The sequence below is a fragment of the Nicotiana tomentosiformis genome, chromosome 7 (assembly GCF_000390325.3).
Source record: "Nicotiana tomentosiformis chromosome 7, ASM39032v3, whole genome shotgun sequence".
In the NCBI taxonomy this organism is placed as follows: Eukaryota; Viridiplantae; Streptophyta; class Magnoliopsida; order Solanales; family Solanaceae; genus Nicotiana; species Nicotiana tomentosiformis.
The window spans coordinates 108,603,434-108,675,522 of NC_090818.1; the positions used below are offsets into that span (position 1 = coordinate 108,603,434).

The window sequence follows — 72,089 nt, forward strand, 5'->3', positions numbered from 1 at the left end:
ATATATAACTGCTCTGCCATAGTAGGCTCGCTCATAGGCGCTCGGCCATACTAGGCTATGTATCTCGGCCATGCTGGGCTCGCTCATAGGCGCTCGGCCATAGTAGGCTCGGTATATAACTTTCCATCTGATCAGAGGTTGCCCAATAGGGGCCTGCCCATCGATTATAGCTCGATGGTAATGAAAATACTGTAATACTGTATATATAGGCTTGCTGCTCTCTTGACTGGAAGAAGACAATACTAAATTGAATATAGAATCTCGATAAGGAATAATATTGTAACTTATGAGACTAGAATAGTGTGAATAAATTCATGAATATGAACTTCTCTTTTTGTCTCATTACTAACACATGTAGCTACGAGATCATGCCAAAATGAAGGAAGGCTTAGCCTTAACATACCTTATCACAATCTTTCGAATCACCAAGTTGAGCTCACCTCTTCGCACCTTAATCTACAAGAATGATAATAATACTATCGTTAAGTTACGAAAGGTACAACTATCGCACAACGAACGACAAACTTATTTTGTATTAAAACGGGCAGCATCTCCCCTATAATCCTTACTTCCTCCAAATTCAAGATAACACCAACAATACAAGAACAGAACAATAACAACATATATACATCATTTTCCAGCCCTATATACACCATCAAATACTACCAAACAGCCCAACACACCCCAATCTCTTCGTACACAAAACGACCACCGTAGTAGTGTCAAACGACCCGAAAATATTATGACGAACGACCAGCCAACCACCCTACATTTATATGGTGTTTATAAACCTCCTTCCTCCTCCAAAACTCCACAAAATAGTAGTAAAACACGCAGCCCAACAGCAACACAAAACAGTCCACAAAACAGTCCGCTACAAGTGAATAACTCGAACTCACGGCTTCCGATCACCGTCCCGTGAGTTCTTACAAGTATAGAACGACTTACCATGAATTTACAGAAGAAAAATTGGATGAAAGAGAGCAGTAAACTCACCTTATTTGTTGGATAACTCAGCTCTTATCTTGGTTCTTCAAACTCTAGGTTTTACCTCCAATTAGAACTTGAAAGGGAGAGAAAATCAATTAGGGTTTGTGGGAAATTTTTGGGAGGATTCTTTGCAGAGCTTATGTCTGGTTATTATGCTCTATTTTAAGTCTAATATATGAAGAAAATAGGCCCTTAAAAGGCCTCTTTGGACGACCCGAAATGGCCCATTTTTGGGCTTTCATTTAAGCAAGTAGGTGACACACCTACTTGTCACCTAGCAGCTTGCGCAGTATCGCAAAAATGCCCATATCTCATTACTCCGATGTCATATTGACAAAAGGTTTAATGCATTGGAAAATAGACTCATATATCTTTAATTTGATTGGTGTAACACCCCATAAATCTAAGTATATTGGGAGAAAATCGCAATTACATTTGACCCAAAATTTCAGTAAAACTTATGAATGTAACTTGTGATGACTTTCATCGACTTTTGTTCCACAACTCGCTTGACATTAAAACATAACACACGGATGTCATACGACTAATATAAATCATAACATGATCTCCTTATCATGTTAATCACCCTAGTCTCACCCCAAAGGTACATGTTATAACATTCCCAACTTGTCGACTTTCGACGAAACATTGTTTTTTTTAATTGCTTTAGCTTCTGAACTGTCCAACCCTCTTTGTACTTGTTGTTCATGATCTTCAATATTTGTAACCTCAGAGGTAACATGATTAACTTACTTTATATACTTTTAAATATTATCTCATTTTTGGTCCTACATTAGTTTGCTTACGACGCATTTTTATGTACGAAAATATAGGGTGTAACACTTTTGATGTGATGGAACACCTTCTAATCCACCTTGTACACGAGGCACGGCTTGGAGGGCATGTTCAATGCAGATGGATGTATCACTTTGAGAGGTAATATTATATGTTTGATGTAATATTCTATTTTATTTGAATGTTCTTAGCTAATATGATATTATGTAGGACAATTGGAAAACGCAAACAATTTGTTAAGAAGAGGAATAGTTTTGAAGTATCTATATGTGAAGCCTATCTTAAAAGGAAACTGCACATTTTTGTTCTTATTATTTCGAGTGTAACGTACCATGTTCTAAGAATAGGCCCAATAGGCACACTGTCGAATGTGTGAATGATCCATTATATATACCAATGTCCATCTTCAATTAACCAGGCTGATGTTCTAAGATGTTTGAAAGAGAAGTTTGAGTGGTATGGAGTACAAGTCAGCTACAATGCATGTGTTGTTAAATTGTCGCGAAGTTCAACCATTTCTTAAATAAGTATTGATTTATTAGTTATCAAAATGTAAAATTTACAGTGATTACATATTGATGAAACTACTAAAAATATTTGATGTATCACAGTCACTTCGTGGGTCAATTTGTCCATGACACTGTTTATACGAGTTTTGATACGTGGTTCAAACAGTTGGTAAGTTTATCCTAATAATGTTCTTCTAAAGTTCCAGCTCTATATATATATATATATATATATATATATATATATATATATATATATATATATATATATCTTATGAGTTTTTTTAACACTATGTAGGTAAATAACCCAAATAGTGGTGTAAATCAAATTTTGAAAGATATATCTTGGGGACCTGGGCTTCAGGTCACAACAATGTCTAAGTATGTAGTGAATGGTTATAAGTTTCATACAGAGGATTTCTCTAAGAGTAAAAATAGCAACAGCAACAACAGCGTGTGGGTTCAAGGTGGTAATGACAACGAAGTTTGAGATATTGATTATTATGGTGTGGTCAAAGAAATATTACAACTAGAATATAAAGATTGGCCATATAAGAAATTGATACTCTTTAGATGCAAGTGGTTTGACCCAAATCCAACAAGAGGTACAAGAGGACACCACCAATACAACATAATTGAGGTTAATCATACGATGGAGTATGGTCGCTATGATTCTTTTATAATTGCACATAACATTAGGCAGGTGTATTATGCTCCTTATCCATTGCGGCGTAATAAGTCCGATTGGTGAGTTGTAATCAAAACAAAGCCTGTAGGTAGGGTGAAAGTCGAGAATGTGTTAGATGTTGCATATCAAAATGATATCTTCAGTGTTCACCAAATAGTGGATGATCAGTTAGAAAATTATCACGACCCGACATTTTCCACCGACGGGACCGTGATGGTGCCTAACATTTCACTTGCCAGGCAAGCCAACGTTAGAGAATCATTAAACCAATTCCTTATTTTCATTCATTAAGTAATAATAACTAACTAAAATGAAATATAATAAGTGCGGAATATCATAAAAACTATATTAATTACTACCACCCGGATCTGGAGTCACAATTCACGAGCATTCTAGAATTTACTACAAGTAATAGTCTGAAAGAAATACAACTGTCTGAATAAAAGAAACAGTACAACAGAAATGATAGACGGGGATTTCAAGGTCTGTGGACGCCGACAGATCTACCTTGAGTCTCCGGACAGCGGACCAATAGCAAAATCTCGATCAACCAGAGCCGGTATCAAAATCTGCACAGAAAGTGCAGAGTGCAGCATCAGTACAACCGACCCGATGTACTGGTAAGTGTCGAGTCTAACCTCGACGAAGTAGTGATGAGGCTAAGGCAAGGCACCTACAATCAACCTGTACAATTTAACAGTGTATACGCAAATAACAGGAATGAAGAACTAAACAGGAAATGTCGGGAAAGGAAACATACTGAGGGGAATACAAGATAAAGAACTACAACAGAATGATCACCGGAGCAGTCAATATACCATGAATAAACAGGAATAGTGAATACAGTAAGAAATAAATGCATGGCATCACCCTTCGTGCTTTTACTCTCAATCTCACCATAAAATTAATAAAAACGGCACGGCATCACCCTTCGTGCTTTTACTCTCATATCATGGCACGGCATCACCCTTCGTGCATTAACACTCACAATATGGCACGGCATCACCCTTCGTGAATTAATACTCACAATATGGCACGGCATCATCCTCGTGCATTAATACTCACAATATGGCACGGCATCACCCTTCGTGCATTAACAATCACAATATGGCACGGCATCACCCTTCGTGCATTAACACTCTCCCTTACCATAACGCAATGCATAAATAACAACAGGGAGATAGAATAACAAGTACAAACCGTACTTCAACATTTGGTTCCATAATATCAATCTCAACTTGAAATAAAAACTCAATTATCACCAGAAAATCCGTAAACATAATAAGAACGATAATTTGGGTAACACTAGTATAACACATAGCAATTTGGCATAGGAATGAGACAATGTCAGAAAAACAGAGAAACATGGAAAAACAGGTAAATTGGCGGCGCATAGGTACTCGTTACCTCACATATACGCCGCTCACATGAATTTCACTTAGCAATTAATCTAAGGTTCCTAATTTCCTCAAGTTAGGGTTAGACACAACACTTACCTCGCTCTGAAGGTCACTTAATCTTCAATCACAGCTTTTCCTTTGGAATTCACCTCCAAACCACTCGTATCTATTCAAAAATGACTCAATAATATCAAATATTACTAAAGGAATCAATTATATTGCATATATTAAATTTTTCAAATTTTCCTCCAAAAAGTAGAAATCCTTTTACCCATTCACCCCCCGAGCCCGAATATGTAATTAGTTTTGGAATCCGACCTCAAATTGAGGTCTAAATCCCCAAATTCCTGAAATCTCTATTTTCTACCCTTACCCCTAATTCTACCATAAAAACTCTAGATTTTTGGTTGATAATTCAAGGAATATAATGGGTAATTGAAAGAAAATGGTTTAGAATCACTTACCAACACTTTGGGGAAGAAAATGACTCTTGAAAATTGCCTCTACCCGTTTGGTTCTTGAAAAATGTTGAAGAAATGGCTTAAACCCGTGTTTGATTCTGTTTTATGCACTGGGCGACAGTGTGCATCGCGTTCGCGAGGCCACTGTCGCATTCATGAGACGTTGCTCGCGTTCGCGATGGTTATGCTCCCCTGGACTTCGCGTTCGCGAGACGTTACTCGTGTTCGCGATGAAAGAACGACCAACCCTCCCCCAGGTCCCCAAGTGCTTCGCGTTCGCGATGAGCAGGTCGCGTTCGCGAAGGGTAAATCCCCCATCACTTCGCGTTCGCGACCAGGTCTTCGCGTTCGCGAAGAAGGATTCTCAGCCTCAACGGATTACTCTTCGCGTTCGCGAGAGTACCTTCGCGAACGCGAAGAAGGGCATGCCAGAACACAGATTCTGCAGAAAAACCAGATTTTCAAAGTCCAAAACATCCTGTGACCTATCCGAAACTCACCCGAACCCTCGGGGCTCCAAACCAAACATGCACACAAGTCTAAAAACAGCATACAAATTTGGTCGCGCGATCAAATCGCCAAAATAACACCTAGAACTCTAAATTTAGCACTAATTCAAATGAAATTCTTAAGAACACTTTAAAATCCATAACTTCTCAACTGGACGTCCGAATCACGTCAAATCAACTCCGTTTCTCACCAAATTTCACAGAGATGTCTTAAATATCGTAATGAACCTGTACCGGGCTCCGGGACCAAAATACAGGCCCGATACTAACAATGCCAAATATCAATCAATTCTTAAAAACAAATAATTTCCAAACTTTTAATTATCATCAAAAATTCATAACTCAAGCTAGGGACCTCCAAATTCGATTCCGGGCATATGCCCAGGTCCCATAATTTGATACGGACCCACCGGGACCGTCAAAGCACAGATTTTGACCCGTTTACCAAAACTGTTGACCGAAGTCAAATAAAATTAACTTTTGAGGCAAAAATTCTTATTTTCATTAGTTTTCAACATAAAAGCTTTCCGGAAACCTGCCGGACTACGCACGCAAATTGAGGAGGGTAAAAATGAGATTTTTAAGGCTTAAGAGCGCCGATTCGAGTTCTAAAACATAAGATGACCTTTTGGGTCATCATATTCTCCACCTCTAAAACAATCATTCGTCCTCGAACAGACATAGAAAAATACTTGGGCTGGTGAAAAGGTGAGGATATCTATTCCGCATATCGGACTCGGACTCCCAAGTAGCTGCCTCAATAGGCTTACCTCTCCACTACACTCGAACTGAAGGGTAACTCTTTGACCTCAACTGACGAACTTGCCGGTCTAGAATGGCCACCGGTTCCTCCTCGTAAGTCAAATCCCTGTCCAACTGGACAGAGCTGAAATCTAACACGTGGGACGGATCACCATGATATTTCCGGAGCATAGACACATGGAATACCGGATGAACTGAGGATAACCCTGGAGGCAACGCAAGTCGATAAGCTACCTCCCCCACTCTCTCGAGGTTCTCAAATGGCCCGATATACCTAGGGCTCAACTTGCCCTTCTTCCCAAATCTCATAACACCCTTCATGGGCGATACCCAAAGCAATATTCTTTCTCCAACCATGAATGCAATATCACGAACTTTACGGTCAGCATAACTCTTTTTCCTGGACTGAGCTGTACGAAGTCGATCTTGTATAATCTTGACCTTGTCCAAGGCCTCCTGAACTAAATCTGTACCCAATAACTGAGCCTCTCCCAGCTCGAACCACCCAACTGGCGACCTACACCGTCTATCATATAATGCCTCATAGGGAGCTATCTGAATGCTCGACTGGTAGCTATGATTGTAGGCAAACTCCGCTAACGGCAAAAACGGATCCCAAGAACCTCCAAAGTCAATAACACAGGCGCGGAGCATATCCTCCAAGATCTTAATAGTACGCTCGGACTGCCCGTCTGTCTGAGGATGAAATGATGTGCTCAACTCAACCCGGGTACCTAACTCACGCTGAACTGCCCTCCAAAAGTGTGAGGTAAACTGCGTACCTTGATTAGAAATGTTAGACACGGGCACACCGTGAAGACGGACGATCTCACGAATATAAATCTCTGCCAACCGCTCCGAGGAATAGGTAACTGCCACAGGAATGAAATGAGCTGACTTAGTCAGCCTGTCCATAATGACCCAAACTGCATCGAACCTTTTCTGAGTCCGTGGGAGTCCAACAACTAAATCCATAGTGATATGCTCCCACTTCCACTCCGGAATATCTAACCTCTAAAGTAAACCACCAGGTCTATGATGCTCACAATTTACCTGCTGGCAATTTAGGCACTGAGCTACATAGGCAACTATGTCCTTCTTCATTCGCCTCCACCAATAATGCTTCCTCAAGTCTTGATACATCTTGGCGGCGCCCGGATGAATAGAATACCGGGAACTGTGGGACTTCTCAAGGATTAACTCACGAAGTCTATCCACATTAGGCACACAAATACGACCCTGCATCCTCAAAACTCCGTCGTCTCCAACAGTAACCTGCTTGGCATCACCGTGCCGCACTGTGTCTCTAAGGACAAGTAAATGAGGATCGTCATCTTGCCAATCTCTGATGCGCTCAAATAAAGAAGATCGAGCAACTGTACAAGCCAGAACACGGTTGTGCTCAGAAATATCTAACCTCACGAACTGGTTGGCTAAGGCCTGAACATCCAATGCAAGCGGTCTCTCACCAACTGGAATATATGCAAGGCTACCCATACTGACTGACTTTCTACTTAAAGCATCGGCCACCATATTGGCCTTCCCGGGATGATACCATATAGTGATATCATAGTCTTTCAATAGCTCCAACCACCTCCTCTGCCTCAAATTGAGTTCCTTCTGCTTGAACAAATACTGCAAGTTCCGATGATCGGTTAATACCTCACATGGCACGCCGTAAAGATAGTGCCTCCAAATCTTCAGCGCGCGAACAATGGCTGCCAGCTCTAGATAATGAACAGTGTAATTCTTCTCGTGAACCTTCAGCTGCCGTGACGCATATGCAATAACATTGCCACCCTACATCAATACCGCACCCAAACCAATACGAGATGCTTCACAATATACTGTATAAGATCCTGAACCTGTGGGTAACACTAATACCGGTACCGTAGTCAAAACTGTCTTGAGCTTCTAAAAGCTCGCTTCACACTCGTTTGACCACCTAAACGGGGCACCCTTCTGGGTCAATCTGATCAACGGGGCTGCTATAGATAAAAACCCCTCCACAAATCGACGGTAATATCCTGCCAAACCCAGAAAACAACGGATCTCTGTAGCTTATGTGGGTTTAGGCTAGTTTTGGACTGCCTCAATCTTCTTAGGATCCACCTGAATACCCTCTGCTGACACAACGTGACCCAAAAACGCAACTGATCTCAACCAAAACTCGCATTTTGAGAACTTAGCATATAACTGGCTGTCTTTCAGAGTGTGAAGAACGATCCAAAAATGCTGCTCATGCTCCTCTCGACTCTGGGAGTAGATCAAGATATTATCAATAAACATAACCACAAAGGAATCCAAGTAGGGTTTGAACACCCGGTTCATCAAATCCATGAAGGCTACTGGGGCATTTGTCAACCCAAATGACATCACTAAAAACTCATAATGCCCATACCAAGTTCGAAAAGCTGTCTTAGGAACATCGGATGCCCTAATCCTCAACTGATGGTAGCCAGATCTCAAATCAATCTTTGAAAACACCTTGGCACCCCGAAGCTGATCAAATAAATCATCAATCCTCGGCAATGGATATTTATTCTTGATGGTGACTTTGTTCAACTGCCGATAATCTATACACATCCTTATTGATCCATCTTTCTTCTTCACAAACAACACAGGTGCACCCTAGGGCGAGACACTAAGTCTAATGAAGCCCTTATCAAGCAAATCTTGTAACTGCTCCTTCAATTCTTTCAACTCTGATGGGGCCATGCGATATGGCAGAATGGAAATAGGCTGAGTGCCCGGAGCCAAATCAATGCAGAAATCAATATCCCTGTCGGGTGGCATCCCCGGCAGGTCTGTAGAAAACACCTCTGGAAACTCACGAACAACCGGAACCGAATCTATGGAAGGAACCTCCACACTAGAATCGCGGACATAAGCAAAATAAGCTAGACACCCTTTCTCGACCATATGCCGAGCCTTTACGTAAGAGATAACCCTGCTGGTAGAATGGCCAAGATTCCCTCTCCACTCTAATCGAGGCAACCCCTGCAAGGCTAAGGTCACCGTCTTGGCGTGACAATCTAATATAGCATGATAAGGTGACAGCCAATCCATACCCAGTATGACATCAAAATCAACCATGTCGAGAAGTAGAAGATCTACACGAGTCTCAAGACTCCCAATGGTGACCACACACAAACGATAAACACGATCTACAACAATAGCATCTCCCACTTGCGTGGACACATATATAGGAGCACTCAAGGAATCACGGGTCACAACCAAATAGGAAGCAAAATAGGATGACACATAGGAGTAAGTAGATCCCGGATCAAACAGAACTGAAGCATCCCTATTGCAAACTGAAACAACACCTGTGATAACAGCGTCAGATTACTCAGCCTCAGACCTAGCTGGGAAAGCATAACACCGGGGTTGTGCCTCTAGTTGTCTGGTCTTCACCTCTAACGGCCTGACCTCCACCTCTAACTGTCTGGCCCCTACCTCTGGCTGCCTGACCCCTGCCTCTGGCTGGCTGAGCAGGTGGTGCGACAACTGGTGCCGGAACCATGGCACGAGAACTCTGATGCTGTGAACTGCCCGTTGCCCGAGGGCAGAATCTGGAAATATGCCTCGTATCACCACAAGTATAACATAACATCGGCTGCTGTGACTGCTGACCCTGAAACTGACCTTGTCGACCTGAATAACCACCCTGATAACTCTGGAGTGAAGGTTCACAAATAGGAGCTGGTGGTGCACTGTAGGCTAGCTGGTCGGAATAATGCATTTGAAGGCCACGACCACCTGAGGCACCGTGGGATGCCCGGAGCGCTGAATGAAATGGCCTGGGAGGATGGCCTCTACCAAAAGTACTCCTGCCTCTAGATGAGGCACCGCTGAACTCACCGGAATGACGAGGCCTCTTGTCTGACCCCTGACCTCCCTGAGTAAGAACCATCTCGACTAGTCTGGCGACATTAGCAGCCGCCTGAAAAGAAATCTCACTCCCAGTCTTCTTAGCCATCTGCAATCTGATAGGCTGAGAAAGTCCATCAATAAACCTCCCCACTCTCTCTCTCTCGGTGGGAAGCATAAGAATGGCATGATAGGCCAAATCCACAAAAAGGGTCGCATACTGAGTAACCGTCATACCGCCCTGCTGGAGATGCTCAAACTGACGTCGATGCTCCTCCCTCAATGTGATAGGCAGAAACTTCTCTATGAAGAGCTGAGAGAACTGGTCCCAAGTAAGAGCAGTCCACCCAGCTGGTCTGGTCAACAAGTAATCTCTCCACCATTTCTTGGCGGAACCAGTCATTTGAAATGCAGCAAAATTGACACCATTGGTCTCCACTATACCCATGTTCCGTAGAACCTCGTGACAGCTGTCAAGATACTCCTGGGGGTCCTCTAAAGGGTCACCACTGGAGTGAACAGGAAAGAGCTTGGTAAACGTGTCTAATCTCCATAAAGCCTCAGAAGACATAGCTGGCCCATCTCCGACCTGTGCCGCAATAACCAGCTAAACTAATCCGACTGGCTGAGCTGCTGGATCCTGATACTGGGGAGCCATCTGCTCCGGAGCTGGAGTGGTATGAGTCTAGGCTCCTCCTCCAGCCTGAGAGACTGTTGGTGCCATGGGGAATGCGCCAGTCTGGGCCACACTCTCCATAAGGCCTACCAAACGGACCAAAGTTTCCTGAAGTACTGGGGTAGCAATGAACCCCTCCGGAACCTGAGCTGGTCCTACAGGAACAGTCTGGGCTGGAACCTCCTCGCCAATCTCTATCTGAGGCTCCACTGCTGGGGATGCTGCTCGGGCCTTAGGCTGAGCCTTGTCCCTAGCTCGGCCTCTAGCACGACCTCTGCCCCACGTAAGAGCTATCACTGGAGGTTCTGGTTGCTGCTCAGCTGAGGAAGCGATACGTGTTCTTGCCATCTGCGAGAGAATAAGAGTAGAAGAGTTCAATCAGTATTGTGAAAGCAAAAATCGCACGACAAGGAAGAGTAGAAGTGAAACTTGTTCCTAAACATCATAGCCTCTGGAAGATAAGCACAAACATCTCCGAACCGATCCTCCAGACACTACTAATCTTGCTCGTGAATCGTGAGACCTAGGCAACCTAGTGCTCTGAAACCAACTGTCACGACCCAAAATTTCCCACCGACGGGATCGTGATGGCGCCTAACATTTCACTTGCCAGGCAAGCCAACGTTAGAGAATCATTAAACCAATTCCTTATTTTCATTCATTAAGTAACAATAACTAACTAAAATGAAATATAATAAGTGCGGAATATCATAAAAACTGTATTAATTACTACCACCCGGATCTGGAGTCACCATTCACGAGCATTCTAGAATTTACTACAAGTAATAGTCTGAAAGAAATACAACTGTCTGAATAAAAGAAATAGTAGAACAGAAATGATAGACGGGGACTTCAAGGTCTGTGGACGCCGACAAATCTACCTTGAGTCTCCGGACATCGGACCAATAGCAAAATATTGATCAACCTGGGTCGGTATCAAAATCTGCAGAGAAAGTGCAGAGTGCAGCATCAGTACAACCGACCCCATGTACTGGTAAGTGTCGAGTCTAACCTCGACGAAGTAGTGACGAGGCTAAGGCAAGGCACCTACAATCAACCTGTACAATTTAACAGTGTATACGCAAATAACAGGAATGAAGAACTAAACAGGAAATGTCGGGAGGGGAAACATACTGAGGGGAATACAAGATAAAGAACTACAACAGAATGATCACCGGAGCAGTCAATATACCATGAATGAACAGGAATAGTGAATATAGTAAGGGAAAAAAATGCACGGCATCACCCTTCGTGCTTTTACTCTCAATATCACCATAAAATTAATAGAAACGGCACGGCATCACCCTTCATGCTTTTACTCTCATATCATAGCACGGAATCACCCTTCGTGCATTAACACTCACAATATGGCACGACATCACCCTTAGTGCATTAATATTCACAATATGGCACGACATCACCCTTCGTGCATTAATACTCACAATATGGCACGGCATCACCCTTCGTGCATTAACAATCACAATATGACACGTCATCACCCTTCATGCATTAACACTCTCCCTTACCATAATGCAATGCATAAATAACAACAGGGAGATAGAATAACAAGTACAAACTGTACTTCAACATTTGGTTCCATAATATCAATCTCAACTTGAAATAAAAACTCAATTATCACCAGAAAATCCGTAAACATAATAAGAACGATAATTTGGATAACACTAGTATAACATATAGCAATTTGGCATAGGAATGAGACAATGTCAGAAAAACAGAGAAACATGGAAAAACAGGTAAATTGGCGGCGCATAGGTACTCGTTACCTCACATATATGCCGCTCACATGAATTTCACTTAGCAATTAATTTAAGGTTCCTAATTCCCTCAAGTCAGGGTTAGACACAACACTTACCTCGCTCTGAAGGCCACTTGATCCTCAATCACAGCTTTTCCTTTGGACTTCACCTCCAAACCACTCGTATCTATTCAAAAATTACTCAATAATATCAAATATTGCTAAAGGAATCAATTATATTGCATAAATTAAATTTCCCAAATTTTTCTCCAAAAAGTAGAAAAATCGACCCCGAGCATGCTTGGTCAAAACCCGAGGTTCGGACCAAAATCCTTTTACCCATTCGCCCCCGAGCCCGAATATGTAATTAGTTTTGGAATCCGACCTCAAATTGAGGTCTAAATCCCCAAATTCCCGAAATCCCTATTTTCTACCCTTACCCCTAATTCTACAATAAAAACTCTAGATTTTTGGTTGATAATTCAAGGAATGTAATGGGTAATTGAAAGAAAATGGTTTAGAATCACTTACCAACACCTTGGGGAAGAAAATGGCTCTTGGAAATCGCCTCTACCCGTTTGGTTCTTGAAAAATGTTGAAGAAATGGCTTAAACCCGTGTTTGATTCTGTCGCATTCGCGAAGGGTACTGGCTGCCAAGCCTTCGCGTTCGCGAGACGTTGCTCGCGTTCGCGATGGTTACACTCCCCTGGACTTTGCGTTCGTGAGACGTTACTCGCGTTCGCGATGAAAGAACGAACAACCCTCCCCCAGGTCCCCAAGTGCTTCGCGTTCGCGATGAGCAGGTCGCGTTCGCGAAGGGTAAATCCCCCATCACTTCGCGTTAGCGACCAGGAATTCGCATTCGCGAAGAAGGATTCTCAGCCTCACCGGATTACTCTTCGCGTTCGCGGCTCCAGATTTCCGAAGAACGACATGCCAGAACACAGATTCTGCAAAAAAACCAGATTTCCAAAGTCCAAAACATCCCGTGACCTATCCGAAACACACCCGAGCCCTCGGGGCTCCAAACCAAACATGCACACAAGTCTAAAAACATCATACGAATTTGCTCGCATGATCAAATCGCCAAAATAACACCTAGAACTCTAAATTTAGCACCAATTCAAATGAAATTCTCAAGAACACTATAAAATCCATAACTTCTTAACTGGACGTCCGAATCATGTCAAATCAACTCCGTTTCTCACCAAAATTCACAGACATGTCTTAAATATTGTAATGCACTTGTACCGGGCTCGGGGACCAAAATACGGACCCGATACTAACAATGCCAAATATCAATCAATTCTTAAAAACAAATAATTTCCAAACATTTAATTTTTATCAAAATTTCATAACTCAAGCTAGGGACCTCCAAATTTGATTTCGGGCATACGCCCAGGTCCCATAATTCGATACGGACCCACCGGGACCATCAAACCACGGATCCGGGCCCGTTTACCAAAAATATTGACCAAAGTCAACTAAAATTAACTTTTAATGCGAAAATTCTTATTTCATTAGTTTTTAACATAAAAGCTTTTCGAAAACCTGCCCGGACTGCGCACGCAAATCGAAGAGGATAAAAATAAGATTTTTAAGGCTTAAGAGCGCCGATTCGAGTTCTAAAACATAATATGACCTTTTGGGTCATCACAAAAATAATTTGGAAGATCCCGAACGTATATTGAAAGAAGTTGATATAAATGAATTAACAATTATAGAAAATAAGGACGAAAAATAAACTTATAGAATTCAAACAAGTGAGGACGAGGAATTCTCGGACGAGGAACAATACGTCGACGAGGATTAAAAAGTTGGTTTTTTAAAGCACTCTCGTGTTATAACTAGTTTCTTATATGTTTCAATCTAAATATGTATATATTATGCAGATGGCAGGTAAGAGTCAAGGTAAAAATGACACTACTAGTTCTTGGGGTCGTGAAAAAGCTAGGAAGGAAAAGAGGAGGGTAGAATCTGGGGATAATACTACTCCCTCATTTCCACCCTCTTCAGAGATGCCTACGTCTTATCCTCCACCACACGGCTATACTAAGCTGCCACAATATCACGAGGCCTATACCTTCATCCATGCACCGGGTCTTCCATCACATGGCCATAAGAGTATACGTTCGACATACATTCCAGCTACCTCATAGCCACCTGAATCGCAACCATTTTCATCACAACCACGTGGATTGTAGCCATCTGCATCACAACCACGTGGATTGTAGCCATCTGCATCACAACCACGTGAATTGCAGCCATACATATCACATCCACATGGATCGTAGCTATCCATATCACAACCACATGGGTCACAACCATCTGTATCACAGTCACATGGATCGCATCCAGCTATGTCGCAGTCACAGGGATCACATCCATCTTCATCATCGACTCCATCCATTTTACGACTTCGCCTGCGAGACCGTAGCTCTAAGGCCTCATCTACACCGTCTACACATGTCTGTGATACACATGCTAAGGATGATGATCCAGAGGTAGTGCATTATAATCGTTATGGCACGATCATTATAGTCCCTGAGGGTAACAGGTAAGAGTTATTTGTTATTTTTGCGTTTATTATTTTATAATGCTTTTACTAATATTTTTATGTATTTTTATTATTAAATTGTAGGTTCAGGTCAGGTAAGCAGACTACAAAGATAATCACCAATGGGATCAAAAAGCTTTATGATGGCCCTTATGCGACTTGGACTGATTTTCCATACTCGCTGAAGGAGCAAATTTTCCATCAGTTTAAGGTATAAATGTTCTTTTAAGCAGTTTAATAATTTATATTTATGATATTTCCATCTAATATTTAACTTTTAAAATGTAGAGCAAGTGTGTATGGGAAAACCATTGTAGTGAGGAAGTGGCTGCAAATTTTCATTATAAAGCCCGCAAGAGATTGGCGGATCATTTCTCGGATGCTAGAACGAAGAACAAGAGGCCTGACTGGTGTCTGCAGCATTTATGTGATGATTTGTTAAGGCAATGGCAGACCAAAGAGTTCTTAAAAAGGAGCGAACAAGGAAAGAAAGCTCGCTCAGCGGAGAAAGGAGGCTCATTGCACACTGGGGTGCTATCAGCATCGGGACAATAAGAAGAAGATTGGTAATTACTTAAATTATTGCGTCTTTACTTTTCTAAGTATATCAATTCTATTTATTAACTAAATTAATTTGTTTTCAGGAAAAGAAGTATGGGAGTCAAATGAGTCATGATGAGCTATTCAAGGAGACTCATATTTTAAAGAAAAAGAAAGAGGGGGATGCAGATAGGTGGGTCGAGGACCAGGCAGAGACTACATATGTAAGCTTTCAATTTTCCTTAAGTGTTATAATTTACTTTTATAAGATTTTTTAAATACTAATTTAATTATAAATAATGTAGGTTCGCTATCAAAGTAACGTGGAGGAATTAATTCGTAGTCAGCCAACTGGTGAATCGGGTGAGCCAACCCAACCTTCGGACGATATGGTTGGAGGTTATTGGCGGTCCAAAAAGGGGGAACGTATACAGGCTTCCTGAGAAAAAATTCCATCGCTACAGGTGTGGAATGCAAGGAATATGAAGTTCCTCACAGGGCGAGGCACTTAATAGAGAGAGCCTCTTGGCTTTCCAGGAGACAGTGACAAGGCTTGCATCCGAGCTAGAAGGGGCCAAGAAAAGAGAAAGGCTTAGATATGCTCAATTCCTTGGTATGCAAGCTCAGATCAAAACTCTCCTTTCTACGGGAGCTTTTCCGTTGCCCCGGTCTCATGAGTCTTCGCCAGAGGCTCGACCTCCACGTGATTGTTCCTTCCGTCCTCCCCGTGATCGTTCCTCCCGTCCTCCCTGTGATCGTTCTTGCCGTCCTCCACAAAACCGTTCTCTATACCGTCTTGTAGATAAAAGTTCATCAGATAGTGATGATATTGTAGAAAATACCCCTTGACCAATACTTTGATATACTTTGAACTAGACTAGTAGAACTAGTTTTGAATTAGATTGAACAATTTTGAACTTGTTATAATTACTTATTTTTTGCTTGGTTTTGAATTGTGATGTTTAATTAAACTTTGTTAGTTTTAAAGTATTAATTGGATGCTTGGTTGGATTTGTGGTGAATTAAGGGTTGTATGTGGTGAATTGGAGGTTATTTGATGTGAATTGGAGGTGTTGGTATGCTGTTTTTATTTGGCAGGTAGTGTAGCTACCAAAACAGACATTTTCTGCTAAAATTAATCCTAAAAAACCGACCGACCTTGGTCGGTAAATAATAAAACAAAATTTAAATTACAAAATATCGACCAGTCGGTTAATGCACATTGAATTCCCAGAATAAATTTATTTTTTATTACCGACCAAAGTTGGTCAGTAAAATAAATTAATAAATTTAAAATACCGACCAACGTTGGTCGGAAAAATTAAATTATTAAAATAATATTCCGACAATTATTGGTCGGTAATTCAATTAAATTGTCAGATGGTCGTGTAGAGCATACCGACCGAGGTTGGTCGGTAATTTTCGACCGACTTTGGTCGGTATGCTCTTCCGACCTTCAAAATACTGGCCACACATAAGTGGTCGCGTTTTGGACGGTTATTGGCCATTACCAACCGATTTTGGTGGTTTTTTCGGACGATTTCTCCCGAATTTCTAGTAGTGTAATAACTTTAACACTATTGTATTGTTTTATATTTATAAAAGATGCCTGATGCTTTTATTTTTGTGAGGTTAATAATTTTTTTTTTTAAGTTTCTTCAACTTTTAATGTACTTTATATATTTTTATGTGATTATTTTGTTAATTTATTAATTTATAAATTAAAAATCTAAAGATTCATGAACCTTACACCTCTTGTCTCGGGTTTTACACCTCGCCCCGTGTTAAGTAAAACGCTCATCTCATGCCTCCGCCTCTTAAAACACTGTTTTTGAATCTATGATTTCACATTCTTATTCATGCTTTTCTGACGCATTTGATCAACTGAAGATTGGTTAAGATTTTCAAAGAAAACTAACAATCACTGCTTAAAAAAATGCGAAATCTTAGTCAGAAATTCATTAAAACGGTACTTGTATTAAACATTCCCAACGAATTTTTCTGTCGGAAATCCCAGATTTCCGACAAATATCCAATGGGAACGTCCAATGGAATTTTGCATCTTTCTGGAAATAAATATATATTGGCTCGGAACTCTTGAAAAAACATAAAATTTCATTAAATGAAGATTATCATAAATTTGTGAATCATACAATCATAGGAGAAAATACATCCTATTCCAAAGGTACGGCTGAAATATCCCTAATAAGTTCAAAGAAGGAAGCCATATTTTCATTATCTTGAGCAAAGGGATTTGCAATATTTGGGAATTGTGTGAAATAATCCATACAAGTGAATAGATGAACCTGTGCACCCTCAACAGCTTGAGCAATATCACCATTGAATTCCAAGGTATGAATTAAGTTCTTGAAATCTGATTTCAAAAGTAAATACTGATGAAGACACTTCCTATAAATTTGCTTAAATTCTCGATTTGTCTCATTTGAAGTGATTGTCAAAACTTTCCTTGCAATATTTGTGTAGTTTGTTTCTGCCAATGTAATTGTAGTGTTTTCAAGATTGAACCTAGTTGTTGCCCATTGCGCATCTGGATCATTTCCCAAAACATTATAGCAAAAATCTTTTACATTAGAGAAATCACAAGCTGTTTTAATTAGCTGAGTGATAGCAGTTGCTCTTAAATTTGCACCAAAGAGATCAACACTTAATAAAATAATATAAGGGAGGAGAAAGATTAGTGAGGTTGATGAAAAATTAGAAATCGATCTCCCCATTTTTTTCTCTCTTGTTGAACTAATCCAAATTCTCTGTTGGAAAAATTATATAGACATTGGGTTTATATATAGCTTGATCTAGAAATGTATTTAATTTTCTTTATAACATGGATATTCTAGTTTTAGAAATTCTCTCGACAAGTTAAAGCACTAATAATGTTCTTGCTAATGTTTGATTCTTTTTTAATATGGAGTTATGATAATATAAATCTTCTGCAATAGCATTTCCAAGCTATTTTGAGACCCCAAAAATGGATATTATGCAAATGCTGATATGCACCAATTTCCGTAAAAGGCTGATCTCATAGTTAGTCAGATTCTAATACACATAGAAAATGCCCATAAAGTAAGGAGGAGACCTAATAAAGCAAAACACTTATTCGGACCGGGAGTCTAAACCAAACCAATAAAGTTAATCCAGTAAAATTTTAAAGTGAAAATACATTTACCAGAAAAACGGTACAGTTAAATTTGTAACGTGATTTATAAACACGTGGATTAAATTGATCCGATAAAATAAAGTAATGATGAAAAAAGCGATTAAAATAAAGAGAATTGAGGAAAAGACAAGAATAGGCTAATGTACCCACCGGAATCAAGAATAATTAGAAAATCTCGACAATACTCATATAAAGCTTGAGAGAAAGAATACTAGTCTTTTTCTATCACTAATTCTTGATCCCTTACAATAGAATGTAAGCCTCTTTTTATACTAGAGTTGTGAGGTGTATGATCTATAATTTTATTAATGCTACAATAAAAGGTAATAAAAAGGTAGTAAAAGAATATTAAAGGGTAATAAAGCCTAATAAAGACGAGAGGAATCTTGGGGTCTTCTATAACGTTTCTCGGTCATATCTTGAATTAAAGCTTCTTATCTAGCCATAGATTTGTATCTGGTGTCAATATCTTATCTGGCCATAGGTTTGTATCCGGTGTGAACATGGTTGAATCATTGTTGATTGATACACGTTGCTTCCTAATTTACCTATCTTCTGAGATCGATTTATACCGTATGCAGATAGTCCCCCCACTTCTTGTTACTCACTAAGATTTGACCAGGAAGTGAAAGTTCTTTACCCTAGTTACCGCTTCATTAAAAACCTTGCCGGAAAAATCCAATCGGGAAAAAAACTGGACGAAGAAAAAAAGAGTGCAAAACTTCAAATGACAACTTATTATTCTATCATCGATGACCGATTGGCATTGAAAAAGTGTCGCTATCACAGAAAACTTGATCCCGAATTTTTAGTGTTCACCCTGAATTTTAATCTTTAAATTTCAACTTTTGGGTTTTTAGTTGTACTCGAAAATTTTTCTTTGAGTGTTAACTCTTCGATTTTTAGTTATACCCGAAAACTTTTCTTTGAGTTTTGACTCTTTGATTTTTAATTGTACCCAAAAACTTTTCTTTGAGTTTTGACTCTTGGGTTTTGGTTGTATCCGAAAATATTTATAACCTCACAGCCTTCGAGACCGGGGATGTAAATGACCAGGAATTTTGAACTTCTGGTGTTGATAAAATCCGAAAATTTGATGTTTCATGTTAAATTTACGATCGGAAAATAAGATATTTGACCTTTAGCCATTTTATTGGATGGCTTCATAAGAGAGGAACCTTATATTTATGGTGCTTATGAAGAAGACGTCTCCTGTTCATCCGGGCACAATTATTCGGATTTGTAATCCATTTCTTGCTTCTAAATATGATCAAATATTAAGAATGGTTTTGTTCATTCAAACATATACGAGAATATTTTTGGAAAGTGCAAATTGGGTCTAACCACTTTTTAAACAAAAATACCTTGCAAGAGTATTGTGGTCGGGCTGACATTTATTGGGTCTAGCCAATTTTTAATTCTGATTTCTTCTATTTATTTTTTTCCGGGGCTAATGTGGTAGTCCCCAGTCCTTTAACTGGCAGTCCCCAGTCTTTTACTTTATTCCGGAGCCAGTTCAAGCTATCTCCGATATCCTGTACGGATTGTTCCAAAGTCATCTTCAAATGCTTCCGGTACTTATTGTTGCGATTTTTTTTGCTTTGATGCAACAATCCCCAGCATTCATAGATATTATTTTCCTTCATCGAAGTTATTTTCTTGCGACTTGCTTCGGGTACCCCCTGCCTCATGTCAGTCCATGATCCTGATGGGTATGGCTCAAACCGGTGTCTGGAACTCCGATCAAAGTTCAATTGACCTTGATTCCGCGCCGTAGAAGATGTCGATTCACTTATCTTATCATCTTCTACACGAATCTTTGACTCGTATCTGCTATGAACATCTTCCCACATTATTGCTTGAAATTCCAACAAACTTACCTTCAATATCCTTGCTACATCGAAACTTGTAGGATTAAGACCCTTGGTAAATACTTCTGCTACCCATTCATTCGGTACTGCCGGCAACATCATTTTCTCTTTTTGAAATCGGATCACGAACTCTCGTAGCAACTCCGAGTTTTCAGGAGCGATTATGAATATATCAGATTTTCTTGCTTGCACTTTCCTTGCTGAGCGTGAGCTTTGATGGATGAATCTGCAAGAATTTCAAAGGAATTAATTGAGTATTCATGTAAAAGAGAATACCATGTTAAAGCCCCTTTTGTTAGAGGTTTGCCAAATTTTATTAGTAAAATTTATTCGATCTGATGCGGAGTCAAATCATTTTCCTTTACAGTTGTGGTGTAAGTTGTGATGTATTCCTGTGGATCCGATGTTCCATCATATTTTAAAATATCTGGCATTTTAAATCTCTTTGGAATCAACTCCGAAGTTGCACTGGGTTTAAATAACAATTGTATATATTTTTGAATCCGGGCCCTTTTAGGACCGGAGGTGCTTCCGGGATCTGATCTATTCGAGCATAAAATTCTTTAGCATTTTGATCCATTCGAGCATTTATTTCCCTCTAAACCTTATGAGTTTGGCTTTGAAAGAATTGTCTGCATTATTTTCATTTTCAGATCCACTACCGGTCCGACCTTCTTGATTATTGTTTCTTTCAAACTTCCCCCGGTAATAGTGTCACTGATTCTTGGTACCATTTGATTTATAGGGACGCCGGGAGGGACTCGAAATCCATCATTTGAATTATTTGAAGTCCCCGATATCACTTGTTGAAGATCAGTCATTATCCGGTCCTATCTTGAGAGATGGTCCATAATTTTCCATTGTTGTTCTCTCAACATTTTCACAGTAATAGCCCCCAGCTCACCATGCATATCATCAGGGGTAGGACTACTCTCATGTCGAATTTTTCTTTCTACCCGGTTAGGAGTTGACTCATTCCCATCGAGATGGGTTTCACTAGTTGAATCATCCTGTTGATTTTCATTATGGAGATTGTCCACGGGCTCATCGTTGTAGTTTGTTCCAACATTGAGCGAGTTATTGATATCATTGTGTGCCATAACTATAGTATGCTTAAAACAAAATAAACCTTCAAAGCTCGTTAGTATAAGATAAACAGATCAAAATAACACCACAATTGTCTAAGCCCACAGTGAGCGCCAAATTGTTTACTGAAAAAACGGTACAGTTAAATTTGTAATGTGGTTTATAGACACATGGATTAAATTGATCCGATAAAATAAAGAGAGTTGAGAAAAAGACAAGCCTGAGCTCCAGAGTGTTCCCACCGGAATCAAGAATAATTAGAAAATCTCGATAATACTCGTATAAAGCTTGAGAGAAAGAATACTAGTCTTATCCGACCACATGTTTGTATCCGTTGTGAACATGATTGAATCACTGCTGATTGACACGCGTTGCTTCCTAATTCACGCATCTTCTGAGACCGATTTTGAGAGACATGTTTGTGAGGCGCGGCAAGTTTTTACCACTAATACTATAATAAGTGATTGTATCTCTTGGGAGTTTAAGGAAGTGAACGTAGACTTAGCATTTGGGCTAACCTATGATAAAATAAAGGATTGTTGTTTCCTTTGAGCTCTTTATTACTACTTGCTTACTCTATTTTTGTTTGATTTTTATCTCCAGTATTCAATTCATTATTCTGCGAGCAGAAACTTTCAAACTAAAACATAACAAGTGGTAACACTTCAAGGAATTCTTAACATTATGAAATTTTAGTAACCTTTGGCTGGGTAAGAGGTTTTACATTCGATTGAAAGTAATTTACAAAAGACCTTCTAAATACTTTAAAGTCGAATAAGTTACAATATATTCACTCCTCTTCCCTCTTGTACTTTCACAGCCCAAATATTAATACAGACATTGCAAGTATTTTCACCAACACAAACATAATTTTCCCAATCCGTCTACCATTTCCACCATGAGGAAATACAGAAGGTGGAACGTACGTCGTGATTCCTAGCCATGTTGTTTTCTTTTCACATTGTACCACAAGACAACCCATATGAATATCGAATTTACATAGTTGACACCTATAACGCCATGTAGAAGCGTTACATGCTCCTCTACAAACAGCACAGGTTCCTGCTTCGGACGAGCCTAGAAGCCTTAAAGGATGGGCCTGAATTTACAATTATCATCAAAATACTTGCAGAATTATACAACAGTTTGTAACATAAATAATACCTCTGATTTTTTACCTATGCATAATGTGCTTATGTGACCTTAATATGACTGATTTTGTCAAAGTGTATGTGTTAGAAAATTTGAACAGAAGAATATTAAAGAGAGTACTCTGAGGCGTGAATAAAATACACTGTCCTTAAAGAAATATTGTCTGTCTATTCTTCAGGGAGAAACATACAAGTTTCTTCAGCATTTCTCAAAGTTATTAATATATTGTTACTGCAGTGTGTAGAGCCATTTTCAGTGATAATGAATTTATAGAGAAGAAAGAAGACTATTCGTAAGAGGTGTCTTTATCTGAACAAATTTTTGCAGTTAATAATTTAAAATTTAAATTTAAAATATACTAAAACCGTCATAGAAATTAGACGGAAAACAAATACTTCATCCGTTCACTTTTACTTGTCCACTATACTAAAAATATATTTTCACTTTTACTTGTCCACTATACTAAATCAAACGATAGACAATCTTTTTTTCTTGTTTTACCCTTATCATTAACTATTTATTCCCCAAAACTTTTGGAAATACTATTATTGTTATGCGTAAAATTATAAAATACATATTTCATTTATTATTTCTTAAGGAGCGTGAAAAATTTAAAGTGGACAACTAAAAGTGAACGGAAGGAGTAATCCTTTAGTCCCCGTCCTTTATTACACATACAATGGTACTTGGTGGGTCTACTTATCTAAGTACAAATAGTGAGCCTTTTACTTTTGGTACAATAGTGGGATAAATATCCCATGTGATTAGCTATTCCACCTTCTTGTTGGGTATACGTGAACAAAATATCACATCGAAAGTAGAAAGGAAAAAAATTCTACTTATAAGAAGTTGGATATTCTTAGTGGTGTGAAGCTTTTTGAGAAAAATCGCGCGGGCTTGGCCCAAAATGGACAATATCATACCATATTAAGAGTATCTTTGGGTCGTTCAAGTGTTGCTTTACTAGCTTCCACATGACGCCTGATTTGTTTCGGTCCTAACAAGTGGTATCAGAGCGAGGTTCAAAGCAGGTTTATCTTGGCAGGTTTGGTTGTCGCATCCTATTTGACGTTAATCATGATTTTTTGTATGAAATATTTTACCAGAGTACTACTCACGTTAAGACAAACTTGTGGTGTAGATTCGGAGATGCGGCATGTTGAAGGTTATGTGAAGAAGATGGATTGAGTTTATTTTGTCAGAAAATTCAGGTCAAGTGGGAGAATTGTTAGGTGCTTGTCCTTGATTTTCTTACTATACTTGGTTTTCCTATTCCTTGAAGGAAGGACAATATATTTATCATAATTGGGTTTATCTTTTCCTAGAAGGAAATTGTAATTCTTTCATATTTAGTTATTCTATTTTCTTGGAGGAAAATGTTTGAACCTCTATAAATTGAGGATCCTTCCTTCTCATTCAGCAACATCCACAATGTAGGCAAAAGAGATTTGAGAGTCTTGTTTAAGGGAGAACTTTTCGGGACAACTGTTAGTGTGTCACTTGTGTCTGCCTCTTCGTGAGGTTGTTCTCTCGATATTTTGTACTTTCTTCTATAGAGTGAATTGCTCGTGTTCGCTTGTGAACGTAGGTCAATCGAACCACATTAAATGTTTGTGAGTCTTATGTTAGATTTCTCTTTTGTTGCTTGATACTAGTTGTTGGGCTATAACACCTCAAAGATACTCTTAACATTATGTGATATTATCCGCTTTGGGCCAAGCCCGTACGGTTTTCCCAAAAGGCCTCACACCATTAAGTGTATATAACTCCTTATAAGTAGAAGTTTTTTCCATTCTACTTTCCATAGGGGACTATGTTCACACACATCCATACTTTCTATTTATATGTTTGGTCTTAAAATGAAAAGTGGAGTGCTTGGTGAGACAAATAGCACTCCGATTATCACAAAATAAGATGTACCTTGGCTACTCAAAACCAAGATCATTAATAAAATCCTTCATCCATAATAGTTCTTTGGCATCTTCTGTGACAACACTATATTCGGCCTCTGTGGTGGATAGAGCTATGCACTTCTGTAGTCTAGATTGTCAAGAAATAGCTCCCTTTGGAAAAGTGATCAAATAACCGGAAGTGGATCTTGAATTATCAAGATTTCCTCCTAAATCAGAGTTTGTGTAACAAACAAGTTCAGGCTTGCCACTTCCAAAGCACAGTTTCAAATCTGCATTACTTTTCAAATACCTTAATATCCATTTTACTACATCCCAATGTTCTTTTACCGGATTAGAAAGGAAGCTACTAACAGTACCAATGGCATGTGCAATATTTGGTCTAGTACAAACCATAACATACATCAAGTTACCAATGGCACAAGAGTAAGCAATACGAGACATCTCCTTTTTCTCTTCATCAGTAGATGGACTCTGACTAATACTCAGTTTAAAGTGTTTAGCAAGAGCAGTACTAACTACTTTTGCATCTATCATATTGAACCTCTTGAGTACCTTCTCGATATATTTCTCTTGGGACAAAAATAACTCCTTTTTATCTTTGTATCAATGGATTTGAATGCCCAAGATTTTCTTTGCTGGCCCCAAATCCTTCATCGCAAAACAATTTGCTCAACTGCTTCTTAAGGACTGCAATTCTGGATTTATTCTTGCCAACAATAAGCATATCAATCACGTAAAGTAATAAGATAATAAAATCATCATCAGAGAACTTCTGAAAGAATACATAGTGGTCTAAAGAAGTTTTCTTGTATCCTTGTTTTTCTATGACAGATTCAAACTTCAAATACCATTGCTTTGGAGCTTGTTTCAATCCATACATGCTCTTTTCAAATTTATAGATATAGTTTTCTTTATCTTAGTTGCAAAACCCTTAGGTTGTTCCATATAAATCTCCTCATCTACATCACCATGAAGAAAAACAGTCTTTACATCTATCTGCCCAATCTCTAAATCTAGACTCATAGCTAAGCCTAGAACCATATGAATAGAAGACATCTTCACATTAGGGAAGAAAATTTAATCAAAGTCAGCTCCCTTCTTCTGGTCAAAACCTTTAACAACTAAACTCACCTTGTACCTTGGTGTAAAGGTATAGTTATCTTGCTTTACTCTGAATATCCATTTGTTTGATAAAGCTCTCTTGCTTTTTTCAATTTCACTAACTCATATGTGTCATTCTCAATGAGTGAATTCATCTCATCTTTCATGGCTTCTATCCACTGATCTTTGTGAGTATCTTATATGACTTCATCATAATTCTCAGGTTCTCTCATGTCAGTCAAAAGTACATACTCATTGGGAGGATAGCGCATCGGTTTTTGCTTCTCCCCGGTAGATCTTCTACGAGAGGCTTCAGGAGAATTCGAATTAGTTACCTGAGTAGGAATTGGTTGTTGATCAAACACAACTTCATCAACTGGAGCATCCATAACATCTATACCATGATGATCAATTTGATCTTGATCAGTATCTTCATTATTGTCTTGGGTTCCTTCATATGAAATAGGTGCCTTAGCAATAAAAACTGGATCAATATCAACTAAGCTCTCATTACTCTGAGAATCTATCTTCTCAGCTTTGTCAATATCTTCAATAGTCTGGTCTTCAAAGAATATTGCATCACGACTTCTAATAAGTTTATTTTCAACTGGATCATAAACACGATACCCAAACTCATCTTTATTATAACCGATAAAGATGTACTACTTAGCTTTGACATCCAGTTTCGATCTTTCATCTTTAGAAACATGCACACAAGCTTTATACCCCAAAACTCTTAGGTGATAATAAGAAACATCTTTAGCAAACCAAACTCTGTCTAGGACATCACCATCCAAAGCAACATCAGGAAATAAATTGATAATATAAAAAATAGTATTAAGTGCTTCCGCGCAAAATGTATTTGGAAGTTTAACCTCTGAAAGCAAGCATCTAACTCTCTCAATTAGAGTTCTATTCATCCTTTCTGCCAAACCATTCAATTGAGGCATCTTGGGCGTAGTTTTCTGATGATGAATTTCTTGTTCTGTGCAATAGTTATCAAAGGGACCATAATATTTACCACCATTGTTAGTGCGAATACATTTTAATTTATTTCCCATTTGTCTCTAAGCGAAGGCCTGGAATTCCTTAAACACGCCAAGTATTTGATATTTGGATTTCAAAGGATACACCCAGAGCTTGCGAGAATGATCATCAATGAAGGTTACAAAGTAAAGTGCACCACCTTTTGACTTTATTTTAAAACGACCACACTAATCAGAGTGTACTAGCTCCAACAATTCGGTCTTTCTTGAAGGAGGATGGCTATGAAAGGAAACCTTTTTCTGTTTGCCAGCTAAACAATGTATACACCTGTTTAGCTTTGCTTGTTTTACTCCAGAAAGCAAACTTTTCTTAGCAAAACACGTAATCCCCCTCTCACTCATATGACTCAATCTTCTGCACCACAATTCTGATAAAGTGTCACTTTCCATCAGATTTATGTAGTCATTAAGAATAGAGCATGTGTCACAATCAAATGAGAAGATTTAACTCCCCGAGCTACTACTAATGAAACCCTTGGTGAGCTTCCATTTGACATTAAAGAGGTCATTACGGTAACCTTCATTATCTGATATTCTTGTGGAGTTCAAATTGAAAAGAAAGTCTGGATCATGTTTGACATTTTGAAGAACTAACGTCGAACCATTATTAGTTTTCAAACAAATGTGCCAACACCAAACACCTTAACTTCACTGGCATTTCCCTTCTTTAACACTCCAAAATCAATAAGAGTATAAGATGAGAAAAAGTCTTTTCTTGGTGTGACATATGGGGTAGCTCCAGAATCTACTATCCAGCTCGTCTCATGGGATACAAAATTAATGACATTTTCATCATGAGCAAAAAGAAAGTCATCTCGAAAAATGACAACAACATTGTTCTCGTTATTTTTAACTTTTTTTCCTTCTCTAATGTCTTGCTTCAACTTGTGGAAGAATCTTTTGATATGCCCTTTTTTGCCACAGTGGTAGCATGTAATATTATGAAATTTGGACCTTGACTTACTTTTGCTTTTACCTCTATTCCACGAACCTTTTGTTATATCTCTCCCCCGGTCTTCTGTAAACGTGGGGGGAGGGTGTTGAGTTATCCCACATTGGTGGGATTTGAGGTCCTTGGTGTCATGTCCTTAGTCGTTAACTAAGTACACGTGCGACACTTGACAATTTTTTCACATTCTTGGTATGCCAAGTCAGCCTTACTACACTCAAGATCACTAAGAGAATGGTAGAAAGAACACAAGAGAATTGTTAAAGGAAGCTTGGTATTAGAGAAAACTTGAATTGTTTGCTTGATGAATTACAAATGAATGGCTCCCTTTATATACTAGTCTCCTAGGGGCTAGTGTGTAAATATTAATTGTTACACAGGTCCTTAATATTTACAAGATAAGGGCTTTTTCTAGAATTCTTTACAAGCCTAGAAGATTCCAAGGACTTTCCTAGCAAATCCATAAACATCTAGGATCTTCCAAAGGAAATGTCCATACTTTTCTAGAATCTTCTCACAAATGCAAGCATTCCTTCTAGGTAAGCTTACACATGGCATTAATATATGCCAAATGGCGCTTATGTGGCATGATGACATGGCGAGTCATCACACTCTCCCCCACCTAATGTTGCGACGACCGCGGCGCAATATTGCTGCATAAACTCTCGGATCTTATCTTTGAATTGCCATAAATCTTCATAACGTTCCCATATGTCCTCCTCCAGTGATTACCCCTTCCAATGGACGAGGAACATTGTGGTGGTTTTTTGCCCTTGTTTTCGCCTGGCCTGGTAATCAATAATAGCCTCAATCTCCTGGTCGTGCGAGGTGGTGATAGTAATAGGTGCTCGACTTGATTGGCCCCTACTTAGATCATCCTTGTCTTCATGATATGGCTTAAGCATGCTGGCATGGAAGACAGGGTAGATCTTAAGATATGATGGCATGTCAAGCTTGTATGAGATCTTGCCTACCTTGGCGACTATCTTAAATGGCCCCTCATACTTGTGAATTAGATTTTGATGCATGCCCCGTAGTGCCTTAAACTATCTAGGATTAAACTTTACCATGACCATGTCCCCAACTCTATAGTTCGTGGGACGTCGCTTACGATCTGCAAACTTCTTCATCTTCTTAGCTGCCTTATCCAAGTAGGACTTAACAGTGTCAAGCTGCTCCTCCCATCCTTTGGCCATATGATAAGCCCCCAAACTCTTTCCCTCGAACTCGGCTAGTAATGAATGTGGAGTTTGTGGTTGTTGGCCTGTGGCTAGCTCAAATGGTGTCTGCCCTGTGGACTCACTCCGCTGCAATTTGTAAGAGAATTGGGCGATGTCTAGGAGCCTTGACCAATATTTCTGATGCGCCCTTACATAATGCCTCAAGTAGCATTCTAGTAAGGCATTGACCCGTTCCATTTGTCTATCTATCGGTGGGTGGAAACTAGTGGAAAAATGCAGTTCCGTGCTAAGTATGTCGAATAATTCTCTCCAAAATTTCCCAGTAAAATGGGGGTCTCGATCTTTGATAATATGCCTTGGTAAGCCCCAATAATTCACCACTTTCTTAAAGAATAGCTTGGCGGCTTCCTTGGCAGTGCAACCTGGTGTGTCGGGCATGAAGGTGTCATATTTGGAAAATCTATCCACGACCACCATAATAGTACCATAACCGTCAGACTTTGGTAGGCAAGTGATAAAGTCCATAGTCACGCTCTCCCATGGACGCTCTGCAACTAGTAGTGGCTCCAAAATTCCTTCGGGTTTTTGTTGCTCAACCTTGTCCTGTTGACAGACAAGACAAGTCTGCACATAACACTCTATGTCATCTCGCATGCGTGGCCAATAGTAGATTGACTCAACCAAGGACCTAGTGCGACGTTGGCCTGGATAACCAGCCCACATTGTGTCATGACTCTCCCTTATAATCCGCCGTCTAATGTCTCCAAAATTAGGCACGTAGACCCGCCGACCTGTGGTGAGTAGTAGGCCGTCTTCGACCCAAAAACATCTCGTATCGCCCTGGTTGGCTAACTCGATAAGTTGTTTGGCTGTTGGATCGTGTTGCATGCCTTCTTTTATAGCCTCACGAATGTCCCATCTTGTTGAAGTGATTGCAGCAAGCTCGACTTTCCTGCTCAAGGCATCGGCTACAATGTTACCTTTGCCCGGCTTATACTCCAGCACATAATCAAATTCGGCCAAGAAATCCTGCCACCGAGCCTGTTTTGGGGTGAGCTTCTTCTGCGTCTGAAAGTAGCTAGTAGCTACATTGTCGGTCTTGACCACGAACCTCGACCCAAGAAAATAATGTCGCCATGTACGAAGGCAATTCACAATAGCAGTCATCTCCTTCTCTTGCACAGTGTAACGCCGCTCCGTCTCATTTAACTTGCGACTCTCAAATGCTATGGGATGCTTATCCTGCATCAAGACACCTCCAATGGTAAAATCTGAGGCATCTGTATGCACCTCAAATGTCTTGGAAAAGTCAGGTAATGCCAAGATTGGCTCCTCTGTTACAGCTGCCTTGAGGTCTTCAAATGTCCTTTGACAATACTCCGTCCAAACCCATGGCTTGTTCTTCTTTAGCAACTCAGTCAATGGTGCGGCCTTTGCTGAGTAGCCATAGATGAACCGACAATAGTAGTTAACAAGGCCAAGGAAGGATCTCAACTCAGTTACCTTTATAGGTGCCTCCCACTCCTGGATAGCACGCACCTTAGCCTCGTCCATGCGTAGCTCGCCATTGCTAATAACATGGCCTAAGAAGTGCACCTTTGATAGTGCAAACTCGCATTTCTCCCTCTTGATGTATAGCCCGTTCTCCCGCAAGACTTGGAAAACCTTCCTTAAGTGCTTAATGTGCTCTTCCAAGGTGTTGTTGTAGATGACTATGTCGTCTAGGTAGACTACCACGAACTGATCAAGGTAGGGATGTGAAATCTTATTCATAAGGGTGCAAAATGTGGCAGGTGCATTGGTTAAGCCGAAAAGCATCACCAACCACTCAAAGGCTCCATATCTCGTCACACATGTTGTATTTGGCTCATCCCCCTCTGCAATGCGAACCTGGTAGTAGCCCTTGCGAAGATCCACCTTGGTAAAATACTTGGCTTGCCCAAGTCTATCGAACAAGTCAACAATGAGCGGGATCGGGTACTTATTCTTCACTGTGACCTTATTAAGTGCTCGGTAGTCTATGCACAAGCGTAGTGATCCATCTTTCTTCTTCTGGAACAATACTGGTGCGCCGAAAGGTGCCTTTGATGGGCAAGCTTCAATTCTAGTTTTTTTGCGGCAGCCTCAGTCACAAAATTATGAGTTGCTCCAGTATCCACCATTGCACGAGCAGGCTTGTTGTTGATGGTTAGATCCACGTACTGGTTTCCATTCTCGGTAGGTTGGATAGATTGCTTTGTGACAACACCGCATAATCCGATCATACCTAATTGTAAGGTTCCCGAACTCTCTCCTTGCGGCTGCTCCTTCCGTTCACGGACCATGGCGCTAAGGCTCTTTAGGTCGGGACAATTCCTGAACTGTGCGGCCCTCCGCATATGTAACATCCCTTCTTCTCGGCCTGCGCCTTCTTCTCGGCATAGCCGTGACGGCCACTCAACTTTTTGGAATCTTGATTCTTATAGTATTGTTGTTGTATCTCCTTGCCTTTGCCACGGTCTCCCCCACCTTTGACATTGTTAAACATTGATTCTTTGACTTTCCCTTTGTCATGCTTGTCATGCCTAAAATCCATCAATGATTCGGCCTCCACTATGGCTTGGTCTATATTTGCAACTTGTCAGCATTGTAACTCCTGCTTAGCCCAATTTTGCAACCCGTCCATGAAGTGGAACAACAAGTCATCATTGGTCAGGTTGGGGATTTGAAGCATAAGGGTAGTGAACTCCTTGACATAGACACGTATGCTCCCTGTTTTCTTCAACTCCCTAAGCTTGCGCCTTGCCTTGTACAAGACATTGTTTGGAAAGAACTGTCGCTTGAACTCGACTTTGAACTGATCCCACGTGCTAATAGTACATAGACCTTTATCCACGTCAGCCATCTTCCTTCTCCACCATAGCACGGCAGTCTCTGAGAGGTACAACACTGCAGTGTTGATCATGGCCTCGTCGTCCTTCACTTTGCCGTGCTTGAAGTAGTTCTCCAAGTGCCAAAGGAATTTTTCCACTTCTTATGCATCACGAACACCTTTGAACATCGGGGGTTTGGGAGCCTCGATCTTGGCCTCCCTTGTCACCACAACATTGCTGGCTGCCTCGGTCACGCCAGCACTAACATGCTCCTCGAGTGACTCTATCTTTGTCTTCATAGCATCAATAGTACTCAAAGCCTCCATGAGTCTGCACTCTAAGCATTGATAGTTTGCCTTAGTTCCATCTCGGTAAGTGTATGTCCCTCCAAGTCATTTCGGATGCTCTTAATCTCTTCAAGAGTGTGCCCCTCAAGAATGCTAAGGGTGCCTTCCACCTTCCCCAAGTGTTGGCCAAAGATCTCCACGGCGTCCATCCCCGCGTTCATCTTCATCACCTACTCTTTACCGAGCGAGACGTCCTCAGGCAGGACCTCCACTTCATCCTCGCTCGCCTCAGTGGCAGATGGCTCTTGGGATGTAAGCCCTTCGTTTGACATAACCTCGGGTGGCACCTCCTGGCCCTTGTTGGTGAAATAACTCTTTTTGTTACGGCCGCTCTTGCCAGCAACATCCTGGATGACGTTGGCTTGGGTGTTGATAGCGTTAATTTCTCCGTCGTTCGTCATTCCCTTAGTCGCAACCTTTGCTCTGATACCATGTTGTCACGTCCTTAGTCGTTAACTAAGTACACGTACGGCACTTGACAATTTTTTCACGTTCTTGGTATGCCAAGTCAGCCTTACTACAATCAAGATCGCTAAGAGAATGGTAGAAAGAACATAAGAGAATTGTTAAAGGAAGCTTTGTATTAGAGAAAACTTGAATTGTTTGCTTGATGAATTACAAATGAATGGCTCCCTTTATATACTAGTCTCCTAGGGGCTAGTATGTAAATATTAATTATTACACAAGTCCTTAATATTTATAAGATAAGGGCTTTCTCTAGAATTCTCTACAAGCCTAGAAGATTCCAAGGACTTTCCTAGCAAATCCATAAACATCTAGGATCTTCCAAAGGAAATGTCCATACTTCTCTAGAATCTTCTCACAAATGCAAGCATTCCTTCTATGTAAGCTTACACATGGCATTAATTTATGCCAAATGGAGCTTATGTGGCTTGATGACATAGCGAGTCATCACATTGGTCTCCTTATATGGTCTTGGGCAATCCTCATCTCATAAGCTAGTTTTTGAGGTTGAGTTAGACCTAAGGTTCATTTATCACTTCTATATGAGATAGCTAATCCCACTATTTTAGTGTAAAATTTATCTAGGTATTAGCTAATACTTATAACCAAATATGGAATAAATACAATCTCTATCCCGGAATTATTATCCTTATCAACCGGTAACCAAACAACCCCTAAATCCTCAAATAACTCTTTAAGTCCATCGATGTGGGACTTTTTGTCTCCCACCGTACAAGCTATCTAACAGTGTGTAAATCACGTGAGAAACGAGATGAAATGTAGAAATTAAGGTCAAATCGTAAAAATCACTTTGTTTTCTCTCATTTTCCTCTCTTCACTATGTATAAATTTAATATTAGAATGATGGATGTTTTCCATCCATGAACTATATATTATAAATTCCATACTACACTTTCCTAATTAGACAGTTTAGATATCTAATAAGTTACCTGATGCAAGACATGGCGCAGAGTTTCAGGCAACTGAGTACAGAGAGGGTGGACATCGAATTCACAAATCTCACACCGATAAAAAAGGCCTTCAACAGAATCGCAGCAGACGTTGCAGATGCGGTCGAATTGGCGATTGCCTTGTGGCTTGCGGACGACGAGCTTGAGCGAATGGTACGGATGCATAAAAGAAGAAAGAATTGTTGGGCATGTTCCACAGTATTCATGCAGGTCAAATTCGCAGCCATGGCAGCGATATCTTTTACCTATGCCAGGGATTTTGCAACCATCACATAGATATCCAGTGTTGGAATCATACTCTGTTAATGAATGTTCTGGGTGTGTAAAATGTTGTATTGTGTTCTTTCTGAGAGGTGCCATTTCTTGAAAGAACTCAGAAGTTAAGAATTTGGAGATAATGAGACCTAAAAAAGGCGAAGATGACAATATGGGAAGACTTTATGTATGACTTTTGCTCCAAATACCAAAGTCTTTCACTGCCTTTTATTTTTTTCATAGATATATCTAAATACATCAAGTAGATATCTACTTAATTAACTACTTCATCTGTTACCTGGATGCTTCTTAATATAGTACTTCAGCAACTTTAATGTTGTAAAATACAAGTTTTGTTAGACTGGTTCAACCATGATGTTTTCGTGAAATGGGGAGGAGCTGATGCTCCCATTAATAACATGTGGAAAAAAAAAAAAAAAGAAGTGGGTTGCTTAAATTCAAACTATATTAAGTTTCCCTTAAACTTATTCTATAAAATCCATACAATAATGTGACACAAAAGAATTTGTATTTTTTGACTATATATCAATCAAGCACCACAAAGAGAAATTTAAATAATTTATTTACAATGTCAATATATATATAGAGAGAAGTTAGATATGATCACAAATGTATATATGATCACAGTTCCATTGCTTGAGATTTTTGAGTGTTAGACTTAAACGGCTCAAAGATACTCTTAACTTGATGTAGTATTATCCGTTTTGGGCAAAACTCATACAATTTTCTCTAAAAGGCCTCACATCATTAAGAGATTTCTATACCTTATATGTATGCTCCCAATCTTTTCAGTTATCAATACGGAACTTTGTTCACATACTCAATAATTTTCCCCTTGAACTAAGTTCCATGGGACCCGCTACCATGATTCACGGGTCTCCACCTCGAACTAGTTCCACGTGACTTATTACCACGATCCACGGGTCAATTTTCGAGATTCACTGTGTACCATCCACATTGTCATATGGCAACCGAAGCATACAACTAGCTTCTTCTTATGAGCGCGCTGCCCCGCACCATCACTATGCCATTTCCATACTCGTCCCGCCGAATCTGGGCTCTGATACCAGTTGTTAGATTTAAACGGCCTAAAAATACTCTTAACATGGTGTGATATTATCGTCTTTAGGCCAGATCCACACGGTTTTTCCCAAAGGGCCTCACACCATTAAGAAATGCTCGCAATCTTTTCAGTTACCAATGTGAGACTTTATTCGCACCAACATTAAGCAAGCTGAGATGACTTTAAAGTAAATGGTATAATATTCATTACATGTCTATTATTGGAGGAAAAAGTTATTGTTTTATACTAATTTTCCGTGTAATCTTATCTAACTACATGAACCTTGATGCTTCCTAGCAATTTAAAAGAATTTAAAGGCTTGGACGCTTTCTCTCGTTGTTTGTACAAGTACTAGTGATAGTGTATAAGCTAAGTACTGCTGAATATTTTAACAAGGGGACAATTTCTTTAAGGATGACAGGGACTCGTGAGGCAGCTAGGTTAAAAGGTTCACATCTAAATTAGAAACCATTTAGAGACCACAGCTTCTTTTTAGGGACCCATAACGCGTTGTTGTTGCTCTCAATGTTCATCTTCACGTAGTTCTACTGATTTTTAAAATTCTTTTATGTATTCACCTAAGTTCACAATACATTTATGAGTAAATTACCCTAAACATTCTTATAATATGATTCAACTGCAGATACATTTCTTGTAGTTTTTAAGATCATACACTTAATATCCCTATAAAATGGAAATTCAACACAAATATTAGGTTGACTAAAACTTTTCATTTTACAAGAGTGTTACGTGTTTAATTTTTAAGAACTTGAACTATAGATAACTTATTGTGTAGGGTAAAATCGGTTCACACTAAATACTCGAATGACAGAGTGGCACGTGGAACCGGGGTAGATGGAAGACGAAGCAAGTGAAAGCCAAGATCGAGGACAACAGATTCGGTTGGCACCGGGTAGACCCCAAAGGAAACATTATCCACGAGGAAAAATAAATATTTGCCACCAGATGACATTCAATGGAGAATAATCCTCAGTATTAAATACGCATCCGTTACAAAGAATTTTGGCATTCATGACATTTCGTTACATATTCATCAATGGCCTCCATTATTATCATTTAAGAGGGGCTTGATCCTAGGACCTTGTTCCCTAGGTATAGCTATAAATAGTGACTTCATGTCACGTCCCGAAATTTCCACCATCAGGAACGTGATGGCGCCTAACATTTTACTTGCTAGGCAAGCCAACGTTAGAAATAGTTTTTAGCGATTTTAACAAATCCAATTAAATGATACCAAGAGACTGAATAAAATTGAAATAAAACTGAAATAGAGTGAGTAAACCAAAATAACAGCGATGTCTAGATACAATCTCAGAACTGATGTCACAAGTACACGAGCGACTAGATTAATATAAATAATGGTCTGAATGAAAGCATAACTGTCTGAAATGAAATACACAGCTAGAATAAGGTAGAAGGGGGCTTCAGAGATGGGAATGCTGTGCAATTGTACCTCAAGTCTCCGTCATGCAATCAATCCAAGAAATCTACTAACCGTCGCTAGGACCTACTCCAAAACTTGCACAAGAAGTGCAGAGTGTAGTATGAGTACAACCGACCCCGTGTACTATGTACTGCCGAGCCTAACCTCCATAAAGTAGTGACGAGGCTAAGACGAGTCACTTATAATAACCTGTACGCGGTATAATAATAATAATAATAGGAAAGGAAACACAAGAAAAGTAAGGCAATTAACCTATGAAAGAAAACTCAATCCTCGAAATCAGTAAATCCAAAAACATCAGTTCTCAGAATCTCGTATGAAAATACTGAAAGCTAACACAATACAACAATCAATACAACACACATAATTCGTTGCGGCGCGCAACCCGATCCCACCGTACAACACAATCCTCCCATGTTTTATCATATCAATATCAAGAATAACATGTAAAATCCGTTGCGGCATGCAACCTGATCCCACCATATCAATCAGAATCAATATCATAATCCTCCCTTATTTCACCATATCAAAATCACATATAAAATCCGTTAAAGTGTGCAACTCGATCCCACCATATTAATATCAATCATCCCTTATTCCACCCATTGCGGCGTGCAACCCGATCCATAAACAAAATTAATAAATGTAATCAATTCAACAACTCAATTCACAAGTATCTCTACGACTGAAGAATATGAAAGCAAAGCCATAAAGGAACCTCGTACCAAATCAAGAAATGCTACAATTAATATATAGCAACAAGACAAGCCAAATATATGCCATTTAAAGTGTACAAGTAAGACAAGTAAGGCAAGTAGCAATTAATCATGGAATCATGGAAGAAACGAGCATTTCAATACAAGAGTAAATAGATGACAAGTAACAAGTTAAGGCATAAAAAGCAATTAAAGCATGTAAAAGTTAAGACATGGAATAAGATAATTAATGAAATACGAAAAAGCATGAAAATAACTATTTTGACAGTATATATACACTCATCACCTTGCATATACGCCTTTACACATGTAATTCACATAACATATAGTTCAAGGGTTCCTAATTTCCTAAAATCAAGGTTAGACCTAACACTTACCTCGCTTCGCAAGTAAATCAAATCTCAATCGGGGCCTTTCCTCTAAAATTCATCTCTGAACCAACCGTATCTAACCAAAATCGACTTAATATCAATAAACAATACTAGGAAAATCAATTACAATACATAAAGTTAAGATCTTTACACTTTTTCCAAAAAGTCAACAAAAGTCAACCCCGGGCTTGCTTGGTCAAAACCCAAGATTCGAACCAAAACCTAATTACCCATTCACTCCGAGCCCGATTATGTGATTAGTTTCGAAATCCAACCTCAATTATAGGTCTAAATCTCAATTTTACAAACCCCTCCCCTCCCCCCCAATTCTACCCAAATTCCTAATTTTCTACCATGAAAAAGCATGGATTAAGGTTAGAAATCAATGAGTGTTGATGGAAATGGAAGAAAACGAGTTAAAATATAATAACCTATGAAATGGAGATGAAATTTCTCTTCAAAATCGCCTCTAGACCGAGCTCTAATGAGAAGATGGTGAAAAATGGGTGAAATGCTGTGTTTGGAACATTTTAAATCACTAGCGTCAGGTCTTCATCGCGTTCGCGAAGGACCTGACACGATCACGAAGCATAATAGCCCTATAGGCCTCTGCGTTTACGAGATGCCCTATGCGTTCGCGATGGATCTGCCCCTTGGCCTTCGCGTTCGCGACCCTATGATCGTGTTCACGTAGAACACTGCCAAGCTCCCCCAGAATCCCCATAAAGCTTCATGTTCGCGTGTGGGTGGTCGCGTTAGCGAAGGGTAAGCCCCCCGAAGCATCGTATTCGCGACCTGTTCCCCACGTTCGCGTAGAGTAAATCCACCCCCAGCCCAAGTTAAGCTTCGCGATCGCGAGAGTGCTTCGTGATCGTGAAGAAGGATGAATCAGACATCAACAGACCTTAGAAACCAACATTCTTCTAAGTTAAAATATCATCTGTAGCCTATCCGAAACTCACCCTAACCTCTCGGGCTCCAAACCAAACATTAATAACATCATACAAACTCGCTCGGGCGATCAAAACACCAAAATAACACCTAAAACTACGAATCAGACATCAAATCAAAGAAATTCAAGAACATGCAATTTATAGCCAGACGTCCGAATCATGTTAAGTCAAATCTGTTTTGCACCAATTTTACAAACAAGTCATAAATACTAAAATGAACCTATACCAAGTTCCGGAACTGAAATCTGAACCCAGTAGCAACAAAGTCAACATGCGGTCAACACATAGAAATTCTTTAAACCTTTAAATTGCTAATTTTCAACAAATCACATTAAATAAAGTTAGGGACTTCCAAATTTGATTTCGGCCATATGCCTAAGTCCCAAATCACGATACGGACCCACCAGGACCGTAAAAATACTGATTCGGGTCCGTTCATACAAACTGTTGATCGGAGTTAACTCAACTGAGTTTTAAGGCAAGATTTCATATTTTCTTCAATTTTTAACATAAAATTTTCCGAAAAAATACATGGACTATGCACGCAAATTTAGGAAGGCAAAACGGAGCTATTCGAGGTCTCGGAACATGGAAATAAAGAGTAAAACTATAAATGACATATCGGATCATCACACTTCAACAACCATTGTAAGGGAACGAAAATTCTGACAAACTTATGCTACACATTATTCTAAGCTCAATAATATTTATTTTCTGTCTATCAATATTCTTATTGCTGCCTTCGGAAGCCTGGCTTCCAGAATCAAGCTGATTGCTGTCTTATCTTCATTTCAACACTAAGTCTTGTATTTTATTAAATTTATTTATTATTTTGGGATTAAATCGATTCGCTTGTCTATAAATCACGCTATAAATTCAGCTATACCGTTTTACGGGTATATAGTTTGGCACCCACCGTGGGGCTTAGATAGTTGCCTAATTGAGTTGATTCTTGCATCTATTACTAATATGTTTGATTCCTTGTTTCTTAGCTAAAATAGTAAAATATAGCAGATAACGATGTCAACATCGCACACAACGTTGAGGAATAAGAAAATCTACCTTAACACAAGGATTCAATTAGCGACACCAATAACAAAGAGGATGTAGCCATGCCGGTTCATGGAGAGCAGTATCCCCGACACGTACGGGAAGTGACTCTTGATGACGCTGAAGATGAGCACGATGCGAAAACGGTGATGATCCTGAGGGAACAACAAAAGGCTATCATGGTCCATCTCTCACGGCAAGACCCAAGACCAGGCCATGACAGAATTGAGGTAAGCATTGTCAGGTGCTTCCAACAATGCGAATGGAAGAGGTCCAGTTCCTCCCGGTACCCCCCACAAATCAAACAACGCAAATGGTAGATAATAATAACTCGGGGGATGAGGTCGGCTTCGACGGGGCCGGGTAGATCGACAGCGGATCAGGTAATAACAATAGTTATGATCATTTCAAAATTGAGCTCATGTGGTTTATGAGGGAAATAAATGCCCGAATGGACCAAATTCCCGGTGCATTGCTAGTGTTGAAGGGACCAAACTCAAAGAGATTCACCCAGTTGTCTTTCAAATCGAGCGCGACACCAAAATTAATCCCGAAGCTATTCAAAATTCCAGACGTACCAAAATATGACGGGACTTCGGATCCTCAGGAGCACATTACCACCTACATAACAACGGTGAAAGAAAGCGACTTAGCTCCACACGAGATTGAGTCGGTCTTGCTGAAGAAGTTTGGGGAAACCCTCACGAAAGGGGGCCCTGACATGGCATTTACTTTTAACCAAGCACTCAATAGATTCCTTTGAGATGTCGCAAATTATTTCATCAAAGCCCATGTCAGGGCCAGGAATGAGTAGGCCTGAAAGACTGACATATTCAGAATTGAGAAAGGAGAATCCGAATAGCTGTAGGAGTTTGTGACCATGTTTTAGAAGGAAAAGATGCTACTGCCGGCCGTGCCAGATGAATGGGCAGCCAAGGCATTCACTAAAGGCTTGAACCCGAGAAGCTCCGATGATTCCCAAAAATTGATAAAAAGCCTAATCGATTTCCAAGAAACTACACGGGCAGATGTCCCCAACCGCTACGAATCAAAGATAAGAATAGAAGATGACCATCTCGGGTTCCCGGCATCAACCAATTGTAATGACCCGGCTGGTGGTTTTGAGAAATTACGTTCGGTTCGGCAGTTTGAGGTCATGAGTAGCTTCACACAGTTTATTATAACTTGCATACATAGTCGGCTTTAGTTTTTGTGTGATTCAAAATTGATTTTGAAGGAGGACTTCCACTTGAGAAGCTTGAAGTTGAAAAAGTTGATCAAGTTTGACTTTTGAGTATTTGACCTCGAATCGGAAGTTTGATGATTCCAGTAGGTTCGGATGGTGATTTCAGACCTGGGCATATTCTTGGATTTGCATTTGAATATTTCTAGAAGGTTTCGGCACCATTTGGCGGAAGTTGGCAATTTAACGGTTTGGAATTTTCCTAAGTTTCACCATGGTTTGACTTTAAGGCTATCAAGTTTGGATTTTGGTTATGGGACTTGGAATAGGTCCGTTTCATCATTTGAAACTTGCATGCAAAAGTTGGAATCATTTGGAGTTGGTTTGATGTGGTTCATACGCTTGGTTGCAATCCTAGAAGTTCATTGTGATTTTCATGCGTTTTGGCGTCTGATTGGGTTGAATTTTTAAAACATTTTATAAAGATAATAGATTGAAATTGTTTTGTCTTGCATTGTTTGATATATTTAAGTCATCTTTGGCTAGAATGAGCCGAACGAAGGCGAAATTGCAAAGGAAAAGCTGTTTTTAAAGTTTTGATTGAGGGCTTTTGAGGTAAGTATCTTGCCTAAAGTTGTGTGGGGGACACTACTCCGTAGGAATTGATTTGTTTTACTATTTGAACTGCGTGAAAGACATGTACCCGACGTGATAAATGTGTACATGGGCTTATATGTGGTATTTGACCGGTTTAGCTATTAGGCTCATTTCATGCATTTAATTGAAGTTATCATTTCATGTTATATCTTTTGTTGTTAGGTTTTCCCTTATGTGCTCTATTTGAAGTTGTTAGTACATGTTCTATATTTTATTTGTTGTTAAATGTTAGTTGCAATTACTTGTTGAATTCATGCTTTATCTGTTACATGCTTGAATTGCTAATTGAATCTCAGAAATCGTGTCTTGGTTTATGAATTTCCATTTCTTAATATTTGATTTTGTGAGTTATCGTGTAACTTTTTTATCCATTATGACTTCTTTGTGTAGCTTCGTTATTTCATTTGATTTTGTGATACGCCGCAGTTGGTTGTAGTTGCTTGCTTAATTCATATTGTTTGGGGAGCGGGTTGCACGACGCAACCGTATTGAAATGATGTGAAAATATATGATATGGAGCGATAAGGACAGATAGTATGATATAGGTAGGACCGGGTTGCACGCCGCAACAGATTTATATGTTGTAATTGTTGTGATAGTAAGGTTATTCCCGGTTGTGATTCTCATGGTATATTTTATGTTGGAATGGTTATTGTTGTTTCTTAAATCATTCACTTGTATTTTGGTCGTATGTGATTAACTACCAATATTCTAGAAATGGAACGATATTGACTTGTTGTGTGAGTCATGCATTCTACATGATTTGTTGTGTTGCTTCAACATGCTAATTTGTGCCTCTATTAATTCTTGATAAATTGACTGTCAAGGTGAATTTGTGTGCACGAGGTCATTATTTCATATCTGATTGAGTTGTTGGTCATTTAACGGTTTTTAAGTGAAAGAATTCTTAAGGTGTTTCACTTGTGTGTCTTTCAAAATACCACTTGTACCTCCTTCGGCGCTTTACTAATTTAAATGGTTATCACATTTTTACTTTAATTGGATTCTCAAGTCTATTCATCGCCTTATTGTTGTGTACTTTACTTAAAGATTGTTATCACGTTTTATTTTAATACATTATATATTTAACTCGTTAAATTTAACTGATGTTTTACCTTGTTTAAATATGATATTTTAACTTCAATTATAAACTAAGCTCATCTGATACTCTATTTGCACAACCTCTCCTTTATTTTACTTTACTTGAATCCTAAAATTAACTTAATATCTCATTTGACGCTTTACTTTATTCAAGTTTGAAATTGTGTCTTATTATGTTTAAATTTATCCCACGATCATCTTAATTGATATTGATATGAATACGATTTGTATGGTAGCATGAGGACTTTGGCGTGCGAAGATGATTGCTATTGTGGGCACAATGTGCCATACCTGTAAGATTTGGAAGTTGTGACTCATGATTTGTGATTAAGAGAGTGGTACCTCGGCTAATTCTTATTGTAATTCGTTCATTAGGAATGATTTGATTAATTGAGTTGTCATCGGTTTTCCTTACTTGAGTTCATTCGTATTTCATAGGTACTCTAACTATGTTTATGCTTTATTACCTGGTTATTTCATGTTGCTATTTGTGCTTCCATTAATTTCATTGTTGGTTGTAAATTTGTGATGTTTATGTTGTTGGCCTTACATTGATTTTCCTTCCCTTGTTAGCTTTATGTTATATCCTGCACATGTTTACATGTCTGATAAGTGTCTTGACCTGGCCTCGCCACTACTCTACCGAGGTTAGACTTGATACTTACTAGGTACCCCTGTGGTGTACTCATGCTATGCTTCTGCACATTTTTGTGTAGATCCAGGTACTTATGATCGAGTTGGTTTGAGACTTATATCTGCCCGACTGGAGACTTCAAGGTATACCTGCTCGACGTTCGCATGCCCCGAAGTCACCTTCTGTTGTATTTTATTTCCATTGTTTCCTATAATTTTGGGACAGTGATGTACTTGTTATTTCTAGTTACTCTTAGAAACGCTTATGACTTGAAGTATCAGTTTTGGGATTGTATGACTGAGCTCGGTTCAGCTATTTTGTTATAGTTATTATTTAATGTATTGCAGTTAAGTAGCTAAATTCCATTAATAATCAGTGGGTGTTAGGCTTACCTAATTTTAGAGACTATGTTCCATCATGACGTCCTAAGGTGGGGAAATGGGGTCGTGACATCAAGGGTCGAGATCGAGAAAAGAACAAGGATAAGTCGAAGGATGATTTTGATGTAGATCGACGTTCTTCTAAGGGCCGAATTTTACCGTACAAAAGGGCCGAAGGACGCCGAAAAAGTTCTCGGTCGGTGGACACGTTCATTCCCGACAGAAAAATTAACCGCGGCCGGAATAACAGGTCATTGCAGGAGAAAGAGGTATTAGGTTCCACATATCCCAGACTGTCCAAGTATAATTTCAATGTCAGCGTAGTGGAGCTAGTATCAGCGATGAGGAACATTAAGGAAGTGTGGTTCCCGAGGCCAATGAGATTTGATTCTAGCCAAAGGGATCCTAATCTGTGGTGCGAGTATCATGGGACTAACGACCAACAGACTGGGGACTGCTGGCATCTGCGCGAAGAGCTAGCGACGTTGTTAAAAAATGGGCATTTTAGAGAATTTTTAAGCAAAAATGGCCATTTTAGAGAAAATTGCCACTTTGCTAACTTACCCATAGGCATGGGTTTCTGAAAGATGTATTTCAGTGGATCCATTCTTGATATGAGATATGTAGTGTTTGTGCATAAGTAGTGTCTCAATTTATGGGCTATCCATGTCAAAGCACAACAAGTGCGCTCCACCAACGAGTATCGGGCCTCGTAAGGTGTGAAGTTCTTACTTAGATAGTATATCGCCTGATCTTTTCTCCCGGTTTTATCATGTTGCCCCAGGACGCAACCAAATGCTCCATCCAACATGGATAGGTACAACAGTAAAGGTCTTCCGGGCTCTAGTGAGACCAACACGAGCGGCTTAGACAAGTACTCATTGATTTTATCGAAAGCCTTTTGACATTCTTCAGTCCATCTCATCAGAACATCTTTCCTTAGCATTTTGAAGATCGATTCACATATCACCGTTGGCTGTGCTATAAAATGGCTGATATAATTGAGTCGTCCCAAAAAACTCCTCACATCCTTCTTGCTCTTTGGCAGTGGTAAGTCCTGAATAACTTTGATTTTTGACATGTCTAGCTCAATACTGTGACGACTGACAATGAAACCCAACAACTTTCCAGTAGGGACTCTGAAAGCACATTTTGTCGTATTCAACTTCAAATTGTGCTTTCGAAGTCGGTTGAAGAACTTCCTCATGTTTGCTATGTGATTCGAACTTCTCTTAGATTTGATAATAGCATCATCCACGTGCACCTCTATTTTGTTGTGTATCATATTGTGGAAAAGAGTAGTCATGGCCCTCATTTAGGTAGCCCTATCGTTCTTCAAACCAAATGTATCATTTTGTAACAATATATCCCCCATGGCATGATGAAGACTATCTTCTCTGTGTCTTCTTCGTCCATCCAAATCTAGTGATATCCTATGAAGCAATCCACAAAGGATTAGAGTTCATGCTTGGCGCAGTTGTCAATCAGTATGTGTATGTTGGGAAACGAGAAATCATCCTTAGGACTTGCTCTGTTCAAATCTCGATAGTCAACGCACACACTGACTTTCCCATCCTTCTTTGGAACATGCACAATGTTGGCTAGCAGGTTGGGTACTCGACCACTCGAAGGACCTTGGCTTTGATTTGCTTGGTAACCACTTCCTTTATCTTCAGACTCATATCTGGCTTGCATTTCCTAAGCTTCTGTTTTACCGGCGGACACATGGGGTTGGTAGGTAGCTTGTAAGCCACTATGGACATGCTTAACCCGGTCATGTCGTCGTTGGACCATGCGAATATGATGTACTCTTCCTTCTCTGATGGCTATAGATTAATGCTAATGCGAGTTTCTTTGATTGTTTCAGAATCCCCTAAGTTAACCGCTTTAGTTTCTTCCAAATTGGACTTTGGTTTGTTCTCAAAATTCTCTACCTTTTTGACAATTTCCTCAGGTATTATATCATCTTTCAAATCTTCTGAATCACTTTCCTTATGTTGCGTTATCTCATTATATGTCACAATAGCAGGTTCATCATGATATGTAATAATTATGCTAAAACCGAATGTAGAAAGATAATAATAATAAATAAACAAATAGCAATAATGCATTAATATAACTTAAAATTGTCAACAAGTATGAATCGATGTCTCGAGTAATTATTTCAAAATAAAATACTGAAAATGTCTTAAACGCACAAAAATAATTTTAAAAATAAATCATGCTAATTCTGCCAAGGCTACCCAGGTACTCGGCGAACCCGAGATAGTGCAGTAGTCCAGTTCCTGAGAACAACTTCTTCTCCCATTGTATGAATGGTAAGGTTTTCCTCCTCACCCTCCTCTAATATTGCACGGTAGTCCATATCTTCCTCGTCCAGAAAAAGCTTCCTCATAATCGTCAAAACCTCATCCTCCTCGGATCCCCAAATCACATAAGTCTGATGGAATGTCTGGTGCAACGGTGGTATGGGTTTTTACAATGGATAATTTGAGTCACACCACAACGCTATTCAATCCTGATATTCTTGCACGGTATATTCATACCCGAGACCAAAGGTTGTGCCATGATATTGTAGTCGTATTGGTTCCGTGATTCCTTGAAGCTTTAGACCAACACCCTTGCCTGGTTCATACCCCAATTATATCAGTATGCTCTCTATCTTATTGCTCCACCATCGACCCTTTTCAATTGCATTTACTCTCTCAATGCTGTGATATGTTTTTCCTTCCAGTTTCCTCCTATTCTCGATAGCTGGCACAGTCTGGTTGGTGTAGATAAGGTTACTTCCATCTCAGTGAATAATCACCTCTTGATGATTTCACTCAAACTTTTCAGCCTGGTGCAGGGTAGAAGCAATTGCCCTAGCTGCGTATATCCAGGGTCGTTCCAGTAACAAGTCATAGGTGGCGAATATACCTAGCACCTGGAATTCCATATCGAACCAGGTCAGGCCCATCTGCAAATCGAGGTTGATTTCTCAGATAGTGGCTCTCTGAGACCCATCAAACGCCTTCATGTTCATACTTCCCATCCGTATCTCATGTAGTCCTATACCCACTCTTTTCAAAGTAGTCAATGGGCATATGTTCAAACTCGATCCCCTGTCTATCAGAACCCTGGCAATAAACTTGTCTTCATATTGCACAGTGATGTGCAATGCTTTGCTGTGACTCAACCCCTCCGACGGTAGCTTATCTTTGTGAAAAGTAATATTGTGGCTCTCCAGTATCTGTCCTACCATATTATCCATCTCCCCACTAGTGATACCGGTAGGCACATAAGCTTCACTTAATACATTCATTAAGGCATTCTTGTGCGCATCTGAGTTTTGCAACCGCGATAAGATGGATATCTAGGTGGAATTATTGTTCAGGTGATCAACAATAGAGTATTCCCTTGCCTGTACCTTCCTCCAAAGATCATTGGTGCATGTCTCCGCGACATGTGGCTTAGATGTGGTCTTTTTGCTTATTACTCCAGGATTCTCGGGTGTGTATACTCTTCCAGTTTTGGTCATTCCTTGTATAACACCCGTCTCTTCCATCTTGGCTTTTACTTTTCTTCTTGCCTCTGCCACATAATCCCATGGGACAACATCAGACTGATAATACGGTGTTGGAGTTACCATCATATTGAAGGGCGTAGCTACCTCGACCTCAAACGGTGCTTGGGTTTGTACTACAATCGGTGAGAGGGTGACAAGAGATGTTTTGGGAATGTCCCCTCTCGAATAAGTTCGATGGATCCCTCCTGATACCATTCTTCATCAGTTTCTATCATATTCACTCCCTCGCCCCAATGATCAGGAAGAGGGTTATTGCGGACATTCGGTGCGGACTCCTATGCTTGTATAACTTTGGTGTCAATCAGTGTTTGGATCTTGTCCTCAATGGTATGACCCTTCATGCCTGAATGGTAAGTGCAAGTTTTGTTAGGGTTAACCCAGTGGGAGGGTTTTTAACAATAACAGCAGGTATGGGAGTAATGTAACCAGCGGCTTTTAGTCTCTCATACAGTTGGGCTACGGGTTCAGCGATAGGGGTGTATTGTGTAGGAGCTTTGTGGTCAAACTTTGGTTATGGTTTAGTGTAGTTTTGGCGATTAGGAGGAGGTAAATGGTAATATGCGAGTTGGGTGTTATAGGTATGGTAGGTGGTGGTAAGGTATTTTTATTTTGGAGGTGAGGGTTGATATGTTGGTGGAGGTGTTTGGTAGGTAAGGGGAGACTTAGGGCCCTGGGATACCATTACGGCACCCACTTCCTTCTTCTTTGAATTACCTTCTGACTGTAAGGCCTTGTTGGTGGCTTGTAGCGCCTCGAAGTTGGTCACCATACCACTCTTGATCCCTTCTTCTATCCTTTCTCCCAACTTGATGATGTCATAGAACTTGTGATTCTCTATAACCATCAATCTTTCGTAATATTGCGGATCCTGAGATCTAACAAAGAACTTGTTCGTTTGCTCTTCTTCTAGTGGTGGCCTCACCTTGGCGGCCTCTGATATCCAATGGGTAGCATACTCTAGAAGGTTTCTGTTGGCTTCTTCTTGAGGTTCAGGATATAGAAAATGTCTGGGGCGTTCTCTGTGTTGAACTTGAATCTATCCATGAAATCAGATGCCATGCTTACCCAATTCGCCCACTTCTTCGGATTCTGGATAACATACCAAGATAAGGAATCATCTGTGAGACTTTGCATGAACAGTTTCATGCGGGTTTGCTCATTCTTGCCCACTCCTACAAGCTTGTCACAGTAGGTTCTCAAATACACCTTACCATCACCGGTGCCATCAATCATCTCAAACTTAGGAGGTTTGTAACCCTCCAGCAATTCCACACCTAGATGGATACTTAAGTCTCCGTAGTTCAAACCTTCAACACCCTTCCCGCCTTCAACACTCTGGACTCTCCTTATCAGTTTCTTTAATTCAACCGCATGTTTCGGATTATCAAGTCCTTTTCGGTTGGTTCAGGTATGTATAGGGTTTTTTGCATGGTATGGGGTAAGGGTTCCACGTATATAGGGTTGCCTTGGTATGTTCCTAGGACTTGGGTATATGGGTGATCATTGATCGAGGTTTGAGGGGGATCGTGGGTGAGTTGTTGTGCGTTTTGAGGGGCGTGATAAGTGGTGGTTTGAGGATACTGGGTTGGGTGATGGTGGTGTTGTTGAGGGGTTAAGCTGGTTTTAAGAGGTTGCGGGATTGTGATACTGGTGCGTTGCGGGAGGATATTTGGAGCCATGGGTGGTGGATTTTGGGTTTGGGTGTTTTGCGATGGTGTTTGATTCTATATGGTGGTGTTCTGATGGTTAACGTCAGGAAAATTTAGAGTAAGGGAGAGGTTTTTGAGATTTTAGACTTGCTCAAGCTCACCTTGTAGCTCCAAGATTTTCTGTTCCAACCGTAGGACCAACTCATTCTGTCCTAGCGTACTTCTTCTGTCTGAGGTTTCAACATTTTATGCCATGTTAGCATTGTCTTTTTGATTACCACTTAGATCATCCATCTTTCCTTTGTCTTTGACTTTGCTTTTCGGGTCGCTAGGTGGAGGAGGAGGTGGAGGACCTCTGGATCTGGTGAGGTATGATGATGATGCCAGAATGCACGAACCAATGGGAATGAGAGTAATAAAAAGAAATATAAACAAAAGGTTACCAAGTCAGTATGACAAAGCAAAAGAGTGTTTGCAGTATTTAACCAAGTATCACGTAAGGTCATGCAATAATTTGCGTCCTAATTTGGGGACCTCATTGTGCCTGAGGTAGGCCTAAGCGACGTATAGACCTGGAGAAAATTCATGCCAATGTTGCCTCATTCCATTAACATGAAAATAAGCCAAATCAATCTTTCACTAAATTGAAATAATAATTATAAAGTCACTAATGGCACTAATCCTTATTACATCGAAATCTAACAAAATCTAATCTATAAAGTAGTAAAGAACAATATCTCCTAGTCTATTTGGTCCCAGAAGAACCTTCTCCATATTTGGCTCATTTGACTCTTTCCATCACATTTCCCAGGCCGAGCATGTCGAGTAGCAGGTAAGCCATTGTCAACTTCCCTCCTTCATCATAGTCCATGCCTTGACAATCCCAAAGTCTCTTTCTCATCTTCCCCTCTAGTTCCATCAATCCATGCTCTAGATGCTCTAATATATCTGTCGACTTATTTGCAATCTCCTTCCATTCCCTGATCGCATCCGTATCCACCTTATGTTGTTCTAGATGTTTAGCTTCATATTCGAATACTCTTTTACGTAGCCTCTTATACTTCACTTGTGCCTCAGCCACCTCATCTATGATCCTATCCTTCGGATTTACCCCCGGTTTGACGTCCCCGGTTATGTCATCTTCCAACCATGAGAGATAGTAGTACATGTGGTCGGCGTGATACCTGTCTGGTTCAATAGTCCCTCCCTCCACGATGATCATTTGCTCCTAAGTGTGTTGGGCTTCAAACTTGAATGGAATAATATCTCCTTTGAAATCTACTTTATACTGAACCATGTTCGAAACTCGAGGTATGACTTGTTTCCTCCCAACTTGCCTCATTACCCTTAAAGGAGTGCAAGGGTAGATGCCTTGCAGCCCGATCAGCACAAAGTGAGTGGTTTCTTTGGACCTGATGAAGAACTCGCTACTAGAAAACCACTTAAACATCCAATGCACTTACTCGTCTATCATATTACTAGAGAAACGCACCCAGCCTACAGCATTTTCGGGCTTTGCAAACCTGTCGGGAATGAATGTCATCTTCTTTGGATGATGATTGGCTATATAGTCATTCAGTGGCCTGCGTAGAAGTTCCTAGTGATAATCACCCCTCTGAACGTTTTCCAGCAGCCAAACTAGTAGTAAGAGCTTACAACCCTCGAAGTGTCTGACCCATGCTTGCACCGATCCAGAGCACGATACATCTTGGCTAAGATCATAGGGATGATAGTGTATTTCTACCCCTCGATACCCTCTATCAAGGTCCTTGCGACCATGGCTAAGCGAGTGTGAATTCTTCCCCCTTGCATCGAAAAGATCAACAAACCCAAGAAACAGACTATGAAGACATAGACCCGACAGTGTACCCATCCCAAAGAGGTAATGGCTAAATCCTCATAATGCAGACGATATGATTTTCTATGCCCATACCGCTCATAGAGAAATTTAAAAGAGATGTATGATTTCTTCAGGCAGACAAGTTCGTCATTCTTCTTAAAACCCAGCATCTTCAAAAAACCACGCGGGGCGCAATTTTCTGGCACCAGCAGATCTAGACTATCTCATGGTAACTTGGCGAAGCCCCCTATTTCTTTCAGAAGAGGAGTCATTTCTATATTACCAAATCGGAAGATAGCTCTTTTCATCCCAGAACATGGTGGCTGCCTCGATTAATTCCCTCTTAGGTCGAATATTCAGCAAAGATGGCAAGTTACCTAGTACTCTCCTCACGTGATTTCTGTCACATAGTGCAAGGTTGTTCCACCAGTCAATTAGCAGAGGCGGGATATTTTGGACCATACAAAACCCGGGGATTTCGTGCTTCATTTTGTACAAACAAATAAAGGTAGCCCTTTCCCCCCTCCAAATTTGATTATTTATATAATAACGGTCAGCATGTTGGCATGTTTTTTTGTTTCCCCAAGTAATACACATAATATGATAGTGTCAATCCATACTAGGTTTAGCATGATACATGTATATTTCAAATCAGAGCGTGGTTTCTAGAATTGTCTAGACTGGTACTCCCAAGTGGACACTTGAGAGGGAAAGGCACGGGACTATCGATTGCACCGCTGATCGACTAGTCAACCGCTAATAAGCCTTTCCGGGTTAAAAGGGGTGTTTTAGGAAAGCGCGGATGCTCATCAAGCGCCACTATATTGATAATTTACACGAATGGAGTATGATATTGAAAGCATGATTTATTCAAAAATAGTAACTCGTTGCCAGATATTTGTATGATTAAAGTACGTAAAAATATTAAATAATATGATAAAGATGAACAGGAGAAGGAAAAGAAAAAAAAGGAAAGACAAAGGAGAGAAGTTAGCATAACTCCTGAAAAAGTGCGAGAACGTAATCAAACGAAGCAAATAGGGGAGATAGGGACGGGAGACACATGACATAGTAATTTTATGTAAATAAGGGAAATAGAGATGGGATGTACATGATAAAGTATATAGGGAGGGGAATGTGCATGATATATCAATTTTAAACAAACAAAGGAAATAAGGAGGGGATGACATCAAATAATCTGTTAATCCACATAAGCGAAACTTCGTTATGGTAAGAGCCTAAGTATATCCCCAACAGAGTCGACATGCTGTCGCTCCCCTTTTTCTATCGAAAATGGGTTTCGACATGTGACAACTCTTTTAAATGGATATTAAAAAAAGAAGAGTCGCCACCTAACAATTTTAAGGTGCGTTAGGGCACCTATTTGCAAATAACTCTGATTTGACTAGTCTATGTCACCAAAGATCGGGTAATGGCTCAGATTATCTCGAAGAGAATGTGTTAGGTACTCTTCGAGGTCAATAACTATGGGTCCCAGCCGAAATTCATGCTATGTGGATTATTGGATTGTCTTATGTGATCATGTAAGTGAAGGAAGACATGGAATTTAAAAGTTCAACTACAATATAAACAAGTGTAAAGAAAATTTCACATGTTAAAGAATTAAACTATATATAAATGTTCATTACAAGTCTTTAGAGGTTATAGGATACAACCTAATAATTCTTAGTTCAAAGAAACAAGGCTCGAACAATAAACATATAAAGGAAAGGAGGGGGGTCCTAAGTTTTTTAGCCTAAAGGATCACCCCGTGCAAAATAAATAATACTTTGCAACTCCCTTAGGGTAGGGGTTGCTCATATTATTCAGCTGGCACGGACTATCATCTCTTGCTACCCAATTACTATGTTAAAGTTGTTTACCTAAAGCGCTCTAGTTCAATTCTATGCCGTGTACTATGCGTGCACTACCCGTCCCCTGCCTATGGTCAAGGAGGCTTTGGACCTGCTATTTGGGTGGTACTAGACTTACTTAGGGTGGTCAAAAGATAAAACTAGGCGCACATTCAAAAAATGTAGGACTACACATAAAATCAAATAAACGGCTCAAGTTAGCCTCCACACATAAGCAACAAATGCATGCGGGCATATTTTGCATTAGGTAGTAGACAGTTTCAGAATTAAGGCACATAAGTCCTATAGACATGGCTTCTATGTGATCCCAATTTTAAGCATCCTACAGGCAGTGTGGCTATTTTATATTTATAGATAACAAGTATTATAAAACCTACAGACATGATCTCTAATTTGTTTGCGCAATGGGGCAGTAAAACCATTTGAAAACTCGGAATTACCAGCATTTGATTTTCTAGGCATGCTTTCTAAGCGAGTATTGGTATTTTGACTCAATTTTATCGTATTTATTCCTATAGGCATGTTATCTAGGTGGCACCGTAATGAAACAATAGAAGTAATCGATTAGTTAATCAATTAAAGCCCTATAGACATGGTATCTAGATGAGCAAAAACATGTATTAGTGTGATCCTATAGGCTTGCTATCTAGTAATCATATTGCAATTACACAACCAAGCAAGTAGTTATTGATATTTGATTCCTATAGGCATGCCATCTAATAGCGCGTAGAAGTAGACATGGAAGCATGTAAAGCATTTACTCGAACCAACATGCTTTTGGATAGTTTACGGATATTAGATAAGTTAAGTGAAGTGTGTGATTTCCTATAGACATGTTTTCTATTAGTGCACAGATTGAAGCACGTCACACAAATAGCATGCGAAGCAAATAAATCCTATGGACAGGTTTTCTGCCCAATTAGGCGAAAATTAAAGTATACTCGCTTCCCCCATTTCATAAACTCCCCAATTGTTTGTTTACAAATTATTACATGCCTAGATAATGAGTACAAGTAAAAATATTACACAAGGAACAACTGTAGGCCCAAGAACAGGCCCAAATAAAAATAACCCAGTACTGCTTGGGCCTTCAACGTGCTCTCTTTCACAAGAATAGCATACCCAGCTCCAAACGCATCTCAAACATGAGTGTATGTCCATTTGCACAGCCCAAGGCCATACATGAACTCATACCAAGCCTAACAATTATAGATTGACCACTTAACCAAATAAGTTAATCGACCACACATGGAAATCAACTAAACAACCCTGAAGCCATACCTCATAGAGACATGGTTATATGACATTCGGCAGGATTCATAAACACATTAGCATTTCAGAAGCAAGAGTGAAAAGATTGATCAAGCAAAGAACATAAGACTAGGAGAATCAATAGGCTTAATTTCAGCATGGTAAATTTAACATGGCAAACTAACAACATAGGTTAAATCATCAAGCAGGTGATAGCATGCTAAAGATAGACATAACATTGGGAGAGTTGAGGAGACATGCCACTTGGAGTTAACAGGATAAGCATACCAAAACACATGTAAGATGCATATGTTAAGCTTTCCAGTATGAGTCTAGGGTAGAGCATGGTTCAGAATTAGTCCAGAAGGGATTTTAAAGCTATGAATCTAAGTCATGAAGGTCTGATAGAGTCATAGTCAGAGGATGACAATTACACATAGTAAATAAGCAGATAGGCATCATCTATAGTAGCCAATAAGAATCCTAATCATGCTGAGCATAATACAAAGGTTCCCAAGTTCAAAGATATCATAGTAGGAAGACATGTCAACTTAAGGTCAAGTAGAGCAGACAGATTTCAGAACTTAAGCCAGTCGACCATGCATAATACAGAAAACTAAGTGTATTGGGATTCAACTATAAATCTAGGCAATACTAAAGATTGCAGGATTGGCTAAACACCAAATTGCAGTTCTTAAAGCCACATGTTTGGTTAAAGCATTGGAACATCAATAGGGTTTATGAAAATAAGGACACCAGTAGAGCCTACATACAGGATTCAGGGACTTATTAAAATAAATTCTGGGCAGGCAGTAATTCCTTAGAGTTTTAGGGAAAGCATTCAAGTTAAGACATTAGAAGATACAGTATTAAACAGTCAATGTAAGAGATTAGGCATTCATGAACACAACAACTTCTAACAAGTATCACAGCCCAGAAAATCTTCTACACATACTAACTTATACAAGACAAATGAAGAATTACAAAGAAAACTAAAGCAAAGGTCGGCATAATATCATATTGGCTTTGAAAAGCCCAAATAACAGGGATATTCATAAACATGAACATAAATAGGGAAACAACATAATTGCGAGAGCTTGAGCACTTACCAGTTTGCAAATTTAACAACAAATAGAGAAAAATCACCAAATTCCTGTAGCAAAGTAAGAACAACATCAGGAATTCCAAACCCCTAGTGCGTCAGAGTTCACAAGAGCTTCAAACTAGCCCCTAGCAGTGCTCGCACTAGGGAGGTAGTCAGAGAAGATTCTGGTGGCCTTTGCTTTCAGCCGCCACAACCAATAGTGTAGAAAGTATAGAAGAATGAGAGTTGAGAGAATAACAGTAATGGTAATAGTAGTTAAGTCTTAGAAGGGGAATGGGGAAGGGGGTCTATATAGTGTATAAATTAAACAAACAATCATGAAAAATTAACATTCAAACACAAAGAAGGAAAAAATATATCTTATGCAATCAAAATCGGCAAAAGAGAAGGAAATCCTTGTATCCTTGAAAATCGAACCAAGAATCAAGGATCCTTCCTTGTATGATATATATAGACAAAGCATTGTCCATATCTCCACAGAATCAGAGTCAACCAAGCCAGATCTCGGAAGATAGTTCTTGCCAAAAATAAGGCAAGAACTTAAGTTACACCACATGCGCGTATACAATATCGTAGTACCTCAAAATAGGTAAGTAGATCATGGATTGACTCCATGTTTAGATTGGAATCAGAGAGAATTAGAGGTGGCTGCTAGGGTTTCTCAGAAGAGAGAAGGAGAGAGTTGAGTGTGTTTGAGGGCGGCGGTTTGGGGGAGAATGGGTATTTGAGTTTGGGGTTGGGTAATTAAAGATTATAGGTTGATCATGGGTCGTTGATCTTGGGAGATCAACAACCAGGATTTTAAGGAAGGAAGGACGGGTTGTTTAAAATGGGTACCGACCGGGTTAACTAAAAGAGTTGTTTGGTTTGGGCTGGGGAATTGGGCTAAGGATTTTGGGTCATAATTTGGTCCCAAATCAACTCACAAATTGGGCCATAGTTTAAACACGCGAATTTATTAGAAAATAATTTATAAAAATTAATTAATAAATAGTAAAATTATTATTTATGCAGTAAAATGCTTGAAAATAATAGCTTAACATTATAAAATTTAAAAATACTATTTTAGCATAAATAATGTAATAAATGCATTTATGTATAGAATATAGGTTATTATTGTAAACAAATAGAAAGAATGTAAATATAATTATGCAAAAATAGATAAAATATTATAAAATGCCTAAGAGTGTAGAATGATAAATTGGATGATAAAATAACCTTAAAAATAATTTTAAAAACATAATCAATAAATATTTAATCAAATTTATATGTGAAAAAATCAAAATTAAAGCTTGAAACTTTTTAGAAATTATATAAAATACTTATATGACCCTTGTATGTTGGGTTATAATGCAAAATAATATTTTGAAAGTATATGGAATACATTAAAAAATATGAGGGCAAAATTGGGTATCAAAAGATGATATGCTGGTTAAGTCTTTGAACGTAGGTGACCATCTGAAACACCTCAAAGAAACCTTTGACATTCTAAGGAAGTACAACATAAAGCTTAACCCCGAAAAGTGTGCATTCGGAGTCAGCTCTAATACATTTTTGGGTTTCATAGTGTCACAAAGGGGGATCAAAGTCAATCCCGTTAAATTAAATCCATCAAGGACATTCCTGAACAACTAACAAATGTGAAAGAAGTCCAAAGGTTAACTGGAAGATTGGCCGCTCTAAGCAGGTTAATTTCCTGGTCCTCGAAAACATGCCATCACTTCTTCTCACTTCTGAAGAAGAAGAACAACTTCGAATGGACTCTGGAATGCCAACATGCCCTAAAAGACCTTAAAAGGTATTTATCAAGCCCTCTGTTACAATAAAAACCGGAGGAAGGTAAACAGTTGCTAATTTACTTAGCGGTCTTGGAGGTAGCGGTAAGTGTCGTTCTAGTCCGGGAAGGCAAAGGTAAGAAATCTCCTATCTATTTTGTTAGCAAAATTATAATGAGAGCAGAAACCCATTATCCGCACCTCAAAAAATTGGCCTTAGGTCTCATAGTCACGACTCGAAAGCTTAGGCCTTATTTTCAATGCCACCTGATAGCCGTGGTAACTACTTTTCCCCTGCGGAAGATCATTCAGAAACCTAAACTATCGGAAATAAGTGAATTTGACATCAAGAATAAACCTAGGACTACGATCAAATCAAATGTTTTGGTAAACTTTGTAGCCGATTTCAGTCCCGCCCTACCGCCTTTGTCCACCAAAGAAGCGGTGATGGTGTCAGAAACGAGATCAAGAGTTTGGACCTTATTTAAGGACGAAGACTGCAACGTGAAGGGGTCCACGTTCGGGGTCGTATTAATTACGCCCTTGGGAGAAACCCTGAGACATGCCATAAAAATGGTTCCCGTGACTAACAATGAAGTCGAGTATGACGCTTTGATTGAAAGACTTGAATTACCCTGGGGACTAGACTCCGAGGTTATTGAAATCAAATGCGATTTCTAACTGGTGGTGAATCAGGTATACGAGATCTTCGACACCAAAGAGGAACACATGCAACAATATGTGGCGAAAGTTCAAACTCTGCTCGCACGGTTCAGGGAATGGTCAATCACCCACATCTCGAGAGAAGAGAACGCAGAAGCAGACGTACTGGCCAATTTGGGCTCATTCAAGGAAATGAAAGGATCAGATTCCAGTATGGTCGTACAACTCATGCATTGAGTATTGGATGTGGACGGTTATTATGAATTAAATGCGTCCAACTTACTATGGGACTGGAGAAATTAAATCATCGACAACCTTGAGCACGGCAAACTGCCCGAGGACCTGAAGGCATCTCGGGCACTCCACACCAAAGAAGCTCGTTACAGTTTCTAGGGAGGACATTTATACAGAAGGTCGTTCCAAGACCCGTTGGACCGATGTTTAGGAGCCTCTGAGGCCGACTACATCATGAGAGAGGTTCACAAAGGAATCTATGGAAATCATTTAAGGGCAAACTCGTTGGTGTTAAAATTAGTTAAGGCAGGATATTACTAGCCCGAATAGAACAAGACACTAAGTCATTTGTTCATAAATGGGACAAGTGCCAACGCCATGCACCGCTATTGCACTAACTGGCATAGCTACTGCACTTGGTATGGCTTCTTTTGATTTTAACTGATTATTTCTCTAAATGGGTGAAAGTAAGACCTTATCAGAAAATTAGCGTGCGCGAAGTGGTCGATTTCATGTGGGATAACATAATTTGCCGGTTCGGAATACTAAAGGAGATTTCCTGCAACAGCGGGCCACAATTCATAGTTGCAAAGGTTACAAATTTCTTGAAGACTTGAAGATCAAAAGAATCACATCTTCACCATACCATCCAAGCGCAATTGACCAAGTGGAATCGACAAATAATGTGATTATTCAAACCTCAAAAAGAAATTGGAAGAAGCCAAAGGCAACTGGCCCGAAGAGCTACGGGGAGTGTTATTGGCATACTGGACAATGACCAAGTCAAGTACGAGAGAGACGCCTTTTTATCTCGTACATGGAGTAGAGGCTTTGATCCCGGTGAAAGTAGGAGAACCTACCTTAAGATACTTCCGGGAGGACGAAGAAACAAGCAACAAAACATTGCTAGTCAAACTGGATTTTCTTGACGAACGCAGGGACTTAGCACACATAAAGATGGTGGCCCAAAAACAAAGAATGAAAAGGTACTATAATCGAATGGCCAATATTCGCTACTTTAAAGTGGGAGACTTGATTTTAAGAAAGGTGACTCAGAACACACGGGAGCTCAACGTAGGAAAGTTGGGTCCGACATGGGAAGGTCCCTACCGGGTTTCAGCTGTCACCAGCAAAGGATCATATGAACTAGAAAACCAAAATGGAGTCAAGTTGCCAAGAAAATAGAACATAGATCACCTCAAAAGGTATAATTGCTGATGAGCACCGCCTATATTGAAAGTATGTGCTGCACTTTTTTTCGCTTCGTCCAATTTTTGTCCCAATTGGGTTTTTCTGGAAAGGTTTTTAACGAGGCATTGACGGAAAGCATACTATGAAGGAAATGTCATCGGCAGAAATAAGACCTTTAAATGACGAGGCATAAAAGCGACAAGCCACCGGGGATGGTTAGATAGTCTTTAGCTCGATAGCAAAGTTCCTAACGGGAAACGAAGCTTGATATCGGAACAAAAGCTATTCGCCCATTCACGAGTGCTCCTCCCCTACAAGAAACTGGGGGGTAGTTAGATAATCTTTGGCTCGGTAAAAACGTTCCTAATGGGAAATGAAGCTTGCTATCGAACCAAAGATTATCCAACCATTTACTAGTGAAATCCTCAAAGGAGTAAGACTTATAATATTCCAATTCACATTCTTCGCATACGAACACTAGGGGGAATGATATGAGAATACAACAACCTGATTGCCATAGAAACTAGAACTACAAAATCCGGGAACAAAAATGTCTCATCGGGACCGGGAATTGCACAGCCAGCCATGTAGAAACAAGTTGTACAAATTGGCCACATGTAATGGGAATTTCTTTTCAAACAACAAAACGAATGCTTATGTACTTTTGAAGATAGAAGGAATAAAATAAAGTTATTTTATTTTTATCTTGTTTTTTGTCTAAACGATGGATTGATTTTATCATTTGAACGTTAATCAAGTACTTCAAATGTTAGTGCCGGAATGAACAGGAGATGTCCTCTTCAAGAGCACCATAAACATAAGAGGGCCCTCTCTTATGAAATCCTCAAAGTAAAGGGTTGGTTCCGAAAAATTGTATGTCCGGAATCCAAATGCTATAAGGGATAAATGCATCTGAAGCCTAGCAAAATTTGACGCAAAAAGGTAAACTATGAACAATGATTAAACAAAAAGCAGTTTTATTTAGCAAAACGTGCCAAGCAGCGCAAGTAAAAAAATGCGAAAAGAAAATAACGAAGAAAAAGAAAGCAAAAAACTAAGCTATATCGCCCCCAAAACTTGGGGAAGAGAAGCATCTGCGCCCCCAAGAGAGGTAGGCGGATCTGACGTAGGCTCAGAATCTTGGCCTTCATCATCATCATATTCAAGTTCCTCTTCGGTTCCCGAGAAATTAGAACTGGAACCGGAAGAGTCAGTTGCATCGGTCTGAGCTGAGAGGCATCTTCGAGCAGTTGACTCTAGCTCTTGGGCCTTGGCGATTTCGGTATCAGTATTAATGATGCCCGGTTTGGCCTCTTCCAAGGTTTTTCTCCTCATGCTATACATAGAATGTATTTTTTTAATAATTAGGGAATCCACTCGGTGCTAACTTTCTGATTTAAGCCGATCAACCTCGGTCGAACGGCCATCCCGTTTGGACCTTGTGGCCGTAAGGCTATGATCAAGGTCACGGATAGTGGTTATATAAACCTTATTGTGTTCCATGAACCTCTTATACTTATAATCCATCTAGGAATGCTTCTCCTCAGCAGCAACAACCTGTTCAGCTTTAGAGTTCAAGGATGCCTCCAAGTTATTCAATCTCTCAATAGAGGCAGCCTCGCACTCGCTAGCAGCAAGCATAATATTTTGGACCTCAGACCATTTAGCCTTAGCTTCTTAAAACTGTACATTTAACTAAGAGGCTTCTTGGATAAGGACCATCACTTCCTGCTCACTTTGTTGCAACCGAGACTCCAACTCACCAACTTCAGCAGCTTGTGCTTCCAACACCATGAGGGGAGTATCAACTTTGTCCCTCTCGGCCAACAATTGATCCCGTTCGGACGTAAGCATTTCTTTATAAAGGATCAACTTATGAAGGCCCTCAGAAGCAAGAAAGTTGGCATGTGAAGCAAAAACCCGAGTTAGAAATCCTATCAAAGCAAGTCAAGAGAAAACAAATAGTAAAGAGAACGAGTACCATACTGCTGCTGAATTGTGCATTATTTATCATACACTCCCTCGAAAGAGAGTGTATTTTTGTCTTGTCTTTCTCTGAAGCCAGCGACTTCAGGTAATTGGTGAGTTCCTCCAGGCGGGATAGCAGATAGCACTTGGTAGAGATCGAGAGGGAGACACTCCTCCTCCTCTGGGGATCTGCAAAAGGGGGCAAATAGTTGTGCCCCAAATTCCCATGGTTTGGAGACTGAGGAGGAGGAACATCCTCCTCTCGGGTGTCTACGGCCGGTGGGGATGATGTAGCAATAACTGGTGATGATGGTATGGCTGGCATGGAAGGAGATGAAGTTGATGGTGTTGTGGTTTAAGAAGCAGCTGCGACAAAGGCAATGCTAGTTGTTGGTTGCTCACCAGTCAAAGACGGAAGAGGCCCGGTACTCAGCCTCAATGGTCCTTTTAGTGCACTGGGATTTGAAAGGGAGAATTGACATTCTCCACCAAGTCAAACTCTCCCAGAGCGCTTGGGCATCCTCTTCGATTGGGGTTGTAAGCTTCTCAGATTGAGCATTTTGTTGAGCTGATGAAGGACGTTGTCTCCTTCGTAGGGAAGCCCCTTCATCATTGGCTTCCCCATCATCATCAATCACCATATGGCTATGGCTGACTCGGGTGCAGCGTTCTTCACCCTTTTATTCTCGCCCTCGGCCGAGGAAGAGCGCCGCCTTTTTGGTTACGTGATCTTCGGCCGGAGACTCCGAGAGGAAGCACTTGTATCAGGAGCAGTCCCGGAGGCACCAGTTCCGGTAATTGCCTCCTTCAATAACCTTGCAGCTTCTGCAGGATCGACCAAAACATCCTCCTTAGAGATAGAGATAGAACCCTGAGGGAGGCCTAAATCAAACAAAAAGGTAGGGTTATCTAGTTTATTATATACAACGATAAAATGAGGGTCAATTTTATGAGTCAATTTACCGTGATTCTACGCCTTCCACCCGTACTTGGGGGCCAATTCCTTCCACAGACGATTCTAAGGTGTGGAGATGTCCAGAATCTTCTGAACCCACCGGTCCATGCCTTGGTGGTGTCCACTGAGTCTCTAAAATAATGAAAAGAGAAGAATCAGCAACGACATGAAATAAAATTTTTCATACAAAAGACAGACTTTGAACTTACATGTACGAGTCCAGGACTCGGGGACAGATGGAGTTATGGTCGGAATGATATCCTTGGTGGCAACAACAATAAACTGCTTCATTCATCCGCGGTCGTTATTGTCTTCCATGCTGGAGAGAAAAGCATGGTGGCCACATTTGCTAAAATTTATTACTCCCCCACAGAAAATCTTGGGGGAGTAGAGATTCTTCATGTGAGCCAAGGTGAACTCCTACTTCGTCTCCTGGCACAACCACCATAGAAAGGCCACTGTTCGCGACATAGAAGGGCCCACTTGTGCCAAACAAGCCCACTTGTGCCCAACAAACCTAATACCGATGGAACAACTCCAAAACCACGGGGTCAAGTTCCTCACTCAAAGAAAACTCACCCAAAGTTAAGGGGTACGTATAAATGTACGAGACACCCATCTTAGTGAAGGTTACTTGCTCCACCCGATCAGGAGCAATGATAGGTAGTCACATTCCTGCTTCACAGTAAGAATACTAGAAGAACGAATAGAAGAAGTGTATCTGCCAACAGTCCAAGTCTGAGGATTTGAAGTAGGGAACTTCTCTTCGATGTCCTTGGCTGTATTGAGATGTTTGTGGATGATGGTTGATAAGTGTGGTTTTTGAACATTTTTTAGTACCTTCTGACTTTAGTTTTAATTCTAAAGTATTGATTTATATTCCCAAAACTAACTCAAAAGTAGTGTTCTGGCTCATAAAGCAAGAAGGGGCACAACAGACTAAGAGTGAGGTCCGCAGAAGTATTTCTGCGGCCGCAAAGAAAGCGTAGATCGCAGAATTCTCTCTGCGGCCGCAGATCTGGTGTTGAATCTCAGAAGTTGATTGAAGATAAGTGCGGACCGCACACAATTTGTGTGGCAGCAAAAAACATGGTCGCACTGAAAAGAATTCAAAACGTTGAGAGAGTGTTCAAAACAACCAAGATTGAAGCCTTGCCAAAATTGTGGACCGCACATAGAATTGTGCGGCCGTAGAAGCTGAAGTGCAGTCATAGGTCAAATTGTGTGGCTGCAGAATCCCTCTACCTGCAGACTCAAGCAAAGTGTGGACCACACATGAAATTGTGCAGTCGCAAAACCTCCCGAAGGGCATTTTTGTTAGCAAATTGTTGGCCACTATAAATAGACGGGAATCACTTTTTTAGGTCAAGTATTGTAGTTTGTTTAGCTGTAGCTGTTGTTGTTTACCACTTTAGGTAATATTTGACCAATTTGGGTTAAAACACACAACAATTTATCATTTTAATTTTATGTTATGGCTTTAATTAGTGTTTCTTCTTTATTGTCTTCCATTTCTATTATGAGTAGCTAGATATTTACTAGGGTTGTGAACCAACCCTAGTGTGTAAACCTTATGAGTAATTTATCTAATACTTGTTTATGATTGGGTATTTGTTATTTAGCCTTGTTCATGCTATAAATTTAGAATTAATGATTGCAAACATTGATTCATGCCTTTTTTGACTTGGTCTTTACTTGAGAAATAAAGACTTGGTCTAGGAAAACATGGCTAACAAGAAATTAGGCTAGTTAAGGTTTTGACTAGCCTAATTAAAGGGTTTAAACTAGAGATAGGAAAAACTCGACTTGAGCTCATATCAACTATTTTGTTTGATACCCATTTGGGCTTGAGAAAGCCAAATTGGGCAAAATCACTCTATGACCGAGAGGTATTGAGTGGGTAATTTTGTGTTGAGAGCTATAATACACCCTAATAACCAAAATAAGTGGTAACGTAATTAACCCATTTAGCTAACACCTAGGCGAAGGTTACATCCCTAGGCCTTTTACCTATTTGAAAACAACCAAAATAATTAATCAATTTCTAGTTTCATTTCTTTAGTTAATCATTACTAGTATAATTTATAGACATAATTTGCAAAACCAACTTGTTTAGAAGTGTATTTAAGCTATTTCTTCTACACGCATCAAGTGTACACTCTAACACCCATTCTTAGCTCCTTGAGGAAATCGACCCCGACTCATAGTTGGGTACTATTCTTCCAACAACCTCTTCCACTCATTGTTGAGTGTGGACTAGTAGTGAATCAAATAATTGGCGCCGTTGTTGGGGACCTTAAAATGGTGTTAGCTATTGATAAGTTGGGATTTTGGCTACTTATTAGCACCTTTCTGCTTTTGTTTTAGTACGAAAGTATTGATTTATGTTTTGGAAACTAATGAAATTGTGGAAATTGCAGGAATGTTGGAAGTTTGGTCTCCCATGATGAAATACGACTCAAAAGGGAGTGTTTTGAAGCACAAGGAGATAAAGGGCGCAGAAGTAATGAAGTGCGGTCCGCAGAAGGATTTCTGTGGCCGCGAACCAAGCGAAAGAACCCAACAGGATTTTGACCAATGTGCGGACCGCACATGAATTGTGCAGCTGCAAAATAGGGTATGCACTGACAAATGATTCCAAGTTCAAATTGTGTATAAAAGTCCAAGTCTTGAAACCTTGCTGAACTACTGACACAGAAGTTGCTTCGCAGCCGCAATCCAGAAATGTGCGGCTGCAGAATCCTATCTCCTGCCAACTAAAGAAATCTGCGGACCACATATGGAATTGTGCGGCCGCAGAACCTCCTGAGGGGCACTTTTTTCAGCGAATTTTTGCCCACTATAAATAGACTAGTTTTAAAATTTTAGGTCACGTTTTGAAGTAAAAAGCTATTGTAGCCATTACCTTTTGCCATTTTAGGAAGTTTGTGATTATTTTAGTGCTTAAACATTAAATTTTTTATTTTAATCTTTGATTATGAGTTTAATTAGCTTTTCTTATTTATTGTCTACAATTCCCATTATGAGTAGCTAGATTCTTACTAGGGTTGGGACCTAACCCTAGTGTGTAAACCTTATGGGTATTTAATTTAATGTTTGTTAATGATTGGGTGTTGATTATTTAGCTTAGTTCATGCTTCAATTTTAGAATTAATGGTTGCAAATATTGATTCATGCCTTTTTGACTTAGTCTCTACTTGAGAAAGAGGGATCTAGTCTAGGATAACTTGGCTAATAAGGAATTGGGCTAATTGGGAGTTTGATTGGCCTAATTAATGGGTTCAAACTAGAGATAGTAAGAACCCGACTTGAGCTCATATCAACTTTTTTATTTGATACCCATTTTGACTTGAGAAAGCCAAATTGGGCAAAATTACTCTCTGACCGAGAGGTATTGAGTGGGTAAGTAGAGTTGAGAGATATAATACACCCTAATCAACAAAACAAGTATTAACGTATTTAACCCATTAGGCGAACACCTAGGTTATGGTCACATCCCTAGGCTTTTAAACTATTTGGAAAAATACCAAAAACAATCGTTCGTTTCTAGTTTCATTTACTTAGCTTAAAATTGTTAGAGTAATAGTAGAAGTAGAAATCAAAACTCATTGTGGAAGTGCAAATTTAGTTAATACATTCGCTTTCTTCAAGTATATACTCCTAACACCTATTATAACTCCCTATGGATTCGACCCGAGTCATAGTTGAGTAATTTATATTGCATACGACTGTATCATATATCTTATCGAGGTGTGTTGTGGACGTCATCAATTTTTGGCACCGTTGCCGGGGAGTTAAAACGGTGTTAGCTATATATTTGGGTTTGTTTTTGGAATATCTTCTTTTCCTTCCGTGTTATTAACTTGTGTCAAACAATTTTAGGTACAACCATGAAGACAATCAATGATCTCGAAAATATGCCTTCGGGGGATGTAGACGTCGAGGATGAGCAAGTTGAGGAGGTACCTCTTGAACCTCAAGCCAATGGAAGAGGCCGGGTGTCTCAAGACAATGTACCCACTCCACCCCCACCTCCACCACGAGCGGCTCTACACCAGATATTACCCAATGAAGGATATGCTAGTGTAATAGTCACTCCCCGTATTAGGGCGGGCAACTTCCAAATCACCAATGTGATGCTCACTTTGCTTGGGCAACGAGGTTACTTCACCGATGCTCCAACTCAAAATGCGTACAAACATTTGAAGTGGTTTGTGGACACTTATTGGGGAGCAAACAAACGAATGTCTCCGAGGATCCATTGAGGCTAAGGCTTTTTCCCTTCTCTCTATGGGGGAAAGCTTTAGATTGGTTGGAACGATTACCGAACCATTTTATTCACACTTGGGATGAGTTGGCAGAAATTTTTTATTTCTAAGTTCTTCTCTCCAGGGCATATGGCTACACTTCGAGATGAGATATTAGCATTCAAGTAAGAGCCGAATGAAACACTACACGAGATATGGGAATGCTATAGAACTATGGTCAAGGAATGTCCCAACAACAATATGATGGAAAATATGATTCAACAAACCTTCTATCGTGGGATTAACACCACCAAACAATGTGGAGTGAATCAACTTGCCGATGGGAACTTCATGACTACGCCTTATGCGGAGGCGTGTGAGATTTTGGATGAGAAGGAGGAAACGTCATCAGCTTAGCAATCCCGGGCCAATGTTCCACAAGGTGATCCAAATATGATCCACCTTCACAAAGAATTGCAAGACCATGAATCAATTAGCAAAGTCCCAACTAAATCAAGTGCAAAGTCCCAAGCAAGTCAATGCAATGGAAGGAGTGAACATGATGGTGAACAAGAGGAGGACCAAGGGTCTACAAGTGAAACATTGAGTGGAGAACTATGTGCAAAAAGATGGTAGTTTTGAGCAAGATGATTCCTATAATGAACAAGAAGAGGAAGTCCAATATGTGAACAACTTTCAAGGGCAAAGAAACAACTTTCAAGGCCCAAACCAACAACAATATTGACCTCAAAACAATCAAGGCAATTGGAATTCTAACAATCAAGGCAATTGGAGCGGAAACAATAATCAAGGAAATTGTCATAACAACAACAATCAAGGAAATTAGAATTAAAATAGTCAAGAAAAATTGGGGGGGGGGGGGGGGACCATCAAGGCGGATGGAATAACAACCAAGGCAATCGGGGGTCAGGTTTTCAAAGGCCCCTGATGTACCAACAACCGAGCAACCCACCTCCTTATTCTTCCCATGGTCCAAGTTCTTCAAATAATAAGATGGGCGTATTGTAAATATGTTCAAGTAAATGATGGAAAAGAATGCCGATTCGGATGCCCAACTTGCCTCACACAACACATCAATCTGCAACTTAGAAGTTCAAATGGGGCAAATATCTCAAGCTCTAAATTTTCATCCTAAGGGGGCACTACCAAGTGACACGGTAATAAACCTAAAGGGTGGAAACAACACGGGACATGCCATGGTAGTTATTACAAGAAGTGGAAGAGGTGGGAATGCACCCACCTCAAGTCAAAGTCAATTTAGTGATGATGATCAAGTGATGCAAGAAGAAGAGATCTCGAACAATGTGGTACAACCTAATGAGGAAGTACGGATTGATATTGTTGATAATGTGGAAGAGACTCAAGAGGAGGTGAACCCGTTTAGTGAACAAATTATTGGCATACTGGAGCTGGTAGTGCATAAGACTAAGGCACCACTGCCTAAGCTTCCACCTCCATACCCTCAAAGACTTGCCAAGCAAACGATGAAGAGTCCCTCAATCAATGTGACATTGGTTGAAGCTTTAGAACAAATGCCTGGTTATGCATAATTTATGAAGGTTCTCGTGACAAAGAGGCGGTTAATGAATTTTGAAACCATCAAAGTCACTCATCAAGAGAGTGCAATTGTGCATTCAATAGCACCTAAGTTAGAAGATCTCGGTGCTTTCACGATTTCTTATACAATTGGAAATGTCGAGTTTGCTAAAGTTCTTTATGATCTTGGGACAAGTATCAATTTGATGCCCTATTCGGTTTTCAAGACTTTGAGAATCGGACAACCAAGACCTACCTCTATGAGATTGCAAATGGCCGACCGTACCATGAAGAGGCCTTTGATGTGATTGATGATGTCTTGGTTCGTGTTGATAAATTCATTCTTCCGGCAGATTTTGTCATTCTAGATTGTGAAGTGGATTATCAGATGCCGATTATTCTTGGGAGACCTTTCCTTGATACGGGGAAGGCTATTTGTGATGTTGAATCTGGAGAACTTACCTTCCGGGTTGGTGATGAAAAAGTGATATTCCATGCTGCAACCAAATAGCAATGAAGTGTGCTCTTTTGTGGACTTGGTTACCAATGTTATTATTGATAAAACAAGTGCAACAATCAATTTTTGTGATATGTTGGAGGACGTCTTGCTCCACTTTGATGATGACTAGATGGATGGCTTCATGGAATATGTGAACTCTTTGCAAGGAATGGGGTCGTACAACTATGCATCCCAGAAATTATCCTTGGATCTTAAAAATAGGGCAACTCCTCCTACAAAGACTTCTCTTGAAGAGCCTCCTATCTTGGAGTTGAATCCATTGCCTCCACACCTTCAATATGAATTTCTTGGTCCTTGTTCTACTTTACCGGTTATTCTTTCCTCTTCTTTAACTAACGTGCATGTAGATTCCATATTGGCGATGCTACAAAAGAGTAAGAAAGTTATTGGATGGACCTTGGCGGATATTCGGGGGATAAGTCCCACATTTTGCATGCATAAGATCAAGTTGGAGGATGGTTCCAAAACATCCATTGAACATCAAAGGAGAGGCTATGCAAGAAGTTATCAAAAAGGAGATAATAATGTGGTTGGATACCGGGGTTGTCTACCCCATCTCTGATAGTTCGTGGACCTCACCAGTTCATTGTGTCCCAAAGAAGGGGGAATGGCGGTGATCACAAATGACAAGAATGAGTTGATTCCTACAAGAAAGGTGACCGGATAGAGGGTGTGTATGGACTATCGCAAGCTCAACAAAGTCACAAGGAAGGATCACTTTCCACTTCCTTTCTTAGATCAAATGCTCAATAGATTGGCCAGCCGTGCTTTCTATTGCTTTCTTGGTGGGTACTCTAGCTACAACAAAATTCTCATTTCTCCAGAAGATCAAGAGAAAACAATCTTTACATGTCCTTATGATACTTTTTCTTTCAAACAGATGCCATTTGGTTTGTGTAATGCACCGACGACTTTTCAAAGGTGTATGATGGCTATTTTCACGGATATGGTGGAGGACTACCTTGAAGTTTTCATGGATGACTTCTCGGTGGTTGGAGATTCTTTTGATAATTGTCTTGCAAATTTGGACAAAGTGTTGGCTGGATGTGAAGAAATAAATTTGGTGCTCCATTGGAAAAAATGTCATTTCATGGTTGAGGAAGGCATTGTCCTCGGCCATAAAATCTCAAGAAATGGAATTCAAGTTGACAAGGCAAAGATTGAGGTGAGTTTTAAACTTTCACCTCCAACTTTGGTGAAGGGTGTGCGGAGTTTCTTAGGCCACGCAGATTTATACCGACGTTTCATCAAAGATTTCTCTAAGGTAGTGAATCCGTTGTGCAATCTTCTTCATAAGAATGCTAAGTTCAACTTCAATGATGATTGAATGAGAGATTTTGAATTGTTGAAGTTCAAGTTGACAACTACTCCCATCATCACCGCTCCAAATTGGAGTGTACCTTTCGTACTCATGTGTGATGCAAGTGATGTAGCGATTGGGATTATTTTGGGGCAACGCATCAACAAGATTTTTTATCCGGTCTACTACGCTAGTAAGACCATGAATATTGCCAAAGTCAACTATAACATTATGTAGAAAGAGCTCCTTGCCATTGTGTTTGCAATTGAGAAGTTTTGCCCGTACTTGATGGGTGCAAAAGTCATTGTCCACACGGATCATGCGGCGCTTCGTTATCTTATGAGCAAGAAGGACTCCAAAGATCGGTTGATGAGATGGGTCCTCTTGTTGCAAGAGTTTGATATTGACATTCAATATAGAAAAGGTAGTGAAAACCAAGTGGCGGACCACTTGTCTCGTTTGGAGGAGGAGGGGAGGCTGCCTTATGGCCTTGAAATCAATGACTCCTTCCCCGATGAGCAAATTTTGGCAATTTCAATGAAAGAGGGGCCATGGTGAGTTCTCTTCAAACCAAAGGAAGAATCTCAAACGGGATTGTCAAGACTGTTATTGGGATGAATCACACCTTTTCCGGATTTGTACGGATGGGGTGATTAGAAGATGTGTACCAGAAGAAGAGCAAGGTGATGTTCTTGGGGCTTGTCATTTTTCGCCATATGGTGGTCATCATGGTGAAGCAAGAACGGCGGGCAAAGTGCTTAGTTGCGGTTTCTATTGGCCCACTCTTTACAAGGATGCAAGTGAGTTAGTGAAAAGAAGTAATGCATGTCAACGGGCTGGTGGAATCTCAGAGAAGAATGAAATGACTCTCAAAATCATTTTGGAGATTGATATTATCGATGTATGAGTATTAACTTTATGGGCCCTTTTGTGAGTTCTCATGGAAATACCTACGTCTTGGTCGGGATAGACTATGTGTCCAAATGGGTCGAGGCCGTTGCTTTTCACAACAGACGAGAAGTGTGGTGGCTTTCTTGAAGAAGAATATTTTCACAAGGCTTGGTGCTCCGCGTGCAATTATAAGTGATTTGGGGGGGGGGGGGGGTCACATTCTTGCAACAAGGCTTTCGACACTTTACTTAGCAAGTATGGTGTTACTCACAAATTCACGACTCTCTATCACCCACAAGCTAGTGGGCAAGTGGAAGTCTCCAACCGTGAGATAAAAAGTATTTTATAAAAAACAGTAAATGTTAATCGAATGGATTGTTCCAAGAAGCTTGATGATGCATTATGGGCTTATCGGACGGCTTACAAAACACCTATTGGAATGTCGCTATACCGGTTGGTGTTGGGGAAAGCTTGTCATCTTCCGGTGGAGCTAGAGCACAAGGCCATGTGGGCTCTAAAGAAGTTGAATCTTGATTGGCATGTAGCCGCTAACTTGTGGGTTTCACATTTGAATGAATGGGTTGAGTTCCGGTGCCATGCTTATGCAAGTTCGTCCTTGTACAAAGAAAACAAGAAATATCTTCATGACAAAAACATTTGGAACAAAGAGTTCAAGGTGTGTGATCTTGTATTATTGTTCAATTCAAGGTTGAGGATGTTTCCTCGGAAGCTAAAATCCAAATGGAGTGGTCCTTTTGAAATTGTGGGTGTGACACCTATTGGTGCATTAGACTTGAAGAACAAAAATAATGAAGTATTCCAAGTCAATGGTCACCGGGTGAAGCACTACTTGGAAAACGTTGGAGACGGCCACGTCATGGCGGTCAATCATTTCACTTGAGGGTATTCTGCGTCGTGCCATGACGTTAAATCATGGGCTTCTTGGGAGGCAACCCATGTTTGTTTTCCTTTTTATTTTGTAGTTAGGTGTTATTTTTGTTCTAACATGATATGAATTGTGCTACAGGCATGAGTGTGACTTGCAAGAATTGTGGACAAAATATGGCTAAGTATTTAAGAATTATGAGGACCGCACTTTATTTGTGCAGACCACACATTTCTATGTGCTATAGAAGTAGAGCAATGCGGTCGCACATTCCTCTTGCGGACAGCACAATTGAGATGTCAAAAATAACAACATTCTGAAGTTTAAGCCTATCAGTGCGGAGGTCAATCTGCGACCGTACAAGAAATCTGCGGCCGCACCTGAAAATGTACAGACCGTAGATTAAAATATGAGATGAGATCCCAGGTAATAGAGTGCGGACCGCACATGAAAATGTGTGGCCGCACTCATCCTTCTTCCCCTTAGTGATCCATTAGTATAAATAGAGGAACAGGGCCCAATTTACACTTTTCACTCTCTGAACTAAAAATTATCCTCTGTTGAATTGTCTTCGAGATTTCATCTGTCCACACACACAACCACTTTGATAATTCACTCATTACACTCACTTTATTTGACATGCTTCAATTTCACGTTAATATTTTTAGTTAGTTTAATTTGTATATTTTTAGTTCTTTTTAGGCCATTTGTTATTCGAGTTTAATTGTGTGTCCATGTGAGGTAAATCTGAACAGGGTTAACTTGGTACATTCTCTATAGGGACTAGGTTAGTGAAATTGCATGTTTTTATAATGTTTCCATTTCTAATTGTGCTAGAATTTGAAAAACCTAACTAGACAAATTTGATCTGTACGTAATTTTTTGAAATCTGTGGCCGCACTTGAATTTGTGCGGTCCACAGATATTGAATTGGGGGAAACTAAGTAAATAAGGAATCTGCGGTTGCAAATTAAAATGTGCGGACCGCAAATATCCCTCTGCGGCCACAGATCAGCACATTTACTGTCATCATAGAGTCATCACTTTGAGACTCCAATGTGTGGCCGCATGTCTAATTGTGCGGACCGAAGAAATCATTTTGCGACCGCATATTAGCCAATTCTCTATCATCAGAGAGTTGGC

The 72,089-nt window shown here is 39.9% G+C and overlaps 1 protein-coding gene across 1 annotated transcript; it reads right to left on the bottom strand.

Moving 5' to 3' along the window:
• Positions 1–22,304: 22,304 nt before the first annotated feature.
• On the bottom strand, positions 22,305–33,983 carry LOC104103312 (protein VACUOLELESS GAMETOPHYTES-like). The gene is made up of 2 exons (XM_070181821.1): positions 33,603–33,983; positions 22,305–22,745 (listed from the first exon to the last, which is right to left on the bottom strand). The coding sequence occupies exons 1-2, from the start codon at positions 33,981–33,983 to the stop codon at positions 22,461–22,463; spliced, it is 666 nt and encodes a 221-aa protein (XP_070037922.1). The 3' UTR covers positions 22,305–22,460.
• Positions 33,984–72,089: the final 38,106 nt, after the last annotated feature.

Bases quoted from the DNA above. Each gene is read 5' to 3' on its own strand.
- LOC104103312 (XM_070181821.1), bottom strand. From the start codon at position 33,983: ATGGCACCTCTCAGAAAGAACACAATACAACATTTTACACACCCAGAA. The intron at 22,746-33,602 runs GTAACTTATTAG...TTGTAAATTCAG, and splicing joins TGCGCCATGTCTTGCATCAG to GCCCATCCTTTAAGGCTTCT.